This window comes from Juglans regia, unplaced genomic scaffold, assembly GCF_001411555.2.
Source record: "Juglans regia cultivar Chandler unplaced genomic scaffold, Walnut 2.0 Scaffold_663, whole genome shotgun sequence".
In the NCBI taxonomy this organism is placed as follows: Eukaryota; Viridiplantae; Streptophyta; class Magnoliopsida; order Fagales; family Juglandaceae; genus Juglans; species Juglans regia.
In genome coordinates, this window is record NW_023361485.1 from 17,794 (window position 1) to 80,002 (window position 62,209).

The following is a 62,209-nucleotide window of genomic DNA, read 5'->3' on the forward strand; positions in this document are numbered from 1 at the left end:
TTCTTCAACGGGTCTAGATTTTAATATAATCTAGGTTCTTGAAACGAGTTCTCATCGGGTCTAGATTCTCCATCCATTGACTTGATTTTGGCTTTCTTGGGGTAGTTTTCAAATTGACTGTGGGTTCAAGGGATTCCTTTCCCGCGGGTTCATATCATTTGGTATTCAGAGCAAGGTTTCCAATCAGGTCTGATTCTATCTTTTAATTTTAGCATCCTTAAATTTAATTCTAGGGCTTCATTGTTCTAGGGTTGCCAAAAAAAAAAATTGAAACAAAAAGTAGGCTGCCAAAATTCTTAGGGTTTTGGGTTTGGCTGAAATTTGCATCACCTAGGGTTTCAAAATTCTAGGGTTTCCTGCATCTCTAAGTTTGTCAATTGCTTGGAGTGTCGTTCCATTGATTCTTTTCTATTTCATTGTCCATGTTTGTGTGTTTGAATTCAATTGGTTGGTTTTCACAATTGAATATTGCTGTTTGTGGATGAATTAGAGAAAAGAAAAGAAAAGAAAAGAAAAGAAAAGAAAAAAGGAAAAGAAAAGAAAAGAAAAGAAAGGAAAGGAAAAGAAAAGAAAAGAAAAGAAAATTCCAAAAAAAAAAAAAAAAGAAGAAGTTGAAGAGAAGAGAAGGTAGCATATTCAAAGTTGCTACATAGTTACAACAATGAGAAAGAAAGAAATTTGTTGATTGAACCTTATCATCAAAGGGGCTGCTGCATACATCACTCAAGTTGGTATCTTGTCTTATTGCTACTCTTTCATTCGTATAACTTCATTGATTCTCGTGTCATGTTTATTCCTTCATGTTTCTCTTGTTCTTGTTTCCTGAATCTAATTACTAGTTGGGATAAAACAAGGTTGCCTTGTCTTGATTGAGTTCATTTAGTTCTGAAAGAACTTGAGTGGAAAAACTATTGAGGTAAAAGGCAAGAGAGTGTGAGACTATTATCGGGAAAAAGCCATTAAGAGTGAAACACGAGTAGAGTGTCATTATTCGAGTTGAAACACGTAAGGGAGTGTGTGAGGTTTTCTTTTTTACCACTAACATTCTTCTGTGCAGCACCTTGTAATGTCTCATCGGAGTAGCTCATCACCAAGGGGGCGAGTAGATAACTCATCCTTTGTGTTGCATGCCATGCAACATGAGTTTGAGCGGTTGAACTTGGTGTTAGGTGAAGTGAGGAATAGCATGGATAATCAAGAAGCAATGGTTAGAAATCTGCAAGCAGAGAAAGATAGGAGGCGACATGAGCCTAATATTAAGAATGGGTATGAGAATGGAGAGTATGGTGAGGATGAGGAAGTGCTAACATCTGAAGTTGGATTGGGTAGACATAGAAGAGTTAGGCATGGAAGAGGCCTTAGGGCAAACTCAGGGGGTCGAGATAGAGTAGATAAGAACCTTGGAAGCATCAAAATGAAAATACCATCATTCCAAGGTAGAACTGACCCTGAAGTTTATTTAGAGTGGGAGAAAAGAATAGAGTTGGTGTTTGATTGTCATAATTACTCTGAGCAGAGAAAGATGAAGTTGGCTGTAATTGAGTTCACTGATTATGCGATTATTTGGTGGGAACAATTAGTATCCAATAGGAGGAGGAATTTTGAGAGGCCTGTAGAAACATGGAGAGAGTTGAAAGCTATCATGAGGCAGAGATTTGTACCTAGCCACTACTATAGAGACCTTTACAAAAAATTACAAAATCTTATACAGGGGTCTAGGAGTGTAGAGTACTACCATAAGGAGATGGAGGTGGCTATGATTCGGGCTAATGTAGTGGAGGATCGGGAGGCCATAATGAAAAGATTTTTGAGGGGGTTGAATAGGGAGATAGCCAATGTAGTTGAGTTGCAACATTATGAGGAGGTAGAGGCCATAGTGCACATGGCTATGAAGGTGGAGAGACGGCTAAAAGGAAATGGTACATCAAGGTATACTTCGGTTTCTAGTACTTCTTGGAAGGATCGTGCTACAGCCCCCGCTGGGGGCTCCCGCTGGGAGCTCCCGCTGGGACTGTAGTGTATTTTTATATGTGTTTTTTTTTAAGTTGTTTTTTATATAATTTTTTTTAATATTGTTTAATATTTTTTAAAAAATAAAATAAATTTAGAATATTATTAAAAACACTTTCTTAATCAAGAAGTAAAAAAAAATTATTAAAAAATACTTCCTTAATCACGAAGTAAAATAAAAAATCATATAAAAATATTTTATATTTTACTTCGTGATTAAGCAAGTATTATTTAATAATATTATAAATTTTTTTATTTTTTAAAAATATTTAAAATCATTAAAAACATCTACATAAAAAAAAGAATTAAAAAATACACATAAAAAAATACACTGGAGCTCCAGCGGGAGCTCTCAGCGGGAGCCCCCAGCGGGAGCTCCAGCATTTTCCTTCTTGGAAACCAAAGTGGGACAAAAATGATCAAGTTGTAGCAAAGGAAAAGACCGAACCACCAAAGGGAAAAGATTTGGGTGAGGCTGAAACCTCAAGAAAAAGTGAGAATGAGCTTAATAGTAAGAGTGAAGGTGACAGTGAAAGTGAGATTGTGCTGAAAAGAAAGAGTGAAGGTGAGATTGAGAAGAAAAGAAACAGTGAGACCGAAATGGAGAAAGACAGAAAAATGAGAGAGAAAAAAGAAGAGGGTGAGACTAAAACCTTAAGCAAAAGAGAGAATGAGTTGAAAAGTAATTATGAAAAAGAGAGAGAAAAAGAAAAACAGAGTGGAAAGAAAAGAGAGTGTGAAGAAAGTGAGAGAAAAACAAAGAGAAAAGTGAGTTTTTGTGCTAAGGCGAGTCTTAATCCTAACGGACTTGACGTATGTTTGCCTAGTATTGTTGTCTCTTTGTTGCAGGGATATGAGGTCATGTTTCCTAGTGGTGTCTTTTGTGGATTGCCACCTTTTAGGGAGATAGAGCACTACATTGATTTTATGCCAGGTGCGACAATTCTTAATCGACCTTTCTTGGAAAAACAAGAGTCATTGACACACTTAAAGGGACAAGGTAAGTTGTTGACTAGAATGCATACTAAGCGGGAGGATTGTATTGAGACTTTTCCTCATGTATTCAAATACACACAAGGTATGAAAAATTTTGTGGTTGATGCTTTAGCAAGAAGGTATGTCCTTGTCTTCATTTTAGATGCGAAATTGTTGAGATTTGAATATGATAAGGAATTGCATGCTAATAATGATGACTTTGCTAGTGTGTATGGAATATGTGAGAAAGCATCATTTGGTAAGTTCTATAAACTAGATTGGTACTTGTTTAGAGAGAATAGATTTTGTGTGCCTACTAGTTTTATGCGTAAGCTGCTTGTGTGTGATGGACATGGTGGTTTGTTGGGTGACTTTGGTGTAAGGAAGACTTTTGTGGTGTTGCATAAACATTTTTGGAACTATCATTTGCCATTCAATGACGTGTTGCATGGACGTTTGTGGAAATATCATTTTTCATTCATTGATGTGTTGCATGAACATTTATGGGAGTACCATTTGCCATTCAATGACGTATCACATGAACGTTTGTGGAAGCATCATTTGTCATTTATTAACTTCTTGCATGAACATTTGTGGAAGTATTACTTGCCATTCATTGAATTTGCATATAATTGGAGTGGTCATTTTGGTGTAAGGAAAGATTTAGGTTTGTTTCATGAACGTTTGTGGGAGTATCATTTGCCATTCATTGAATTGTTACATGGACGTTTCCGGGAGTATCATTTGCCATTCATTGAGTTTGCATATTGGAGTGGTCATGTCGGTTCGAGGAAGACTTTAGATGTGCTTCATGAACATTTTTGGGAGTATTGTTTACCATTCATTGAGTTTACATATAATTGGAGTGTTCATGCTACTTCTAAATTTTCACCATTTGAAATTGTTTATAGACTTGATCCATTTACTCCTTTAGATTTAACACATTTACCTGTTGATGACAGGAGTAGCTTGGATGGTCTTTTCCAAAGTCTTGAACAACTTAATGAAAATACATATCTAATGGATCTTCTAGGCAACTATCTTGTTTCTACTATTTTCAATGTTACTAACCATTTTCCCTTTGATCCAGGTGGAGATTCGAGGTCGAATCTTTTTGAGGAGAGGGGGAATGATGGGAACCAAGATGGGCCTAGTCTTAAAGATCATTTGCAACTTCCAGATGGGCCAAGAAGATCAATGTGACAATGCAATGATTGATGCAATCCACTTGGGAAGAGTTTAGCAAGAGCCCAACATTCAAGATGGGGCTTGAAGGATGAAGATCCAGTTTTAATTTATTTGATCACCTATGGAAGAGTGCAACGACAAGACTTAAAGGCTTTGGGCTCTTGAAGGGTTTCAACTTATTTAATTCATTTAAAGAACTTATTTTATTAGTTTAGAATAATTGAGTTTATTATGGGAAGCACTTAAGGGGGCCTATGCAAGGGCATGTTGGGAAAGTTATTATTTTATTGAACTAGGGTTAGGGTTACTGTAGCGCGGCCGCGGCACTGTTCATCCAGGGGCACTTTCGGAAGATGGGGTTTTATTTTGGCTAGGGTTTCATTAGGTTTTGCTTTAAATACTCTATGTAGCCTCATTTTAATTAGTTTATGAAGTTTATGAAATTTGATGAATTTATTCATTGTGAGTTGAGTTTTACTCCTCTTGTTCTTAATTGAACTTTTGAACTTATCAAAGGTAAATCACAACCTTTGTGGCGTTCCTCCTTTGTAATCTGGGTTCTTGAGACGGGTTCTTCAACGGGTCTAGATTTTAATATAATCTAGGTTCTTGAAACGAGTTCTCATCGGGTCTAGATTCTCCATCCTTGACTTGATTTTGGCTTTCTTGGGGTATTTGGAAAAATTAAGAGTTGCTCCGATTCACTCCGTGTTGGGGCATACTTACCCTATGGTCATGGTAGTACCATAGGATGCGCGCGAGCAAAGGACTCCAACCCCTTATTTTTGCCACTTTTCGCTCAATTGGTTTCCTACACGGCACGGGCAATTTGGTAAAATTAAGAGTTGCTCCGATTCACTCCGTGTTGGGGCATACTTACCCTATGGTCATGGTAGTACCATAGGATGCCCGCGAGCAAAAGACTCCAGCCTCTTATTTATGCCACTTCGCGCTCAATTGGTTTTGTAAAAAGCTTGAGCAAAGTCGTAAAAATAAGAGTTGCTCCAATTCCCCCCATGTTGGGGGCATACTTACCCTATTGTCATGGTAGTACCATAGGATGCTCCCCAGCAAAAGACTCCAACCTCCTATTTTTGCCACTTTGTGCTCAATTGGTTTCCTAGATGGCATGGACAATTTGGTAAAAATAAGAGTTGCTCCGATTCATCCCGGGTTGAGGCTTACCTACCCTATGGTCATGGTAGTACCATAGGATAACCGCGAGCAAAGCACTCCAACCCCTTATTTTTGCCAGTTTTCGCTCAATTGGTTTCCTACATGGCATGGGCAATTTGGTAAAAATAAGAGTTGCTCCGATTCACATCGTGTTGGGGCATACTTACCCTATGGTCATGGTAGCACCATAGGATGCCCGTGAGCAAAAGACTCCAACCTCTTATTTATGCCACTTCGCGCTCAATTGGTTTTGTAAAAAGCTTGGGCAAAGTCGTAAAAATAAGAGTTGCTCCAATTCCCCGTGTTGGGGCATACTTACCCTATTATCATGGTAGTACCATAGGATGCTCCCCAGCAAAAGACTCCAACCTCCTATTTTTGCCACTTTGTGCTCAATTGGTTTCCTACATAGCATGGGCAATTTGCAAAAAATAAGAGTTGCTCCGATTCAAATCGTGTAGGGGCATACTTACCCTATTGTCATGGAAGTACCATAGGATGCTCGCTAGCAAAAGACTTCAACCTCTTATTTTTGCCACTTTTCTCTCTCAACTGGTTTCCCACATGTCATGGGAAATTTGGAAAAAATAACAGTTGCTCCGATTCACACCGTGTTGGGGCATACTTACCCTATGGTCATGGTAGTACCATAGGATGCCCGCCAGCAAAAGAATCCAACTTCTTAATTTTGCCACTTTTCGCACAATTGGTTTTCTGCAAAGGTTGGGCAAAGTTGTAAAAATCAGAGTAGCTCCGATTCGCCCCATGTTGGGGCATACTTACCCTATGGTCATGGTAGAACCATCGGATGCCCGCGAACAAAAGACTCCAACCTCTTATTTTTGCCACTTTTCGCTCAATTTGTTTCCTACATGGCATGGGCAATTTGGAAAAAATAAGAGTTGCTCCGATTCACACCTTGTTGGGGCATACTTACCCTTTGGTCATGGTAGTACCATAGGATGCCCGCGAGCAAACGAATCCAACCCCTTATTTTTGCCACTTTTCGCTCAATTTTGTTCCTACATGGCATGGGCAATTTCGTAAAAATAAGAGCTGCTCCGATTCACACCTTGTTGGAGCATACTTACCCTATTGTCATGGTAGTACCATAGGATGCCCGCCAGCAAAAGACTACAACCTCTTATTTTCGCCACTTTTCGCTCAATTTGTTTTCTGCAAAGGTTGGGCAATGTGGTAAAAATCAGAGTAGCTCCGATTCGCCCCGTGTTGGGGTGTACTTACCCCATGGTCATGGTAATACCATAGGATTCCCGCAAGCAAAAGACTCCAACTTCTTATTTTTGCCACTTTGTGCTCAATTGGTTTTCTACAACGCTTGGGCAAAGTGGTAAAAATATGAGTTGCTCCGATTCGCCCCGTGTTGGAGCATACTTACCCTATTGTCATGGTAGTACCATGGGATGCTCGCCAGCAAAAGACTCCAGCCTCTTATTTTTGCCACTTTGTGCTCAATTGGTTTCCTACATGGCATGGGCACTTTGGTAAAAATAAGAGTTGTTTTGATTCACACCGTGTTGGGGCATACTTACCCTATGGTCACGGTAGTACCATATGATGCCCGCGAGCAAAAGACTCCAACCCCTTATTTTTTTACACTTTTTGCTCAATTGGTTTCCTACATGGCATGGGCAATTTGGTAAAAATAAGAGTTGCTCCGAGTCACCCCTGGGGCATACTTACGCTATGGTCACGGTAGTACCATAGGATGCCCGCGAGCAAAAGACTCCAACCTCTTATTTTTGCCACTTTTCGCTCAATTGGTTTCCTAAATGGCATGGGCAATTTGGTAAAAATAAGAGTTACTCCGATTCACACTGTGTTGGGGCATACTTACCCTATGGTCATGGTTGTACCATAGGATGCCCGCGAGCAAAAGACTCCAACCCCTTATTTTTGCCACTTTTCGCTCAATTGGTTTCCTATATGGCATGGGCAATTTGGTAAAAATAGGTGAAGATGGAGTAGGAGTTTCATGGAGAAGGGGAGAACTGGACTGAGGGTCTTGTGAGGTGTGTTGTTCAATGGGGGGTTTATTGGGAAGTGGAGGCATGACATGAGAGGGAAAAAAAGACGGGAATGATGATGAATTTGGTAGGACAGGAGGAAGAACAAGATCATTGGTATGATCAGGATGAGTGACATTTGGACTTGAGCTGTGGAATAGGAAGACATATTCGTAGAATGTAACATCCCTTGAAATGAAACAAGAATGATCTTCAAGATCATAGAGTTTATAGCCTTTCACACCAGGTGAACAACCTATAAAGATGCATTTCTTTGCCCGAGGACTTAATTTAGTTCTAGTGTGTTTTAGAGTGGAGGCAAAGCATAAACATCCAGAGACTCTTAGATGTGCATAGGAGGGAATGGAGAGAAGAGGACCTCATATAAGGGGACTTGTTGTTCAAAACTGGGGTTGGAACTTTGTTGATAAGGTGAGTTGCAGTTAAAACTGCATTTCCCCAAAATTTGAGTGGAAATGAGGCTTGGTAAAGAAGAGCTCAAGCAACTGAAAAAAGGTGTTGGTGTTTTCTTTCCACCACCCCATTCTGTTGTGGGGTATAGACACAGGGTGTTTGATACAAAATACCATGATAATTGTAAAAATCATGCATCTGAATTTCCAATCCATTATCGGATCGTATTTGCTTGATGTTTGCATTGAATTAAGTCTTAACCGTATGGACAAAATTTTGCAATAGGGTTCTAACTTTAGATTTGAATTTCATTAGATATAGCCAAGTGACTCGACTATAATCATCTACAATAGTTAAGAAATAATGGTGACCTTGAATGGATGGATTAGAGTATGGACCCCAAATGTCGTAATGTATTAATTCAAAAGGTGAATAAGTGGAAGATATACTCAAATGAAATGGTTTTCTCTTTTCTTTAGCCAAAGACATATATAGTGATATGAACCCGTGCGAATGAAATCCCTTGAAACCAATGTCAAATTCAAAACTCTCCAAGAAAGCCAAAATCAAGTCAACGGATGGAGAACCTAGACCCGATAAGAACTCGTTTCAAGAACCTAGATTATATTAAAATCTGGATCCGTTGAAGAACCCGTCTCAAGAACCCAAATTACAAGGAGGAACGCCACCAGAGGTTGTGATTTACTTTTGATAAGTTCAAAAGTTCAATTAAGAACAATAGGAGTAAAACTAAACTCACAATGAATAAATTCATCAAATTTCATAAACTTCTGAAAATGAGGCTACAAAAAGTATTTAAACCAAAACCTAATTAAAACCCTAGCTAAAATAAAGTCCCTTTTACCCAAAACGCCTCTGGATGAACAGTGCCACGGCTACAGTAACCTCTTGAAACCCTAGTTCAATAAAATAATAACTTTTCCAAGATGCCCTTGCATATGCCCTCTTAAGTCATTCCCGTAATAAACCCAATTATTCTAAACTAATAAAATAAGTCCTTTAAATGAATTAGATAAATTGAAAGCCTTCAAGTGCCCAAAGCCTTTAAGTCATGTTGTTGCCCTTTCCATAGCTTATCAAATTAATCAAAACTGAATCTTCATCATTTAAGCCGTTGAACTTGTATTTGGCCCATCTGGAACTTGCAACATATCTTTAAGACTAGGCCCACCTTGGTTCCCATCATTCCCCTCTTCTCAAAAGGATTCGACCTCAAATCTCCACCTGGATCAAAGGGAAAAATGTTAGCAACATTATCATTAATTTCATATGCATTATCATTAATTTGTTCAAGAATTTGAAAAAATCCATCCAAGCTACTCTTGTTATCAACAGATAAAGGCATTAAATCTAAAGGAAATAGATTATGTCTATAAACAATTTCAAAAGGAGAATATAAAGTGGTAGTATGCATGGTCCTATTATATGCAAACTCTATAAATCCATCCATAACCACAAAAGTAGAATCTCTACTCCTTTCTATCCTAGGCAGCCCCAAAACAAAGTCCATAGATATGTCTACACATCACTCACTATGAACAGGTAAGGGTGTATACAACCCATGTGGCAAAAGCATAAATTTGGCCTTTCTGCATGTAATGCACCTGCCACAAATACGATTGATATCTCTCTTCATCTTAGACCAACATAAATGTTCATGCAAAATGTCTAAAGTTTTCTTGACACCAAAATGACTACTCCAATTATATGAAAACTCAATGAATTGTATGCAATACTCCCATAAACGTTCATGCGACATGTTAATGAATGACAAATGATACTTCATTAATCGTTCATGTAACACTTCAATGAAAGGCAGATGATACTCCCACAAATGTTCATGCAACACATCAATGAATGAAAAATTATACTTCCACAAACGTCCATACAACACGTCATTGAATGGCAAATGATATTTCCAAAAACGTTCACGCAACATAACAAAAGTCTTCCTTACACCAAGGTTACCCAACAAACCAGCATGTCCATCACACACAAGCAACTTACGCATAAAACTAGTAGGCAAACAAAATCTATTCTTTCTAAACAAGTACCAACCTAGTTTATCAAACTTACCAAAAGATGTTTTCTCTCACATGTTCCATACACACTAGCAAAGTCATCATCATTAGGATGCAATTCCTTATCATATTCAAGTCTCAACAATTTTGCATCTAAAATGAAGACAAGGTACCTTCTTGCTAAAGCGTCAACCACAAAATTTTCTATACCTTGTGTGTATTTGAATACATGAGGAAAAGTCTCAATACAGTGATATGAACCTGCGGAAAAGGAATCCCTTGAACCCACAATCAATTTGAAAACTCCCCAAAAAAGCCAAAATCAAGTCTATGGATGGAGAATCTAGACCCAATGAGAACTTGTTTCAAGAACCTAGATTATATTAAAATCTAGACCCGTTGAAGAACCCGTCTCAAGAACCCAGATTACAAAAGAAGAACGCCACAAAGGTTGTGATTTACCTTTGATAAGTTCAAAAGTTCAATTAAGAACAAGAGGAGTAAAACTCAACTCACAATAAATAAATTCATCAAATTTCATAAACTTCATAAACTGATTAGAATGAGGCTACATAGAGTATTTAAAGCAAAACCTAATGAAACCCTAGCAAAAATAAACCCCCATCTTCCAAAAGTGCCCCTGGTTGAACAGTGCCTCGGCTACAATGTCGCGCTACAGTAACTCGGCTACAGTAACTCTAACCCTAGTTTAATAAAATAATAACTTTCCCAACACACCATTGCATAGGCCCCCTTAAGTGCTTCCCATAATAAATTCAATTATACTAAACTAATAAAATAAGTTCTTTAAATGAATTAAATAAGTTGTAACCCTTCAAGAGCCCAAAGCCTTTAAGTCTTTTTGTTGCCATCTTCCATAGATGATCAAATGAATCAAAATTATATCTTCATCCTTCAAGCCCCATCTTGAATGTTGGGCTCTAGCTAAACTCGTCCCAAGTGAATTGCATCAATCCTTGCATTGTCTCCGTGATCTTTAAGACTAGGCCCATCATGGTTCCCATCATTCCCCCTCTCCTAAAAAGGATTCGACCTCGAATCTCCACCTTGGTTCCCATCATGCCCCCTCTCCTCAAAAGGATTCGACCTCGAATCTCCACCTGGATCAAAGGGAAAAAATGTTAGTAACATTATCATTGATTTCATATGTATTGTCATTAATTCGTTCAAGAATTTGAGAACATCCATCCAAGCTACTCCTGTTGTCAACAGATAAAGACTTGAAATCTAAAGGAGTAAATAGATTAAGTCTATAAACAATTTCAAAAGGAGAATATAAAGTGGTTGTATGCATGGTCCTGTTATATGCAAACTCTATAAATCCATCCATAACCACAAAAATAGAATTTCTACTCCTTTCTTTCCTAGGCAGCCCCAAAACAAAGTCCATAGATATGTCTACACATGACTCACTAGGAATAGGTAAGGGCGTATGCAACCCATGTGGCAAAAGTATAAATTTGGCCTTTCTGCATGTAATGCACCTGCCACAAATACAATTGACATCTCTCTTCATCTTAGACCAACATAAATGTTCATGCAAAATGTCTAATATTTTCTTGATACGAGAATGACTACTCCAAATATATGCAAACTCAATGAAGGGCAAATGATAGTCCTACAAACATTCATGCAACACATCAATGAATGACAATTGATACTTCCACAAACGTTCATGCAACACGTCATTGAAAGAGAAATGATATTCCAACAAACTTTCATGCAATACAACAAAAGTCTTCCTTACACCATGGTTACCCAACAAACCACTATGTCCATCACACACAAGCAACTTATGCATAAAACTAGTAGGTACACAAAATCTATTCTTTCTAAACAAGTACCAATCTAGTTTATAGAACTTACCAAACGATGCTTTCTCACATGTTCCATACACACTAGTAAAGTCATCATCATTAGCATGCAATTCCTTATCATATTCAAGTTTCAACAATTTTGCATCTAAAATGAAGATAAGTACTTACCTTCTTGCTAAAGCATCAACCACAAAAATTTCCATACTTGTGTGTATTTGAATACATGAGGAAAAGTCTCAATACAATCCTCCCGCTTAGCAGGCATTATAGTCAACAACTTACCTTGTCCCTTTGAGTGTGTCAATGACTCATGTTCTTCCAAGAAAGGTCGGTTATGAATTGTTGCACTTGGCACAAAACCAATGTAGTGCTCTATCTCCCTAATGGGTGGCAATCCACTAAATACACCACTTGGAAACACGACCTCATATCCCTGCAACAAAGAGACAACAATACTAGGAAAACATACGTCAAGTTCGTTAGGATTAAGACTTGCCTTAGCATATAAAAACCCACTTTTCTCTTTGTTTTTCTCTCACTTTCTTCACACTCTTTTCTTTCCACTCTCTTTTTTTTTTCACTCTCTTTTTCCCTTTCACACTCTTTTTTCTTTTCACTCTCTTTTTTTCTTTCACTCTCTTTTTCTTCATCTTTTTTTGTACTCTCGACCTCACAATTATTTTTCAACTCATTCTCTCTTGTGCTTGAGGTCTTATTCTCACCCTCTTCTTTTTTCTCTCTCATTTTTCTCTCTTTCTCCATTTCGGTCTCACTATTTCTTTTCTTCTCAATCTCATCTTCACTCTTGCTTTTCTGAATCTCACTTTCACTCTCACCTTCACTCTTGCTTTTCAGCTTATTCTCACTTTCACTCTTGCTTGTTTGCTCAATCTCATTTTCACTTTTTCTTTTTTGATCACTCTCACTTTTACTCATTCTTTTTTTATCACTCTCATTTTCACTCTTTCTGTTTTGAGCAACCTCACATTTCAGCTTCAATTGATCCCTATGGACCTGTGTTGGAGTTAAAGGAGCAAGTTTGATTGTTTTTCCATCTTTTTCAAAACTGTACTTCCTTAACCCATCATGGATCACCTTCCTATCATACTGCCATGGCTTCCCCAACAAAATATGACTAGCATGCATAGGCACTACATCACAAAGCACCATATCCTGGTATTTCCCAATTGAGAAAGAAACTAGCACTTGCTTATTTACCCTAACCTCCCCACAATCACTCAACCACTGCAACATGTACGGTCTAGGATGTTTCAAGGTACGTAAATTCAATTTCTCAACTAAAGTAGTGCTAGCCAAATTAATACAACTCCTCAAATCAATGATCATACTACATACCTTGTTGTTGATGTGGCATCTAGTATGAAAAATATTCTCACTCTGCTGCTCTATATCATCCATCTTAATTTTTGTATTAAGTGCATGCCTGATAACAAGAGAATCACCATACTCTTCGTTCTCATACCAATTTTCAACACTAAACTCGGGACGCCTCCTATCTCTCCTGCCATGAAGTTTTCTAATTACCGCATCTTGATAATCCATCCTATCCCTCACTTCACCCAACACCAAGTTCAACTTCTCAAACTGTTGTTGCATGGCTTGCAACACAAAGGATGAGTTCTCTTCCACACCTTTTGATGATGAGTCACTTCTTTGAGACATCATAATTTGCTGCCCAAAAAGAATGTTTGTGAAAAACCTCACACACTCCCTTACGTGTTTACACTCAAATAATGGCACTCCACTCATGTTTCACTCTTAATGGCTTTTTTCCGATAATAGTCTCACACCATCTTGCATTTTACCTCAATAGTTTTCGCACTCAAGTTCTTTAAGAACTAGTTAAACTAAATCAAGACAATACAACATTGTATTATTCCAGCCAGTAATATAGATCAAAGAAACAAGGAATGAAACAAATGACACGAGAGTCAAGGAATTTATACGAGGGAAAGAGTAATTATAAAACAAGATACCAACTAGAAAGATGTAATCAGCTCCAATGATGATAAAAGCTCAATCAACAAATACTTTCTTTCCCTTTGTTGAAACTATGTAGCAACTTTGAATATACTACCTTCTCTTTTCTTCCTCTTCTTCTTCTTTTTTTCTTTTCTTTTCTTTTCTTTTCCTTTCTTTTCTTTTCTTTTCTTTTCCTTTCTTTTCTTTTCCTTTCTTTTCTTTTCTCTAATTTAATCACAAATAGCAATATTCAATTGTGAAAATCAAGCAATTGAATTCAAGCACGACAATGAAGTAGAAGAGAATCAATGGAACAGCACTCCAAGCAACAGATAAACTTAGAGATGCAGAAAACCCTAGAATTTTGAAACCCTAGGTGATGCAAATTTCAGTCAAACCCAAAATCCTTATCCTAAGAATTTTGGAAGCCTACTTTTTGTTTCTATTTTTTTTTTTTTTTGGCAACGCTAGAACAATGAAACCCTAGAATTAAATTTAAGGATGCTAGAATTAAAAAATAGAATCAGACCTGATTGGAAACCTTGCTCTGAATACCAAATGATATGAACCCGCGGGAAAGGAATCCCTTGAACCCACAATCAATTTGAAAACTCCCCAAGAAAGCCAAAATCAAGTCTATGGATGGAGAACCTAGACCCAATGAGAACTTGTTTCAAGAACCTAGATTATATTAAAATCTAGACCCGTTGAAGAACTCATCTCAAGAACCCAGATTACAAAAGAAGAACGCCACAAAGGTTGTGATTTACCTTTGATAAGTTCAAAAGTTCAATTAAGAACAAGAGGAGTAAAACTCAACTCACAATGAATAAATTCATCAAATTTCATATCTACTGCATCACTCTCACTCTCATTAAGAACTAGTTGAACTAAATCAAGACAATACAACCTTGTATTATCCCAACTAGTAATTAGATCCAAGAAACAAGAACAAGAGAAACATGAAGGAATAAAAATGACACGAGAATCAATGAAGTTATACGAATGAAAGACTAACAATAAGACAATATACCAACTTGAGTGATGTATGCAGCAGCCCCTTTGATCATAAGGTTTAATCAACAAATTTCTTTCTTTCTCTTTGTTGTAACTATGTAGCAACTTTGAATATGCTACCTTCTCTTTTCTTCATCCCCTTCTTTTTTTTTTCGTTTTTTTTTTTTTCGAATTTTCTTTTCTTTTCTTTTCCTTTCCTTTCTTTTCTTTTCTTTTCCTTTCCTTTCTTTTCTTTTCTTTTCTTTTCTCTAATTCATCCACAAACAGCAATAGTCAGTTGTGAAAACCAACCAATTGAATTCAAACACACAAGCATGGACAATGAAGTAGAAGAGAATCAATGGAACGACACTCCAAGCAATTGACAGACTTAGAGATATAGGAAACCCTAGAATATTGAAACCCTAGGTGATGCAAATTTCAGCCAAACCCAAAATCCTAAGAATTTCGGCAGCCTACTTTTTGTTTCTATTTTTTTTTTTTTGGCAAGCCTAGAACAATGAAGCCCTAGAATTAAATTTGAGGATGCTAGAATTAAAAGATAGAATCAGACCTGATTGGAAACCTTGCTCTGAATACCAAATGATATGAACCCGCGGGAAAGGAATCCCTTGAACCCACAATCAATTTGAAAATATCCCAAGAAAGCCAAAATCAAGTCAATGGATGGAGAACCTAGACCCAATGAGAACTTGTTTCAAGAACCTAGATTATATTAAAATCTAGACCCATTGAAGAACCCATCTCAAGAACCCAGATTACAAAAGAAGAACGCCACAAAGGTTGTGATTTACCTTTGATAAGTTCAAAAGTTCAATTAAGAACAAGAGGAGTAAAACTCAACTCACAATGAATAAATTCATCAAATTTCATATCTACTGCATCACTCTCACTCTCTTTGTTCTTTTCACTCTCTGTTGTTCTTTCAGTCTCCTCTTCTTTTGAACTCTCGGCCTCACAATTGTTTTTCAACTCATTCTCTCTTTTTCTTAAGGTTTCAGCCTCACCCAAATCTTTTTCCTTTGGTGGTTCGGTCTTCTTCCCCTTTGCAACAACTTGATCATTTTTTTCCCACTTTAATTTCCAAGGAGTACTAGAAACCGAAGTATACCTTGATGTGCCCTGTCCTTTTAGCCGTCTCTCCACCTTCATAGCCATGTGCACCATGTCCTCTGCCTCCTCATAATGTTTCAACTCAATTACATTGGCTATCTCCCTATTCAACCCCCTCAAAAATCTTGTCATCGTGGCCTTCTAATCCTCCACTACCTTAGCCCGAATCATAGCCACCTCCATCTCTTTATGGTAGTCCTCTACACTCCTAGACCCCTGTATAAGATTTTGTAATTTTTGGTAGAGGTCTCTATAGTAGTGGCTAGGTACAAATCTCAACCTCATGATAGCTTTCAACTCTCTCCATGTTTCTACAGGCCTCTCAAGATTCCTCCTCCTATTGGTCACTAATTGATCCCACCAAATAATCGCATAATCAGTGAACTCAATTACAACCAACTTCACCTTCTTCTCCTTAGAGTAATTATAACAATCAAACACCAACTCTATTCTTTTCTCTCTAAATAAATTGAAAGCCTTCAAGTGCCAAAAGCCTTTAAGTCATGTTATTGCCCTTTCCATAGCTTATCAAATGAATCAAAACTGAATCTTCATCATTTAAGCCCTTGAACTTGTATTTAGCCCATCTGGAACTTGCAACATATCTTTAAGACTAGGAGTACCTTAGATCCCATCAGTTGTGATTTACTTTTGATAAGTTCAAAAGTTCAATTAAGAACAAGAGGAGTAAAACTCAGCTCACAATGAATAAATTCATCAAATTTCATAAACTTCTGAAAATGAGACTACAAAGAGTATTTAAATCAAAACCTAATTAAAACCTGATATGAACCCGTGGGAATGAATTCCCTTGAACCCACAGTCAATTTGAAAACTCCCCAAGAAAGCCAAAACCAAGTCAATAGATGGAGAATTTAGACTCGATGAGAACTCGTTTCAAGAACCTAGATTATATTAAAATCTAGTCCCATTGAAGAACCCATCTCAAGAACCTAGATTACAAAGGAGGAAAGCCACAAAGGTTGTGATTTACATTTGATAAGTTCAAAAGTTTAATGAAGAACAAGAGGAGATAAACTCAACTCACAATGAATAAATTCATCAAATTTCATAAAACTTCATAAATTGATTAAAATGAGGCTACATAGAGTATTTAAAGCAAAACCTAATGAAACCCTAGCCAAAATAAAACTCCATCTTCCAAAAGTGCCCCTGGATGAACAGTGCCCGCGGCTATAGTAACTCGGCTACAGTAACCCTAACCCTAGTTCAATAAAATAATAACTTTCCCAACATGTCCTTGCATAGGCCACCTTAAGTGCTTCCTATAATAAACTCAATTATTCTAAACTAATAAAATAAGTTCTGTAAATGAATTAAATAAGTTGAAACCCTTCAAAAGCCCAAACCCTTTAAGTCTATCGTTGCCCTCTTCCATAGCTGATCAAATGTATCAAAACTAGATTTTCATCCTTCAAGCCCCATCTTGAATGTTGGGCCCTTGCTAAACTAGTCCCAAGTGGTTTGAATCAATCCTTGCATTGTCTCCTTAATCTTCTTGGCCTATCTGGAAGTTGCAAATGATCTTTAAGACTAGGCCCATCTTGGATCCCATCATTCCCCCTCTTCTCAAAATGATTCGACCTCGAATCTCCACCTGGATCAAAGGGAAAGTGGTTAGTAACATTGAAATAGTAGAGACAGGATACTTTCCTGAAAGATCCATTAGATATGCATTTTCATTAATTTGTTCAAAAATTTGGAATAGTCCATCCAAGCTACTCCTATCATCAGCTAGTGAAGATTTTAAATCTAAAATAGGAAATGGATGAAGTCTATAAACAATTTCAATTGGTGAAAATTAAGTAGTGGCATGAGCACTCCAATTATATCCAAACTCAATGAAACACAAATAATACTCCTGCAAACATTCATGCAACACGTCAATGTATGGCAAATGATACTCCCACAACTGTTCATGCAATACATCAATGAATGACAAATAATACTTCCACAAACGTTCATGCAACACGTCTTTGAATGGCAAATGATATTCCCACAAACATTCATGCAACACAACAAAAGTCTTCCTTATACCAAGGTTACCCAACAAACCAGCATGTCCATCACACACAAGCAACTTACGCAAAAAACTAGTAGGCACACAAAATATATTCTTTCTAAACAAGTACCAATCTAGTTTATAGAACTTACCAAAAGATGCTTTCTCACATGTTCCATACACACTAGCAAAGTCATCATCATTAGCATGCAATTCCTTATCATATTCAAGTCTCAACAATTTTGCATCTAAAATGAAGACAAGGCCATACCTTCATACCTTGTGTGTATTTGATTACATGAGGAAAAGTCTCAATACAATCCTCCCGCTTAGCATGCATTCTAGTCAACAACTTACCTTGTCTCTTTAAGTGTGTCAATGACTCATATTTTTCCAAGAAAGGTCGGTTAGGAATTGTCGCACCTGGCACAAAATCAATGTAGTGCTCTCTCTCCCTAATTGATGGGAACCATGATGGGCCTAGTCTTAAAGATCACGGAGACAACGCAATGATTGATGCAATCCACTTGGGACGAGTTTAGCAAGAACCCAACATTCAAGATGAGGCTTGAAGGATGAAGATCCAATTTTGATTCATTTGATCAGCTATGGAAGATGGCAACAACAAGACCTAAAGGCTTTGGGCTCTTGAAGGGTTACAACTTATTTAATTCATTTAAAAAACTTATTTTATTAGTTTAGAATAAATGAGTTTATTATGGGAAGCACTTAAGGGGGCCTATGCAAGGGTATGTTGGGAAAGTTATTATTTTATTGAACTAGGGTTAGGGTTACTGTAGCCGAGTTACTGTAGCACCGTACTGTAGCCGCGGCACTGTTCACTCAGGGGTATTTTTGGAAGATGGGGTTTTATTTTATCTAGGGTTTTAATTAGGTTTTGCTTTAAATACTCTATGTAGCCTCATTCTAATCAGATTATGAAGTTTATGAAATTTGATGAATTTATTCATTGTGAGTTGAGTTTTACTCCTCTTGTTCTTAATTGAACTTTTGAACTTATCAAAGGTAAATCACAACCTTTGTGGCGTTCCTCCTTTGTAATCTGGGTTCTTGAGACGGGTTCTTCAACGGGTCTAGATTTTCATATAATCTAGGTTCTTGAAACAAGTTCTCATCGGGTCTAGGTTCTCCATCATTGACTTGATTTTGGCTTTCTTGGGGAGTTTTCAAATTGACTGTGGGTTCAAGGGATTCCTTTCCCGCGGGTTCATATCATTTGGTATTCAGAGCAAGGTTTCCAATCAGGTCTGATTCTATCTTTTAATTCTAGCATCCTCAAATTTAATTCTAGGACTTCATTGTTCTAGGCTTGCCAAAAAAATAGAAACAAAAAGTTGGCTGCCAAAATTCTTAGGATTTTGGGTTTGGCTGAAATTTGCATCACCTATGGTTTCAATATTCTAGGGTTTCCTATATCTCTAAGTCTGTCAATTGCTTGGAGTGTCGTTCCATTGATTCTCTTCTACTTCATTGTCCATTCTTGTGTGTTTGAATTCAATTGGTTGGTTTTCACAACTGACTATTGCTGTTTGTGGATGAATTAGAGAAAAGAAATGAAAGGAAAATAAAGGAAAAGAAAAGAAAAGAAAATTCGAAAAAAAAAAAACGAAAAAAAAAAAGAAGGGGATGAAGAAAAGAGAAGGTAGCATATTCAAAGTTGCTACATAGTTACAACAAAGAGAAAGAAAGAAATTTGTTGATTAAACCTTGTGATCAAAGGGGGTGCTGCATACATCACTCAAGTTGGTATATTGTCTTATTGTTAGTCTTTCATTCGTATAACTTCATTGATTCTCGTGTCATTTTTATTCCTTCATGTTTCTCCTGTTCTTGTTTCCTGGATCTAATTACTAGTTGGGATAATACAAGGTTGTATTGTCTTGATTTAGTTCAACTAGTTCTCAATGAACTTGAGTGGGAAAACTCTTGAGGTAAAAGGCAAGAGAGTGTGAGATTATTATCGAGTAAAAAGCCAATTCAGAGTTACACACGAGTGGAGTGTCATTATTTGAGTGTAAACACGTAAGGGAGTGTGTGAGGTTTTTCACTAACATTCTTTTTGTGCAGCACATTATGATGTCTCATAGGAGTGACTCATCACCAAAGGAGATGGTAGATAACACATCCTTTGTGTTGCAAGCAACAACAGTTTGAGAAGTTGAACTTAGTGTTGGGTGAAGTGAGGGATAGCATGGATCATCAAGATGTGGTAATTAGAAATCTTCATGGCAGGAGAGATAGGAGGCGTCCCGAGTTTAGTGTTGAAAATGGGTATGAGAATGAAGAGTATGGTGATTCTCTTGTTACTAGGCATGCACTCAATACAAAAATTAAGATGGATGATATAGAGCAGAAGAGTGAGAATATTTTTCATACTAGATGCCACATCAACAACAAGGTATGTAGTATGATCATTGATTTGAGGAGTTGTATTAATTTGGCTAGCACTACTTTAGTTGAGAAATTGAATTTACGTACCTTGAAACACCCTAGACCATACATGTTGCACTGGTTGAGTGATTGTGGGGAGGTTAGGGTAAATAAGCAAGTGCTAGTTTCTTTTTCAATTGGAAAATACCAGGATATGGTGCTTTGTGATGTAGTGCCTATGCATGCTAGTCATATTTTGTTGGGGAAACCATGGCAGTATGATAGGAAGGTGATCCATGATGGGTTAAGGAACATGTACAGTTTTGAAAAAGATAGAAAAACAATCAAACTTGCTCCTTTAACTCCAACACAGGTCCATGGGGATCAATTGAAGCTGAAATGTGAGGTTGCTCAAAACAGAAAGAGTGAAAATGAGAGTGATAAAAAAAGAAAGAGTAAAAGTGAGAGTGATCAAAAAAGAAAAAGTGAAAAGGAGATTGAGCAAACAAGGAAGAGTGAAAGTGAGAATGAGCTGAAAAGCAAGAGTGAAGATGAGAGTGAAAGTGAAAGTTGAGCTGAAAAGCAAGAGTGAATGTGAGATTGAGAAGAAAAGAAATAGTGAGACCGAAATGGAGAAAGAGAGAAAAATGAGAGAGAAAAAAGAAGAGGGTGAGACTAAGACCTCAGCAAAAGAGAGAATGAGTTGAAAAATAATTATGAGGTCGAGAGTACAAAAAAAGATGAAGAAAAAGAGAGTGACAGAAAAAAAGAGAGTGAAAAGAAAAAAGAGTGTGAAAGGGAAAAAGAGAGTGAAAAAGAAAAAGAGAGTGGAAAGAAAAGAGAGTGTGAAGAAAGTGAGAGAAAAACAAAGAGAAAAGCGAGTTTTTATGCTAAGGCGAGTCTTAATCCTAACGTACTTGACGTATGTTTGCCTAGTATTGTTGTCTCTTTGTTGCAGGGATATGAGGTCGTGTTTCCAAGTGGTGTATTTAGTGGATTGCCACCTAATAGGGAGATAGAGCACTACATTGATTTTGTGCCAAGTGCGACAATTCCTAACCGACCTTTCTTGGAAAAACATGAGTCATTGACACATTTAAAGGGACAAGGTAAGTTGTTGACTAGAATGCATGCTAGGCGGGAGGATTGTGTTCAGACTTTTCCTCATGTATTCAAATACACACAAGGTATGAAAAATTTTGTGGTTGATACTTTAGCAAGAAGGTATGTCCTTGTCTTCATTTTAGATGCAAAATTGTTGAGATTTGAATATGATAAGGGATTGCATGCTAATGATGATGACTTTGCTAGTGTGTATGGGACATGTGAGAAAGCATCTTTTGGTAAGTTCTATAAACTAGATTGGTACTTGTTTAGAAATATTAGATTTTGTGTACCTACTAGTTTTATGCATAAGTTGTTTGTGTGTGATAGACATGCTGGTTTGTTGGGTAACCTTGGTTTGGCGTAAGGAAGACTTTTGTTGTGTTGCATGAACATTTGTGGGAATATCATTTGCCTTTCAATGACGTGTTGCATTTGTGGGAATATCATTTGCCTTTCAATGGCGTGTTGCATGAACGTTTGTGGAAGTATCAATTGTCATTCATCGATGTGTTACATGAATGTTTGTGGGAGTATCATTTGCCTTTCATTGACGTGTTACATGAACGTTTGTGGAAGTATTATTCGTCATTCATTAACATGTTGCATGAACGTTTGTGGGAGTATCTTTTGCCATACATTGACTTGTTGCATGAACGTTTACAGGAGTATCATTTGCGTTTCTATGAGTTTGCATATATGGACTCTGTTTTGGGGCTGCCTAGGAAAGAAAGAAGTAGAGATTCTATTTATATGGTTGTGGATAGATTTATAGAGTTTGCATATAATAGGACCATGCATACTACCACATTATATTTTCCTTTCGCAATTGTTTATAGCCCTAATCCATTTACTCCTTTTGATTTAATGCCTTTACCTGTTGACGACATGAGTAGCTTGGATGGATCTTTTCAAATTCTTGAACAAATTAATGATATTGCATATGAAATTAATGATAATATTACTAACGTTTTTCCCTTTGATCCAGGTGGAGATTCAAGGTTGAATCCTTTTGAGGAGAGGGGGATTGATGGGAACCAAGGTGGAGATTCGAGGTCGAATCCTTTTGAGGAGAGGGGGAATGATGGGAACCATGATGGGCCTAGTCTTAAAGATCACGGAGACAACGCAAGGATAAATGCAATCCACTTGGGACGAGTTTAGCAAGAACCCAACATTCAAGATGAGGATGAAGATCCAATTTTGATTCATTTGATCAGCTATGGAAGATGGCAACAACAAGACTTAAAGGCTTTGGGCTCTTGAAGGGTTACAACTTATTTAATTCATTTAAAAAACTTATTTTATTAGTTTAGAATAAATGAGTTTATTATGGGAAGCACTTAAGGGGGCCTATGCAAGGGTATGTTGGGAAAGTTATTATTTTATTGAACTAGGGTTAGGGTTACTGTAGCCGAGTTACTGTAGCACCGTACTGTAGCCGCGGCACTGTTCACTCAGGGTATTTTTGGAAGATGGGGTTTTATTTTATCTAGGGTTTTAATTAGGTTTTGCTTTAAATACTCTATGTAGTCTCATTCTAATCAGATTATGAAGTTTATGAAATTTGATGAATTTATTCATTGTGAGTTGAGTTTTACTCCTCTTGTTCTTAATTGAACTTTTGAACTTATCAAAGGTAAATCACAACCTTTGTGGCGTTCCTCCTTTGTAATCTGGGTTCTTGAGACGGGTTCTTCAACGGGTCTAGATTTTCATATAATCTAGGTTCTTGAAACAAGTTCTCATCGGGTCTAGGTTCTCCATCCTTGACTTGATTTTGGCTTTCTTGGGGAGTTTTCAAATTGACTGTGGGTTCAAGGGATTCCTTTCCCGCGGGTTCATATCATTTGGTATTCAGAGCAAGGTTTCCAATCAGGTCTGATTCTATCTTTTAATTCTAGCATCCTCAAATTTAATTCTAGGACTTCATTGTTCTAGGCTTGCCAAAAAAATAGAAACAAAAAGTTGGCTGCCGAAATTCTTAGGATTTTGGGTTTGGCTGAAATTTGCATCACCTAGGGTTTCAATATTCTAGGGTTTCCTATATCTCTAAGTCTGTCAATTGCTTGGAGTGTCGTTCCATTGATTCTCTTCTACTTCATTGTCCATGCTTGTGTGTTTGAATTCAATTGGTTGGTTTTCACAACTGACTATTGCTGTTTGTGGATGAATTAGAGAAAAGAAATGAAAGGAAAATAAAGGAAAAGAAAAGAAAAGAAAATTCGAAAAAAAAAACGAAAAAAAAAAAGAAGGGGATGAAGAAAAGAGAATGTAGCATATTCAAAGTTGCTACATAGTTACAACAAAGAGAAAGAAAGAAATTTGTTGATTAAACCTTGTGATCAAAGGGGGTGCTGCATACATCACTCAAGTTGGTATATTGTCTTATTGTTAGTCTTTCATTCGTATAACTTCATTGATTCTCGTGTCATTTTTATTCCTTCATGTTTCTCCTGTTCTTATTTCCTGGATCTAATTACTAGTTGGGATAATACATGGTTGTATTGTCTTGATTTAGTTCAACTAGTTCTCAATGAACTTGAGTGGGAAAACTCTTGAGGTAAAAGGCAAGAGAGTGTGAGATTATTATCGAGTAAAAAGCCAATTCAGAGTTACACACGAGTGGAGTGTCATTATTTGAGTGTAAACACGTAAGGGAGTGTGTGAGGTTTTTCACTAACATTCTTTTTGTGCAGCACATTATGATGTCTCATAGGAGTGACTCATTACCAAAGGAGATGGTAGATAACACATCCTTTGTGTTGCAAGTCATGCAACAACAGTTTGAGAAGTTGAACTTAGTGTTGGGTGAAGTGAGGGATAGGATGGATCATCAAGATGTGGTAATTAGAAATCTTCATGGCAGGAGAGATAGGAGGCGTCCCGAGTTTAGTGTTGAAAATGGGTATGAGAATGAAGAGTATGGTGATTCTCTTGTTACTAGGCATGCACTCAATACAAAAATTAAGATGGATGATATAGAGCAGAAGAGTGAGAATATTTTTCATACTAGATGCCACATCAACAACAAGGTATGTAGTATGATCATTGATTTGAGGAGTTGTATTAATTTAGCTAGCACTACTTTAGTTGAGAAATTGAATTTACGTACCTTGAAACACCCTAGACCATACATGTTGCACTGGTTGAGTGATTGTGGGGAGGTTAGGGTAAATAAGCAAGTGCTAGTTTCTTTTTCAATTGGCAAATACCAGGATATGGTGCTTTGTGATGTAGTGCCTATGCATACTAGTCATATTCATGCAACACAACAAAAATCTTCCTTACACCAAGGTTACCCAACAAACCACCATGTCCATCACACACAAGCAACTTACGCATAAAACTAGTAGGCACAGAAAATCTATTCTTTCCAAACAAGTACCAATCTAGTTTGTAGAACTTACCAAATGATGCTTTTTCACATGTTCCATACACACTAGCAAAGTTATCATCATTAGTATGCAATTCCTTATCATATTCAAGTCTTAACAATTTTGCATCTAAAATGAAGACAAGGACATACCTTCTTGCTAAAGCATCAACCACAAAATTTTCCATACCTTGTGTGTATTTGAATAAACGAGAAAAGTCTCAATACAATCTTCCTGCTTAGCACGCATTCTAGTCAACAACTTACATTGTCCCTTTAAGTGTGTCAAGGACTGATGTTCTTCCAAAAAAGGTCCGTTAGGAATTGTTGCACCTGGCACAAAATCAATATAGTACTCTATCTCCCTAATAGGTGACAATCCACTAAATACACTACTAGGAAACACGACCTCATATCCCTGCAACAAAGAAACAACAATACTAGGCAAACATACGTCAAGTTTGTTAGAATTAAGACTCGCATTCGCATAAAAACTCACTTTTCTCTTTGTTTTTCTCTTACTTTCTTTCCACTCTTTTTTCTTTCCACTCTTTTTTTCTTTTTCACTCTTTTTTCCCCTTTCACACTCTTTTTTCTTTTCACTCTTTTTTTTTCCTGTCACTCTATTTTTCTTCATCTTTTATTGTACTCTCGACTTCACAATTATTTTTCAACTCATTCTCTCTTTTGCTTAAGGTCTTAGTCTCACCCTCTCCTTTTTTCTCTCTCATTTTTCTCTCTTTCTCCATTTCGGTCTCACTATTTCTTTTCTTCTTAATCTCATCTTTACTCTTACTTTTCAGTTCAATCTCACTTTCACTCTCACCTTCACTCTTGCTTTTCAGCTCATTCTCATTCTCACTCTTGTTTTTTTGCTCAATCTCCTTTTCACTTTTTCTTTTTTGATCACTATCACTTTTACTTATTTTTTTATCACTCTCATTTTCACTCTTTCTTTTTTGAACAACCTCACTTTTCAGCTTCAATTGGTCCCCATGGACCTGGGTTGGAGTTAAAGGAGCAAGTTTGATTGTTTTCCCATCATTTTCAAAAATGTACATGTTCCTTTACCCATCATGGATCACCTTCCTATCATACTGCCATCATGGCTTCCCTAACAAAATATGACCAGCATGCATAGCCACTACATCACAAAGGACCACATCCTGGTATTTCCCAATTGAAAAAGAAATTAACACTTGATTATTTACCCTAACCTCCCCACAATCACTCAACCACTGCAACATGATCATACAATTCCTCAAATTAATGATCATACTACATACCTTGTTGTTGATATGGCATCTAGTATTAAAATTATTCTCGCTCTGCTACTCTCTATCATTCATCTTAACTTGTGTATTTAGTGTATGCCTAGTAACAAGAGGATCACCATACTCTTCTTTCTTATACCCATTTTCAACACTAGACTGACGTCGTCTCCAATCTCGCTCATCTTGCAGATTTCTAATCACTACTTCTAGATTATCCATACTATCCCTCACTTCACCCAACACCAAGTTCAACCGCTCAAACTGTTGTTGCATGGCTTGTAATACAAAGGATGAGTTATCTGCCACACCTGCGAAAAACATAAACAGTCCATCTTTATAGAGTTAATTGGTAAACTTGACACCATGTCTCTTGTAGAACTGGCCAATCTAAGCAAGTTAGAGAATTAATTTGGATATCAGTGCAAATTTGTACTTGGGAATCATTTCTCAATTTGTTGCGAAACTACTTTTGCGCAGGCCTTTAGACTTTGTTAGCATTATTACCCTAATGATCTATAATTACTTATGAATTGACCATTTTTTTAAATTGAACATAAAGGTGATTGGTCTGACCGACTGTTAGAGTAGAGCATAATAAATTTTGATGCTATTTGTTTTGACAGTTTTTTGTACATTGAAGAAGCTTGGAGTGTTAGATCTATCTGACAATTACTTTTAGTGGATCCTACCTCCATGTCTAAACAATATGACATCTCTTGTGGTGTCAGATATTTCTAATAACCAATTCAATGGAAATGCTTCATCATCATACGTAGAAGCCAGCGAAATAAGTCTCGAGTACATTGATTTTAGTTATAACCAGTTTGTGGGCATATTCTCATTCAACTTATTTGCCAATTACTCTAAGCTTGAGGTTCTTAGATTCAACGGCCAAAACAATAAAGTTGAAATAAAAACTAAAGGTTCCATGGGGTTGCTCCCCTTTGTTTCAGTTGAAGATCATTGAATTGTCCAATTGTAATCTGAACAAGCTCTTCGACAATATTCCGAAATTTCTTCTTGTCCAGCATGAATTGGATACAGTTGATCTTTCTTCTCACAGTAAGTTGAACGGAAGCTTTCCGAATTGGTTGGTTGAAAACAATACAAGATTACGCGTGCTAAATCTTCGAAATAATTCTTTTATGGGTCAGTTATTGATAGGAACCAAGGTGGGCCTACTCTTAAAGATCCTTTGCAAGTTCCAGATGGGCCAATTACAAGATCAAGGGCCAAGAAGATCAAGGAAGCAATGCAAGGATTGGTGCAATCCACTTTGGATGAAGCTAGCAAGAGCCCAACACTGAAGATGGGTCTGAAAGAAGAAGAACCAGTTTTGATTCACTTGATTCAAGCTGTGGAATACATGACTTAGAGATACGGCCTATTGTTATTGGAGGCTTCCATGATTTATTTTATTAGTTTAGAATAAGTGGGCTTGAAGATGCTTGGCTCACATGTCTTATTTCTTATGAACTATATTTTTGGGAAGGGCTTGTATTTTGGCCAAGGGCTTATTTGGAAAGTTACTTTTTAGGAACTAGGGTTTCATCAATTTATTGTAGGGGTTACTATAGCCGCGCGTACTGTAGCTGGTACTGTTCATCAAGGATAATTTTGCGTAAAATGGGCTTTATTTTGGCTAGGGTTTTGATTAGGTTTGGGTTTAAAAACTCTTTGTAGCCTCATTTGAGGGGTTAGACAATATTGAATTTTATTTGTGAGTTGAGTTTTCTGCTCTTGTTCTTGATTGAACTCTTGAACTTATCAAAGGTAAATCACAACCTTTGTGGCGTTCCTCCTTTGTAATCTGGGTTCTTGAGATGGGTTTTTCAACGGGTTTAGATTTTAATATAATCTAGGGTCTTGAAACGAGTTCTCATCGGGTCTAGATTCTCCATCCTTGACTTGATTTTTTGGCTTTCTTGCGAAGTTTTCAAATTGATTGTGGGTTCAAGGGAATTCATTCCCACGGGTTCATATCATTTGGTATTTAGAGTAAGGTTTCCAATCAGGTTTAATTCTATCTTTTATTTCTTGCATATTTAATTCTATGGCTTCATTGTTCTAGGATTGATTACAAAAAAAAAAAATAGTGGTGGCTAGCAGATTTCTTCACTATTTTTAGGGTTGCTGAAATTCATTGTTCTAGGGTTTGTGTTGGCTGAAATCTCTTGTTCTAGGGGCTGCCGTATATCACTTGCCCAAGGGTTTTTGAGTTATTGTTAGGGTTTTTCTCAAAAAAAAAAACTGAAAAAAAAAATCGTGAAAAAAAAAAAAAAAAAAAAAATTCGAGATTTTTTTTCATAAGCCTTATCATCAAAGGGGGTGATTCTAGTTGGTATCTTGTCTTATTGTTACTGTTTCATTCGTATAATTTCCTTGATTCACGTGCCATTTTTTTTTTTTTTTTTTCCATTCCTTCCGTGTTTCTCTTGTTCTTGTTTCTTGGATCTAATTACTAGTTGGGATAAAACAAGGTTGTTTTGTCTTGATTGAGTCAATTAGTTTTTAAAGAACTTGAGTGGGAAAACTCTTGAGGTAAAAGGCAAAGAGAGTGTGAGACTATTATCGGAAAAAGCCAATTAGGAGTGAAACACGAGTGGAGTGTCGTTATTCGAGTGTAAACACGTGAGGGAGTGTGTGAGGTTTATTTATTTATTTATTTTTTTGCCACTAACTTTCTCTTGTGCAGCGCCTGATAATGTCTCATCGGAGTAGCGCATCACCAAGGGGGAGAGCAGATAACTCATCCTTTGTGCTGCAAGCCATGCAACAACAGTTTGAGCGGTTGAACTTGGTGTTGGGTGAAGTGAGGGATATGATGGATCATCAAGAAGCAGCGATTAGAAATCTACAAGGTAGGAGGGGATAGGAGGCGACGTGAGCATAGAGTTAAAAATCAGTTTGAGAATGAAGGAGATGGTGAGGAAGAGGAAGATTTAGCATCTGATGTTGGGTCGGGTAGAAATAGAGGAGTTAGGCATGAAAGAGGACTTGAGGGGAATCTAAGGGGTCGGGATGGTGTAGATAGAGACCTTGGTAGCATCAAAATGAAAATACCATCTTTTCAAGGTAGAACTGACCCTGAGGTTTATCTAGAGTGGGAGAAAAAAATAGAGTTGGTATTTGATTGCCATAATTACTCTGAGGAGAAGAAAGTGAAGTTGGCGGTAATTGAGTTCACTGATTATGCTATTATTTGGTGGGATCAATTAGTGACCAATAGGAGAAGGAATTATGAGAGGCCTATAGAGACATGGGGAGGGTTGAAAGCTCTCATGAGGCGGAGATTTGTTCCTAGCCATTACTATAGAGACCTTTTTCAGAAATTACAAAATCTTACACAGGGGTCTAGGAGTGTGGAGGATTACCATAAGGAGATGGAGGTGGCGATGATTCGGGCTAATGTAGAGGAGGACCGAGAGGCCACCATGGCTAGATTTTTGAGTGGGTTGAATAGGGACATAGCCAATGTAATTGAATTGCAGCATTATGTAGAGATAGAGGACATGGTGCACATGGCTATGAAGGTGGAGAGGCAATTAAAGAGAAAAGGGACAGCAAGGTACACTACGGTTTCTAGCACTACTTGGAAATCAAAATGGGATAGGAATGATCCAGCTGAAGCAAAGAGAAAGACCGAACCACCTAAGGGGAAAGATGAGGGAACTAGCAACAAACCCAAGGTAGAATCCCAACCTTCACGGAATAGAGATATCAAATGTTTTAAGTGTTTGGGTTCAGGGCACATTGCTTCTCAATGTCCAAATAGGAGGGTGATGATTATGCGTGACAACGGGGAGGTGATGACTGAGAGTGAGAATGATAGTGATGAGGTGCCCGAGTTGGATGATGCTAGTGATGATGATGGAGTGGTATACCCTGTGACAGGTGAGTCTCTTGTTGCCAGGCGTGCTCTTAAGGTATGTAGTATGATCATTGATGGAGGGAGTTGTACTAATGTGGCTAGCACTACTTTGGTTGAGAAATTGAATTTACCAACCTTAAAACACTCTAGACCATACAAATTGCAGTGGTTGAATGATTGTGGAGAGGTTAGGGTGGATAAACAAGTGTTGGTTACTTTTTCTATTGGGAAGTATCAAGATGAGGTGCTTTGTGATGTTGTGCCTATGCATGCGGGCCATATTTTGTTGGGGAGGCCGTGGCAGTATGATAGGAGAGTGACACATGATGGGTTCAAGAACATGTACAGCTTTGAAAAGGAGGGCAAAACAATTAAACTTGCTCCTTTAACTCCAAGCCAGGTCTATGAGGACCAACTGAAATTGAAAAGTGAGGTTGCTCAAAAAAGAAAGAGTGAAAATGAGAGTGATCAGAAGAGAAAGAGTGAAAATGAGAGTGATCAAAAAAGGAAGAGTGAAAAAGAGATTGAGCAAAAAAGAAAGAGTAAGAGTGAATATGAGCATGAAAGAAAGAGTGAAAAAGAAAGTAGAGAGGTGGCTAAGAGTAAAGAAAAAAGAGTGGAGCCACGAGAGAAAAAAGAAAGAGAGTCTTCTAAGAGAAAAGGAAAGGCAAAAGTGAGTTTCTATGCAAGAGAGAGTGAGGTTAAGAGGGCTTTCTTCGCAGATCGCCCTATGATTTTTCTTGTCTATAAAGAGTCTTATCTTACTCTTGATGAAACTAATCAGTCTCTTCCTAGTTTGGCTGTTTCTTTGTTGCAGAGTTTGAGGATGTATTCCCGGAGGAGATGCCAAATGAGTTGCCACCCATTCGAGGCATTGAGCACCAGATTGATTTTGTGCTCGGGGCTAGCTATTCCAAACCGACCAGCCTATAGGAGTAATCCAGAGGAGACAAAGGAGCTTCAGAGGCAAGTTGAGGATTTGATGAGCAAGGGGTACGTGAGGGAGAGCATAAGCCCTTGTGCAGTACCAGTGCTACTAGTGCCAAAGAAGGATGGGACGTGGAGGATGTGCATTGATTGCAGGGCGGTCAACCATATCACGGTAAAGTATCGCCATCCCATTCCTAGATTGGATGATATGCTTGATGAATTGCATGGCTCATGTATTTTCAGTAAAATTGATCTTAAAAGTGGGTACCATCAAATTAGAATGAAAGAGGGTGATGAATGGAAAACTGCTTTTAAGACGAAGTATGTGCTTTATGAATGGTTGGTTATGCCATTTAGACTTACAAATGCGCCCAGTACTTTCATGAGATTAATGAACCATGTCCTACGTGCATTCATAGGCAAGTTTGTGGTTGTGTACTTTGATGATATCTTAGTGTACAGCAAGAACTTAAATGAACATATTGAGCATTTGAGATATGTGTTTGATGTGTTGAGATGTGAAAAGTTGTATGCTAATTTCAAGAAATGTGCCTTTTGCATGGAGAAAGTTGTTTTTCTTGGTTACGTTGTTGGTACAAAGGGTATTGAGGTGGATGAAGAGAAAGTCAAGGCCATCAAGGAGTGGCCAACGCCAAAAAGCATCACTGAGGTAAGAAGCTTTCATGGGTTAGCTAGCTTTTATCGGTGTTTTGTTAAAGACTTCAGCACCATTGCTGCACCACTCACTGAGGTAATTAAAAAGAATGTTGGGTTTCATTGGGGGGCTAATCAAGAAAATGCTTTTGCCACTATTAAAGAAAGGTTGTGCTCTGCACCTGTGTTAGCATTACCTGATTTTAACAAAGCTTTTGAGATTGAATGTGATGCCTCAGTAATAGGGATTGGAGCCGTTTTGATGCAGGATAGGCGGCCCATAGCCTTCTTCAGTGAAAAGTTAAGTGGGGCATCCCTGAAGTACCCTACTTATGATAAAGAGCTTTATGCTCTTGTTCGTGCATTAGAGACTTGGCAGCACTACCTATGGCCAAGAGAATTTGTGATCCATACCGATCATGAATCATTGAAGCATCTCAAGGGTCAAGGTAAGTTGAATAAAAGGCATGCTAGATGGATGGAATACATTGAGACCTTTCCCTATGTCATCCGTTACAAGCAAGGTAAGGAGAACATTGTTGCTGATGCTCTATCCCGGAGGTATGTACTTCTTACTTCTATGAGTGCCAAAATGCTTGGGTTTGAATACGTGAAAGACATGTATGCCGATGATGCTGATTTTTCAAATGTGTATGTGGCATGTGATAAGGCGGCATTTGGTAAGTTTTACAAGCATGATGGTTATTTGTTTAAAGAAAGCAAACTTTGTCTGCCAAATTGTTCTATGCGTGAGTTATTGGTGCGTGAGGCACATGGTGGGGGATTAATGGGACACTTTGGTGTCAAGAAAACTTTAGATATTTTGCATGAACATTTCTTTTGGTCTAAGATGAATAGAGATGTTAACCGTATTTGTGGAAGGTGCATTACATGTAGAAAGGCCAAATCTAAGGTTTTGCCACATGGGTTGTATACACTCTTACCCGTTCCTAGTGAGCCATGGGTAGACATATCTATGGACTTTGTTTTGGGGCTGCCTAGGACCAAAAGGGGTAGAGATTCTATTTTTATTGTTGTGGATAGATTCAGTAAGATGGCACATTTCATTCCATGCCATAAAACAGATGATGCAACAAATATAGCTGACTTGTTTTTCAAGGAGATAGTGCGACTCCATGGTGTACCTAGGAGTATTGTTTCTGATAGGGATGTTAAATTCCTTAGCTACTTTTGGAAGGTGTTGTGGGGGAAATTGGGTACTAAGCTCTTATTTTCCACTACTTGTCATCCACAGACTGATGGTCAGACTGAAGTAGTTAATAGGACTTTAACTCAGCTTTTACGCACTGTTGTTCATAAGAATTTAAAAACTTGGGAGGATTGTTTGCCATTTATAGAGTTTGCATATAATAGGACGATGCATACTACTACTTCATACTCTCCTTTTGAAATTGTTTATGGATTTAATCCACTTACTCCTTTGGATTTGATGCCTTTACCTGTTGATGACAGGAGTAGTTTGGATGGACAAAAGAAGGCGGAGTTGGTGAAGTCATCTTTGAACCAGGAGATTGGGTTTGGGTTCACATGCGCAAAGAAAGATTCCCAGCCCATAGAAGGACTAAGTTACATCCTCGAGGAGATGGACCTTACCAAATTCTTGAGAAAATTAATGACAATGCATATAAAGTGGATCTTCCAGGTGAGTATAAAGTTTCTGCAACTTTCAATGTTTCTGATCTTTCTCCTTTTGATGTAGGTGAAGATTCGAGGTCGAATCCTTTTGAGGAGAGGGGGAATGATAGGAACCAAGGTGGGCCTACTCTTAAAGATCCTTTGCAAGTTCCAGATGGGCCAATTACAAGATCAAGGGCCAAGAAGATCAAGGAAGCAATGAAAGGATTGGTGCAATCCACCTGGGATGAAGCCAGCAAGAGCCCAACACTGAAGATGGGTCTGAAAGAAGAAGAACCAGTTTTGATCCACTTTATTCAAGCTGTGGAAGACATGACTTAAAGATACGGCCAATTGTTATTGGAGGCTTCCAATTTGGTTAAATGATTTATTTTATTAATTTAGAATAAGTGGGCTTGAAGATGCTTGGCTCACATGTCTTATTTCTTTTGAACTATGTTTTTGGGAAGGCCTTGTATTTTGGCCAAGGGCTTATTTGGAAAATTACATTTTAGGAACTAGGGTTTCATCAATTTACTGTTGGGGTTACTGTAGTACTGTAGTACTGTTCATCAAGGGTAATTTTGGGTAAAAGAGGCATTATTTTGACTAGGGTTTTGATTAGGTTTGGCTTTAAAAACTCTTTGTAGCCTCATTTGAGAGTTAGACAATATTGAATTTTATTTGTGAGTTGAGTTTTCTCCTCTTGTTCTTGATTGAACTCTTGAACTTATCAAAGGTAAATCACAACCTTTGTGGCGTTCCTCCCTTGTAATCTGGGTTCTTGAGACGGGTTCTTCAACGGGTCTAGATTTTAATATAATCTAGGTTCTTGAAACGGGTTCTCATCGGGTCTAGATTCTCCATCCTTGACTTGATTTTTGGCTTTCTTGGGGAGTTTTCAAATTGATTGTGGGTTCAAGGGAATTCATTCCCACGGGTTCATATCAGTTATATTTACCATCATTGATCCACATGCATATTACCTTGATGGATGTCTCGACCAATCACTTGGAAGGAAAACTTCAAGAAAACATTGGCATGACTTTTCCAAATTTAGTATATCTAAATCTTTCCAATAATAATCTTGAAGGTAATCTTCCTTCCTCAATTAGTGGCATGCTTTATTTGGAGGTATTAGATTTGTCTTTCAATCATTTCTCAGGCGGGGTCCCAAGAGGATTAAATACAGATTGCTTGTCATTGGGATTTTTAAACCTTGCTTATAACAGCTTCAAAGGTGCAATTTTCGTTGGGACAAACCAGAGAATTCTGCAAATGAATAATAATCAATTCACAAGTATCACATTGGTACCTAATTCAACTGTTGGCAGCCTATTATATTTAGATATCAGCAACAATGAAATTTCAGGTACAACCCCCTGATGGCTTGGGAACACGTCAAACTTGAGAACTCTTGTTATGGCTAACAATGATTTTTATGGTCAGATCCCATGTGAACTAAGTATGACAGGTACTTTAGTCCTTTCTCACAACTTATTTAAGGGATCATTAGCCTTTTGTTTGAATCTACCAAATCTTAAACACCTATATTTGCAAGGGAACAAATTCACAGGATCAATACCGAAAGTTCTATTCAATTCCTCATCTCTTTTGACTTTGGATATTAGAGATAACAAATTTACAAGCAGTATCTCTATTGAAATCAAAGAACTTCAACAGTTACAAGTACTTTTGATATGAACTCGCGGGAAAGGAATCCCTTGAACCCACAATCAATTTGAAAACTCCCCAAGAAAGCCAAAATCAAGTCAATGGATGGAGAACCTAGACCCGATGAGAACTCGTTTCAAGAACCTAGATTATATTAAAATCTAGACCCGTTGAAGAACCCGTCTCAAGAACCCAGATTACAAAGGATGAACGCTACAAAGGTTATGATTTACCTTTGATATGTTTAAAAGTTCAATTAAGAACAAGAGGAGTAAAACTCAACTCACAATGAATAAATTCATCAAATTTCATAAACTTCATAAACTGATTAGAATGAGGCTACATAGAGTATTTAAAGCAAAACCTAATGGAACCCTAGCCAAAATAAATCCCCATCTTCCAAAAGTGCCCCTAGATGAACAGTGCCTCGGCTACAGTGCCGCACTACAGTAACTCAGCTACAGTAACCCTAACCCTAGTTCAATAAAATAATAACTTTCCCAACATGCCCTTGCATAGGCCCCCTTAAGTGCTTCCCATAATAAACTCAATTATTCTAAACTAATAAAATAAGTTCTTTAAATGAATTAAATAAGTTGTAACCCTTCAAGAGCCCAAAGCCTTTAAGTCTTGTTGTTGCCACCTTCCATAGCTGATCAAACGAATCAAAATTGGATCTTCATCCTTCAAGCCCCATCTTGAATGTTGGGCGCTTGCTAAACTCGTCCCAAGTGGATTGCATCAATCCTTGCATTGTCTCCGTGATCTTTAAGACTAGGCCCATCGTGGATCCCATCATTCCCCCTCTCCTGAAAAGGATTCGACCTCGAATCTCCACCTTGGTTCCCATCATTCCCCTCTCTCTCCTCAAAAGGATTCAACCTTGAATCTCCACCTGGATCAAAGGGAAAAAAGTTAGTAACATTATCATTAATTTCATATGCAATACCATTAATTTGTTCAAGAATTTGAAAAAATCCATCCAAGCTACTCCTGTTGTCAATAGGTAAAGGCATTAAATCAAAAGGAGTATATGGATTAGGGCTATAAACAATTGCGAAAGCAGAATATAAAGTGGTAGTATGCATGGTCCTATATGCAAACTCTATAAATCTATCCACAACCATAAAAATAGAATCTCTACTCCTTTCTTTCCTAGGCAGCCCCAAAAACAAGAGATTTCAGCCAACACAAACCCTAAAACAATGAATTTCAGCAACCCTAACAATAGTGAAGATATCTGCTAACCACCACTATTTTTTTTTTTTTGTAATCAATCCTAGAATAATGAAGCCCTAGAATTAAATATGCAAGAAATAAAAGATAGAATAAGACCTGATTGGAAACCTTGCTCTGAATACCAAATGATATAAACCCGCGAGAAAGGAATCCCTTGAACCCACAATCAATTTGAAAACTCCCCAAGAAAGCCAAAATCAAGTCAATGGATGGAGAACCTAGACCCGATGAGAACTCGTTTCAAGAACCTAGATTATATTAAAATCTAGACCCGTTGAAGAACCCGTCTCAAGAACCCAGATTACAAAGGAGGAACGCCACAAAGGTTGTGATTTACCTTTGATAAGTTCAAAAGTTCAATTAAGAACAAGAGGAGTAAAACTCAACTCACAATGAATAAATTCATCAAATTTCATAAACTGATTAGAATGAGGCTACATAGAGTATTTAAAGCAAAACCTAATGAAACCCTAGCCAAAATAAACCCCCATCTTCCAAAAGTGCCCCTGGATGAACAGTGCCTCGGCTACAGTGCCGCGCTACAGTAACTCGGCTACGGTAACCGTAACCCTAGTTCAATAAAATAATAATTTTCCCAACATGCCCTTGCATAGGCCCTCTTAAGTGCTTCCCATAATAAACTCAATTATTCTAAACTAATAAAATAAGTTCTTTAAATGAATTAAATAAGTTGTAACCCTTTAAGAGCCCAAAGCCTTTAAGCCTTGTTGTTGCCATCTTCCATAGCTGATCAAATGAATCAAAATTGGATCTTCATCCTTCAAGCCCCATCTTGAATGTTGGGCTCTTGCTAAACTCGTCCCAAGTGGATTGCATCAATCTTTGCATTGTCTCCGTGATCTTTAAGACTAGGCCCATCATGGTTCCCATCAACTTTTGTTGAGTCGCAATCATTTCACTGGTATAATTCTGAATCAATTGTGTTTGTTAATGATGATAAGCATAATGGATCTTTCCAAGAATGCTTTTTTTGGGACCATACCACAATGCCTCTACAAGATATATTTTGGGAAGATCGCAGCAGCCAGTTTTGGCTATTCTTGTACATAATTTCGTTCAACTGGACGTATGTTTTGGCTACCTTACACATATAAAGGTTTCTCAGGAGAGCTTCCTAACTCTATCTATCATAGTGAATATGATGATGCAGAAGTACAGATTGAGTTTGTAACTAAATATAGGCGTAGTTCTTATAAGGGTTCTCCTCTTGGTTACATGTCTGGATTGGATTTCTCATGCAGCAACCTAACAGGTGACCTCCCACCTACATTAGGTCAAATATCTTCATTGCGTGCACTAAACTTATCTTATAATCACCTGAATGGTAAAATTCCAACAACATTCTTAGAATTGGCTCTCTTGGAAAGTCTAGACCTCTCTCATAATAGTTTGAGTGAAGAAATTCCTTCAGCACTGATTCATCTAACCTTTCTTGAGATATTCAATGTGGCCAACAACAACCTATCAGGTAAAGTTCCAGATATGAAAGCACAATTTGAAACATTTGAGAAAAGTAGCTATGAAGGAAACCTATTTCTTTGCGGACCACCACTAGATAAAAGTTGTGCCAAAGTAAAGGAGTCAAATCCAACACCAACCCAATCTTCAAATGAAAGTGACAAAAAATGGTATGAAGTAGATCCTTTGGTATTCCATACAAGCTTCTCAGTATCTTACATCATTTTCTTCTTTAGTGTTATAAGTCTTCTTTATATTAACCCTTATTGGCTACAAAGATGCTCCAACTTAATGGAAGATCTTATATACTCCTGCTATTATTTTGCTTTTGATACCTCAAAAAGGTTGTCAAATTGTGTATGTAATTAAGATGCATTGATTTTCTTTCGACATCGTTAATGATAGTAATAATTGTCAGTTATCTATGAATTTGGTTTGGAATAATTAGTTATTGGGCATAAATATGAAAGAGATATTCCCTTAAACTTATTGTTCTATTTGATTATAGAAATGGTTTTCCATATTTGAGAATTCTTCATTCTATGTAAAACGGGATTAAATAAATCAAGTATAAATTAAAAAAATTATGAAGTTGTGCCCAAATATATGAGTCATATCCAACAACAACACAATGTTCGAATGAAAGTACCACAAAATTGTGTGAAATAAATCGAGGGTTTTCCTTATATAGTTTTTGGTATCTTAAGCCACGTTCTTTTTCGGTGTGAGTAGTCATCTTTATATTAATCCTTATTGGGATTAAAATGCTCCAATTTAATTGACGATCTAGTTATATACTCGTGTTACTATTATATTTTTTATTTTCTTAAAAAGGTCTTCAATATGTCATTAGATGGACTTTCCATGCATGGAAATGCCACGATAGTGAGAACAGCTTCTTGTGTATTCATTTTATTATGAACATTATTTATTGTGATCAAATATGAAACTTGGTGTTCAGTTACACTTTTCATTCTATTTGATGATGGATAGTGTTTTTAGTAACTAGAAATATTTTTCTTTAGAAATAGTCATTTGAATCAATCCCATTAATTTAGCGACGGAAAAAATGGTGACCAAACCTGTCACGATTGAGGTTGTTCGAGGTAATTGACTTAACTGAGCCTAAATCTCTATTCTAACCAATCCATCTTGAACCTAATCCCAAACCTCTTGGTGAAGGATTGGTCTGCTTTCACTACAAGCTAGAGATATGATCATTTACAATGAGGTTTTTTACAACTATGATAATTTCATTTTAAATAATGGGTATTTGCAATGATTTTTTTATCCTTGCAAAAGAAACTTCATTTGCTATAAAAATGCCTAGTTTCTCCAAGGAAAATTAACTCCATGTAAATAATTTAATAGTTAGAATGAAATATGATTATTTCCAACGAAATTTGATCCCGCAAATAAACATTGAATTAAGTTGTAATAAAAATTTCTGTGACAAATACTAAAAAGTTAATTGCAAGCTATTTTTTTAAGGTATTAGCAACCAAAATTTTTCGTTGGATTTTATATTCAGTGACAACATCTAGACTTTAGTTGCAAACTACTTGATATTAACAACTACAATATTTCTTGTTGCAAATAGTTTTAATACCAACAAGTTTATTTTCCTTGCATTTAAAAATATTTGCCAGAAAAATTGGGTCGTGCATGGGCATGTCATCATAACAGCTAAATCAATATTTAAAAAGAAATGAATATGCATGGACATCTGGTTGTCAATATCTTCAGGATTTTTAATATTTGCAACTTTAGAGTACCCTTTGTTTTATGGTATCAAGACTTAACTAATTATATCTACAAGAATCAATCATCCAGCTGCGTTGGAATGAATCCAAATAAGAAATTAAGGTTTTTGTGTTGTACATAGGTCCAATACTAATTACACTAATAAATTATGTTTTTTTTGGGGAGTGACACTCGTGGGAAAAAGCCTATCCTTATTAGGAAAAAAACATTTCCACCAATTCATTCCGTGAGAGACTCGTGGCATATAATGGTGAAGAAATAGCTTTTTTCCACCAAAGGAATCTAGTCCTTGAGCCATGCATCCCAGATTGATATATGCTTCCAGGCTTGAAACACATCTACGGCTAGCCTATTATATTCCTTGATCTGTTAATTATTCAAATCTTGGGGCCAGGAACCAAAATGAAGCAGAAAACAATACAAAACAAGAGGTTAAGGGCAAAGAAATGCGCTCAGCCGGCCGCTGAGATATACATATTTATATATCTTATTAGTTTCCATGGCCATCATGTATATATGCACAAGGGAAATGCTAGTTGCCCCGCTCTTAAGTCCCATTATTGAATCCCGCTCGATGTGGCCTACACGTTTGCAACAATTTGTTTATTTTAAAACACAAACGACTTCGCCCATCGACCCCGTTCGGCCTACACGTTTGGAACTCAATCTCCTGCTGCGCACACTCTATCCTTCTCGCCCATCGACCCCGTTCAGCCTCTTCATCAACCAAGCTCCTCTTTGACCTCATCTTCCCTCCCTCCATGTCCAACCTCATCTCCGACCACAGTTTTTTTTCCCTCCCCAGACCCATCGACTTCACCTGATATGAACTCCACCAACAATTGTGATGAAACCTGATAACAATGATGGCTTGGAACCCCAAGATCGTATTCACAAGATTTGTTGAGCCTTGACCAGTCACCGAACTAGATGAAAAACCAAGACTACGAAGGATTGAAAACGCCACACCAAGAAATCAGAATCAAGGTGATAAGTTTGGAGCTTGAACGCCACAAGATTAACTTGATAAGTTCAAAGAGTTCTTTGAAGAACCAAGAGGAACACAAGACCTCACAAAGACAAATAAGCTTCTGAAATTTCAAATCTCATATTAAAACTTGAAATAACCCCTTTATATAATTGGAACAACCTTCCAAGAATAGGAAAAGTCATAACTACAGCTTTAAAAGCAACACAAATATTAACATAACAAGTCCCACGAATTTTAGGCCTCTTGGACTTCTAGAGGCAGCCAGTAATGACAAAATGACTAAATTCAATGTATTTCACGTACCCAGGCAAGACCAAGTTCATTCACCTATTTAATATTCTTGAAACTTAACAAATTCACGTCCTTTAATGGTCAGACCATTCATCATATTTCTATGTGCTAATTGGCCTCTTCAATTGCCTTGATGACATGGACTAAGTCTTGAATATTATTTGAGCCCATCTTGATCTTTTTAGAATCAGCCCAATTCTCTTGGATTAGCCCATTTAGTGCTTCCTTGAATCGTTTGGCTCTAAGTCTTGTAATTGGGCCACTAGGAAGTGACAAAGGGTCTTTTGCAAATTCAGCTCCATTCCCACTTGTATGATCAGCATATCCAGCTCCTTGGTTTGCATCATTCTCCCCCTCTTGAGAAGGATTTGTCCTCAAATCATCACCTACATCAAAAGGAGACAAATCAGCAACATTAAAGCTTGCACTGACACCATACTCACCTGGTAAGTCAAGCTTGTAGGCATTATCATTGATGCGTTCTACTACTTGAAATGGCCCGTCACCCCGAGGTAGGAGTTTTGAACGCCGCTTCTCTGGAAAACGGTCCTTCCTTAAGTGCAACCAAACCCAATCTCCTGGTTGAAACACTACCTTCTTACGTCCCTTGTTGGCTTGATGGACATATTGTTTAGTCCTCCTTTCAATGTTCAGCCGTGCCTTTTCATGAATCATCTTTACAAATTCTGCCTTCTTTTTGCCATCTAAGTTCACACGTTCACTCAAAGGTAAAGAAGTTAAATCCAAAGGTGACAATGGGTTAAAGCCATAAACAATTTCAAATGGTGAAAACTTAGTTGCAGAATGTATACTTCTATTGTAAGCAAATTCAACATGTGGCAAATAATCTTCCCATGCTTTCAAGTTCTTTTTAATGATAGCACGCAACAAAGACGACAATGTTCTATTTACTACTTCAGTTTGGCCATCTGTTTGTGGATGACAAGTAGTAGAAAACAACAACTTAGTTCCCAGCTTTCCCCACAAAGTCTTCCAAAAGTAACTCAAAAACTTTGCATCCCTATCAGAAACAATGGTCTTAGGCATACCATGTAATCTAACAATTTCTTTGAAGAACAAATCAGCTATATGTGATGCATCATCAGTTTTATCACATGCAATAAAGTGTGCCATCTTGGAAAATCTATCTACCACCACAAAAACTGAATCTCTCCCCCTCTTAGTCCTAGGTAAACCTAAAACAAAATCCATAGAAATATCAGTCCAAGGTTCACTAGGTATTGGCAAAGGGGTGTACAAACCATGGGGTTTCAACTTAGACTTAGCCTGTTTACACGTAATACACTTCTCACAAATTCTTTCCACATCACGTTTCATATGAGGCCAAAAAAAATGTTCATGCAAAATTCCTAAAGTCTTAGCTACACCAAAATGACCCATCAAACCACCACCATGAGCTTCTCTCACAAGCAATTCGCGCAAAGAACATATTGGCAAACACAGTTTATTTTCCCGAAACAAAAATCCATCATACCTATAAAACTTACCAAACACCATTTTTTCACATGCATTGAACACATCACCAAAATCAGAATCTTGAGCATACAATTCCTTAATGTATTCAAAGCCAAGCATTTTTGTATCTAAAATGGAAAGTAAGGCATACCTTCGGGACAATGCATCAGCCACCACATTTTCCTTACCTTGCTTATATCTGATCACATACGGAAATGTTTCAATGAATTCCACCCACTTGGCATGGCGTTTGTTCAACCTTTGCTGTCCTTTCAAATGCTTCAAAGACTCATGATCTGTGTGAATCACAAACTCCTTTGGCCATAGATAGTGTTGCCAATTTTCCAAAGCCCTCACCAAGGCATACATCTCCTTATCATAAGTAGGGTAATTTAGGGCTGCCCCACTCAACTTTTCACTGAAATAAGCAATTGGACGGCCTTCTTGCATCAAAACAGCTCCAATACCTATGCCTGAAGCATCACACTCAATTTCAAAAGTTTTAGCAAAGTTAGGTAAAACAAGCAAAGGTGCATTAGTTAACTTTTCTTTGATCAGACTAAATGCCTTTTCTTGTTCTTTTCCCCACTTAAACGACACATTTTTCTTGATGACTTTAGTAAGAGGGGCGGCTAAGCTACTAAAATCACGCACAAACCGTCTATAGAAGCTAGCTAAGCCGTGGAAACTCCTCACTTGGCTGACTGTTGTAGGCGTTGACCACTCTTGGATTGCCTTCACCTTTTCCTCATCCACCTCAATTCCTCTCTTACTAACAACAAAACCAAGAAACACAAGCTTATCCGTGCAAAATGTGCACTTTTTGAGGTTAGCAAATGATGGGAACCAAGGTGGGCCTAGTCTTAAAGATATGTTGCAAGTACCAGATGGGTCAAATACAAGTTCAAGGGCTTAAACGATGAAGATTATGCTTTGATTCATTTCATAAGCTATGGAAAGGGCAACAACATGACTTATAGGCTTTGGACACTTGAAGACTTTCAACTGGTCCTTGAAATTAATTAAATAAGTTGAAAGTCTTCAAGTGTCCAAAGCCTATAAGTCATGTTGTTGCCCTTTCCATAGCTTATGAAATGAATCAAAGCATAATCTTCATCGGGTCGAATCCTTTTGAGGAGAGGGAGAATGATGGGAACCAAGGTGGGCCTAGTCTTAAAGATATGTTGCAAGTACCAGATGGGTCAAATACAAGTTCAAGGGCTTAAACGATGAAGATTATGCTTTGATTCATTTCATAAGTTATGGAAAGGGCAACAACATGACTTATAGGCTTTGGACACTTGAAGACTTTCAACTTATTTAATTAATTTCAAGGACCTATTTTATTTGCTTAGAATAATTGGGTTTATGCCTATGCAAGGGCATATTGGGAAAGTTATTATTTTATTGAACTAGGGTTAGGGTTACTGTAGCGAGTTACTGTAGCTCCATACTGTAGCCGCGGCACTGTTCATCCAGGGGCACTTTTGGAAGATGGGGGGTTTATTTTGGCTAGGGTTTCATTATGTTTTGCTTTAAATACTCTATGTGGCCACATTTTAATCAGATAATGAAGTTTATGAAATTTGATGAATTTATTCATTGTGAGTTGAGTTTTACTCCTCTTGTTCTTAATTGAACTTTTGAACTTATCAAAGGTAAATCACAACCTTTGTGGCGTTCCTCCTTTGTAATCTGGGTTCTTGAGACGGGTTCTTCAACGGGTCTAGATTTTAATATAATCTAGGTTCTTGAAACGAGTTCTCATCGGGTCTAGGTTCTCCATCCATTGACTTGATTTTGGCTTTCTTGGGATATTTTCAAATTGACTGTGGGTTCAAGGGATTCCTTTCCCGCGGGTTCATATCAGCAAACAACCTTTCTTTCCTTAGAATTTCCAAAACAGATTTCAAATGCATTACATGTTCTTCCAAATTTTTGCTATAGATCAGGATATCATCAAAATACACAACTACAAATCTGCCAATAAATGCTCGCAAAATGGTTCATCAAACGCATAAATGTGCTCGGAGCATTAGTTAAACCGAAAGGCATCACTAACCACTCATACAAACCATATATAGTCTTAAAAGCAGTTTTCCATTCATCACCTTCTTTCATCCTAATCTGATGATATCCACTCTTAAGATCAATTTTTGTAAAGACACAAGAACCATGCAATTCATCCAGCATATCATCTAGTCTAGGAATGGGATGACGATACTTTACCGTTATGTTGTTGATGGCTCGGCAGTCAACACACATCCTCCATGTTCCATCCTTCTTGGGAACTAACAGCACCGGAACCGCACAAGGACTCATACTTTCACGCACAAACCCCTTCTCCAATAATTCACTTACTTGCCTCTGAAGTTCCTTGGTCTCCTCGGGATTACTCCTATAAGCAGGTCGGTTTGGAATTGATGCACCAGGTATGAAATCTATTTGATGTTCAATCCCTCGGATTGGAGGTAAACCATAAGGTACCTCTTCAGGAAGGACATCTTCAAACTCCTGCAAAAGAGAAACAATATTACTCGGCAAAGCACCGACGAGATCATTAGTACGTAAAAGAGCCTCCTTGTACATGAGTACAATAAGGGGCTGGTGTGAAAATAATGCTCTCTTGATCTCACTTTTTTTTGCAATGTAATTGAATTTCTCCTCTCTTGCTCTCACTATAGCCGAAATCCTCTCTCTTTCTTTTTCACTCTGATCAATGTTTTTCTCTCTTTTTTTTTTTATAAGTCTTTTTTTTCAGTTTCGGCTTTCCTTTCCTTTTCCTTTTTTTTTTTTCATTCGAACTTTGTAACTTTAATTGGTCCTCCCTGACCTGTTTTGGAGTTAATGGCACAAGAGTAATAGGTTGCCTATTAAGAGTGAAGGAATACATATTTGTGAATACATCATGCGTAACCCTCAGATCATACTGCGCGATGGTCTTCCCAACAGTAAATGGCATGCGTGCATAGGAACCACATCACAAAGCACCTCATCCTCATATTTGCCAATGGATAATGCCACCAACACTTGTCTTGTCACCTTGATTTCCCCACATTCATTCAACCACTGAAGCCGGTAAGGTTGAGGATGTTTCAAGGTAGTTAAAGCCAATTTCTCCACTAAATAAGTGCTGGCTACATTTGTGCAACTCCCACCATCGATAATGACACTGCAAACTTTGTTATTTACAAAGCACCGAGTATGAAACAAGTTCTCCCTTTGGTTACTTTCTTCCTCCTTAACCTGCACATTGAGAACTCGCCTTGCAACCAATAAATCTCCAACCACAGCATTTTGCTCATCGTCAGCTGATGGGAACCAAGATGAGCCTAGTCTTAAAGATCATTTACAACTTCCAGATGGGCCAAGAAGATCAAGGTGACAATGCAATGATTGATGCAATCCACTTGGGACAAGTTTAGCAAGAGTCCAACATTCAATATGGGGCTTGAAGGATGAAGATCCAGTTTTAATTCATTTGATCAGCTATGGAAGATGGCAACGACAAGACTTAAAGGCTTGGGCTCTTGAAGGGTTTCAACTTATTTAATTCATTTAAAGAACTTATTTTATTTGTTTAGAATAATTGAGTTTATTATGGGAAGCACTTAAGGGGCTTATGCAAGGGCATGTTGGGAAAGTTATTATTTTATTGAACTAGGGTTAGGGTTACTGTAGCCGAGTTACTGTAGCTCGGCACTGTAGCCGCGGCACTGTTCATCCAGGGGTACTTTTGGAAGATGGGGGTTTATTTTGGCTAGGGTTTCATTAGGTTTTCCTTCAAATACTCTATGTAGCCTCATTTTAATCAGATTATGAAGTTTATGAAATTTGATGAATTTATTCATTGTGAGTTGAGTTTTACTCCTCTTGTTCTTAATTGAACTTTTGAACTTATCAAAGGTAAATCACAACCTTTGTGGCGTTCCTCCTTTGTAATCTGGGTTCTTGAGACGGGTTCTTCAACGGGTCTAGATTTTAATATAATCTAGGTTCTTGAAACGAGTTCTCATCGGGTCTAGGTTCTCCATCCATTGACTTGATTTTGGCTTTCTTGGGGAGTTTTCAAATTGTCTGTGGGTTCAAGGGAATTCATTCCCGCGGGTTCATATCATTTGGTATTCAGAGCAAGGTTTCCAATCAGGTTTGATTCTATCTTTTAATTCTAGCATCCTTAAATTTAATTCTAGGGCTTCATTGTTCTAGGGTTGCCCAAAAAAAAAAAAAATAGAAACAAAAAGTAGGCTGCCGAAATTCTTAGGGTTTTGGGTTTGGCTGAAATTTGCATCACCTAGGGTTTCAAAATTCTAGGATTTCCTGCATCTCTAAGTTTGTCAATTGCTTGGAGTGTCGTTCCATTGATTCTCTTCTACTTCATTGTCCATGCTTGTGTGTTTGAATTCAATTGGTTGGTTTTCACAAATGACTATTGCTGTTTGTGGATGAATTAGAGAAAAGAAAAGAAAGGAAAAGAAAAGAAAGGAAAGGAAAAGAAAAGAAAAGAATAGAAAAGAAAGGAAAGGAAAAGAAAAGAAAAGAAAATTCGAAAAAAAAAAAAAGAAAAAAAAAAAGAAGAGGATGAAGAAAAGAGAAGGTAGCATATTCAAAGTTGCTACATAGTTACAACAAAGAGAAAGAAAGAAATTTGTTGATTAAACCTTATGATCAAAGGGGCTGCTGCATACATCACTCAAGTTGGTATCTTGTCTTATTGTTACTCTTTCATTCGTATAACTTCATTGATTCTCGTGTCATTTTTATTCCTTCATGTTTCTCTTGTTCTTGTTTCCTGGATCTAATTACTAGTTGGGATAATACAAGGTTGTATTGTCTTGATTTAGTTCAACTAGTTCTTAAAGAACTTGAGTGGGAAAACTCTTGAGGTAAAAGGCAAGAGAGTGTGAGATTATTATCGAGTAAAAAGCCAATTCAGAGTTACACACGAGTGGAGTGTCATTATTTGAGTGTAAACACGTAAGGGAGTGTGTGAGGTTTTTCACTAACATTCTTTTTGTGCAGCACATTATGATGTCTCATAGGAGTGACTCATCACCAAAGGAGATGGTAGATAACACATCCTTTGTGTTGCAAGTCATGCAACAACAGTTTGAGAAGTTGAACTTAGTGTTGGGTGAAGTGAGGGATAGGATGGATCATCAAGATGTGGTGATTAGAAATCTTCATGGCAGGAGAGATAGGAGGCGTCCCGAGTTTAGTGTTGAAAATGGGTATGAGAATGAAGAGTATGATGATTCTCTTATTACCAGGCATGCACTCAATACAAAAATTAAGATGGATGATATAAGGCAGAAGAGTGAGAATATTTTTCATACTAGATGCCACATCAACAACAAGGTATGTAGTATGATCATTGATTTGAGGAGTTGTATTAGTTTGGCTAGCACTACTTTAGTTGAGAAATTGAATTTACGTACCTTGAAACACCCTAGACCATACATGTTGCACTGGTTGAGTGATTGTGCAGAGGTTAGGGTAAATAAGTAAGTGCTAGTTTCTTTTTCAATTGGGAAATACCAGGATATGGTGCTTTGTGATGTAGTGCCTATGCATGCTAGTCATATTTTGTTGGGGAAGCCATGGCAGTATGATAGGAATGTGATCCATGATGGGTTAAGGAACATGTACAGTTTTGAAAAAGATAGAAAAACAATCAAACTTGCTCCTTTAACTCCAACACAGGTCCATGGGGATCAATTGAAGCTGAAATGTGAGGTTGCTCAAAACAGAAAGAGTGAAAATGAGAGTGATAAAAAAAGAAAGAGAAAAAGTGAGAGTGATCAAAAAAGAAAAAGTGAAAAGGAGATTGAGCAAACAAGGAAGAGTGAAAGTGAGAATGAGCTGAAAAGCAAGAGTGAAGGTGAGAGTGAAAGTGAAAGTGAGATTGAGCTGAAAAGCAAGAGTGAATGTGAGATTGAGAAGAAAAGAAATAGAGAGACCGAAATGGAGAAAGAGAGAAAAATGAGAGAGAAAAAAGAAGAGGGTGAGACTAAGACCGCAAGTAAAAGAGAGAATGAGTTGAAAAATAATTATGAGGTCGAGAGTACAAAAAAAGATGAAGAAAAAGAGAGTGACAGAAAAAAAGAGAGTGAAAAGAAAAAAGAGTGTGAAAGGGAAAAAGAGAGTGAAAAAGAAAAAGAGAGTGGAAAGAAAAGAGAGTGAAAAAGAAAAAGAGAGTGGAAAGAAAAGAGAGTGTGAAGAAAGTGAGAGAAAAACAAAGAGAAAAGTGAGTTTTTATGCTAAGGCGAGTCTTAATCCTAACGAACTTGACGTATGTTTGCCTAGTATTGTTGTCTCTTTGTTGCAGGGATATGAGGTCGTGTTTTCAAGTGGTGTATTTAGTGGATTGCCATCTATTAGGGAGATAGGGCACTACATTGATTTTGTGCCAGATGCGACAATTCCTAACCGACCTTTCTTGGAAAAATATGAGTCATTGACACACTTAAAGGGACAAGATAAGTTGTTGACTAGAATGCTTGCTAAGCGGGAGGATTGTATTGAGACTTTTCCTCATGTATTCAAATACACACAAGGTATGAAAAATTTTGTGGTTGATGCTTTAGCAAGAAAGTATGTCCTTGTCTTCATTTTGGATGCAAAATTATTGAGACTTGAATATGATAAGGAATTGCATGCTAATGATGATGACATGGCTAGTGTGTATGGAACATGTGAGAAAGCATCTTTTAGTAAGTTCTATAAACTTGATTGGTACTTGTTTAGAATGAATAGATTTTGTGTGCCTACTAGTTTTATGCGTATGTTGCTTGTCTGTGATGGACATGCTGGTTTGTTGGGTAACCTTGGTGTAAGGAAAACGTTTGTTGTGTTGTATGAATGTTTGTGGGAATATCATTTGCCATTCAAAGACGTGTTGCACGAACGTTTGTGGAAGTATCACTTGTCATTCATTAATGTATTGCATGAACATTTGTGGGAGTATCATTTGTCATACATTGACGTGTTGCATGAACGTTTGAGGGAGTATCATTTGCGTTTCATTGAGTTTGCATATAATTGTAGTGGTCATTCTGGTGAAAATAAGATTTCAGACTTGTTGCATGAACGGTTGCGGGAGTATCATTTGCCATTCATTGAGTGTGCATATTGGAGTGGTCATTTTGGTTCGGGGAAGACTTTAGATGTGCTTCATGAACATTTGTGGGAGTATTGTTTGCCAATCATTGTGTTTACATATAATTGGAGTGTTCATGCTACTACTAAATTTTCACCAATTGAAATTGTTTGTATACTTAATCCATTTCCTCCTTCAGATTTAAAGTCTTTACCAATTGATGATAGGAGTAGCTTGGATGGACTATTCCAAATTCTTGAACAAATTATTGAAAATGCATGTCTAATGGATCTTCCAGGTAAGTATCATGTTTCTGCTATTTTCAATGTTACTAACCATTTTCCCTTTGATCCAGGTGGAGATTCGAGGTCGAATCCTCTTGAGGAGAGGGGGAATGATGGGAACCAAGATGAGCCTAGTCTTAAAGATCATTTACAACTTCCAGATGGGCCAAGAAGATCAAGGAGACAATGCAATGATTGATGCAATCCACTTGGGACAAGTTTAGCAAGAGCCCAACATTCAATATGGGGCTTGAAGGATGAAGATCCAGTTTTAATTCATTTGATCAGCTATGAAAGATGGCAACGACAAGACTTAAAGGCTTGGGCTCTTGAAGGGTTTCAACTTATTTAATTCATTTAAAGAACTTATTTTATTAGTTTAGAATAATTGAGTTTATTATGGGAAGCACTTAAGGGGGCCTATGGAAGGGCATGTTGGGAAAGTTATTATTTTATTGAACTAGGGTTAGGGTTACTGTAGCCGAGTTACTGTAGCGCGGCACTGTAGCCGAGGCACTGTTCATCCGGGGGCACTTTTGGAAGATGGGGTTTATTTTGGCTAGGGTTTCATTAGGTTTTGCTTTAAATACTCTATGTAGCCTCATTCTAATCAGATTATGAAATTTATGAAATTTGATGAATTTATTTATTGTGAGTTGAGTTTTACTCCTCTTGTTCTTAATTGAACTTTTGAACTTATCAAAGGTAAATCACAACCTTTGTGGCGTTCCTCCTTTGTAATCTGGGTTCTTGAGACGGGTTCTTCAACGGGTCTAGATTTTAATATAATCTAGGTTCTTGGAACGAGTTCTCATCGGGTCTAGGTTCTCCATCCATTGACTTGATTTTGGCTTTCTTGGGGAGTTTTCAAATTGATTGTGGGTTCAAGGGATTCCTTTCCCGCGGGTTCATATCATCAGCATCCTCCATAGATGGCATATCATCATTATCTACTTCTTCCTCATTTTCTGACTCAAGCTCTCCTTGGGCATTTATCACCATCACCCTCTTGTTTACACACTGGCTGGCTATATGTCCGCGCCCCTGACATTTAAAACATTTAATATCACGTGTTTTAGAACTTGAAGTCTCGATTGTACCTTAAGTAGTGGCGGTCTTTAAGTTGGCATTCTTAGAGGATTCAAATTTTGGCTTATTTTGTTGCTGCTCATCCCTTTTTGGAGTTGTCTTCCACGAGCTGGTTGTAGCCATAGGCAGTCCCCTCCTAGCCAATCCCTTTCGTTTGAATTGTTCCTCCACCTTTATGGCTTGATGCACCATATCTGTCAACTCAACATAGTGCTGCATCTCGACTATATCCGCAATCTCACGATTTAAACCGTGCAAAAACCTAGCCATGGTGGCTTCCCGGTCCTCTTCTACATTAGCCCGGATCATAGCTACCTCCATCTCTTTGTAATACTCATCCACACTTTTAGATCCTTGAATTAACCTCTGTAATTTTTGATACAATCCCCTATAATAGTGGCTGGGTACAAAACGCTTCCTCATAAGCATTTTCATTTCCTCCCAAGTGTCCACGGGTGGCTCTCTATTCCTCCTCCTATTAATCAGTAATTGATCCCACCACACAATGGCATAATCGGTAAATTCAATTGCAGCCAACTTAACCTTCTTTATCTCTGAGTAGTTGTGACAATCAAAAACCATCTCCATTTTAGTTTCCCACTCCAAATAAACTTCAGGATCATTTTTACCTTGAAAAGATGGGATTTTAATCTTTATATTTCCTAAATCGTTATCCCTCCTAGGCCTACCCATCCTAGCTTCTCTATTTCTATACCCACGCTCAATCCTGCCTCGGTTCAAATATTGCTCATCAAACTCCTCCGACTCCGCCTCTCCATCAACATTCCGCCACGGACCACGCCCACCATGCTGCCTATTGTGGATGTCATGTTGCTGGCCCCTAGGAGTTTCTGCTCCTACCCTGTCCAACCTTTCGTGAATAGGTTCTAATTCAGCCCTCAACATACGCCTCATCTCCCCTAACATCGCTTGCATTTGGAGGTTTGGAACTGGAGGTTGTCGAAATTCTTCGGTTGTGTCTTCTTCTTGATTATTAGACATGTTTTAAAATCTGCAAACAAAGTTAGAATCCTCACAAGCACTCCCTCACGTGTTTCACTCAAGAATTGATACACTTGCACTCGTGTTTTCACTCTAAACGGCTTTTACCCTCATATGGTCTCACACTCTTGCCTTTTTCCACTCTTCTATGTCTTCTTTAGTTCTTAATCGAACTTCAAGAAACTCATTCAAAATAATCCAGCAGCAATTCAGAAAATAAACAACCAAAACTCATCAAAAGTTCAAGTACTTGAATAAGGTGAGATACAAGATTGAAAGGAAGAAGTTTTCTTACTGGAATCGTGTACTTATCTTAGAACCAAAGCTCTTGATACCAAAATGATATGAACTCCACCAACAATTGTGATGAAACCCGATAACAATGATGGCTTGGAACCCCAAGATCGTATTGACAAGATTTGTTGAGCCTTGACCAGTCACCGAACTAGATGAAAAACCAAGACTACGAAGGATTGAAAACGCCACACCAAGAAATCAGAATCAAGGTTGGAGCTTGAACGCCACAAGATTAACTTGATAAGTTCAAAGAGTTCTTTGAAGAACCAAGAGGAACACAAGACCTCACAAAGACAAATAAGCTTCTGAAATTTGAAATCTCCTAGTAAAACTCGAAATAACTCCTTTATATACTTGGAACAACCCTCCAAGAATAGGAAAAGTCATAACTACTGCTTTAAAAGCAACACAAATATTAACATAACAAGTCCCACGAATTTTAGGCCTCTTGGACTTCTAGAGGCAGCCAGTAATGACAAAATGACTAAATTCAATGTATTTCACGTACCCAGGCAAGACCAAGTTCATTCACCTATTTAATATTCTTGAAACTTAACAAATTCACGTCCTTCAAGGGTCAGACCATTCATCATATTTCTATGTGCTAATTGGCCTCTTCAATTGCCTTGATGACATGGACTAAGTCTTGAATATTATTTGAGCCCATCTTGATCTTTTTAGAATCAGCCCAATTCTCTTGGATTAGCCCATTTAGTGCTTCCTTGAATCGTTTGGCTCTAAGTCTTGTAATTGGGCCACTAGGAAGTGACAAAGGGTCTTTTGCAAATTCAGCTCCATTCCCACTTGTATGATCAACATGTCCAGCTCCTTGGTTTGCATCATCACCCTCCCCAGACCCACCATTTCGCCGTCCCCAGCCCCACCAGTTCGAGCCCCACCAGTTCGTGGTCCCCTCTTGGCCAAGGTCTTCATTTTATTTTTTTTCTTTCTCAGTCAATTTCCCCTGCATGGGAGGCCGAACGTGATATTACATTTTTTTGTTGTTTGTCTGGATTTTTTTTTCTTTTGAGCTATGTTGCAGTAGTATTATTATGATCCTTACTTATTGTACTAAGGAAGGGAATGGAAATGGAATGGTGGAGAAATTTGTGAAACAAGTGATTGCAGTTGACATGTTTGTAAAAATGTTTGTGAAAATCGAAAATGGAAATGGAATGGTCTCTCGGTGTACGGTGTAATGCAATAAGTTGTAGGAGAATGTTTGATAGTCTATGTGATGACCTGGTGTAAAGAAATCTCAAATGAAATCTCAAACGTTCTCATGACCTGGTGTAGGAGGATGTTTGTAGTCGGCTATTTGCATCCTAGCTAGGCTGCTCTGCCATTTTATTGTATCTGCTTTGTATCTGTTTTGCCATGAGAAATGTTGATAAGGTCATAGGTACTATAATTCTAGCTAGGTTGTTGCCTGTAAGTTCTAAGGCATCATTGCGACAATTAAGATAACTTTGTAATTTCTATCTTGATTTTAGAGGCATCGATATAATTATTTTGTATCAATGAAAATATTCTACCTATCTTATTTATCTTGTTTAGTTTTTGAGGCATTTTTATGCAATAAAAATATTCTACCTATCTTATAGTTGATGCCTCTGCTACTTTTGCAGGGGCCTTATAGAACAATAGAACAATACCCCTTCCTGCACAAGGCTAGATATTCTACAATGTCGGAAGCACGTAGTAGCACTAGCAATATCTCACGCTAAAAAAACTCTTGCCAAAATGAATACCCAATATACTTTTGCGGTATTAAAGCATGTAGACGAACTGCGCATACGGAGGATAATGACGGGCGTCGATTTTTCAGTTGCCAAAACTTTGAGGTATCTCAAACTTAAATCTTGTTTGCTAAGAAGTGAATGGCAATCCTTATTCCTTTAGATTTAATGTCTTTATCTGTTGACAACAGGAGTAGTTTGGATGGATGTTCTCAAATTCTTGATCAAATTAATGACAATGCATATGAAATCAATGATAATGTTACTAACATTTTTCCCTTTGATCCAGGTGGAGATTCGAGGTCGAATCCTTTTGAGGAGAGGGGGAATGATGGGAACCAAGGTGGGCCTAGTCTTAAAGATATGTTGCAAGTTCCAGATGAGCCAAATACAAGTTCAAGGGCTTAAACGATGAAGATTATGCTTTGATTCATTTCATAAGCTATGGAAAGGGCAACAACATGACTTATAGGCTTTGGACACTTGAAGGCTTTCAACTTATTTAATTAATTTCAAGGACCTATCTTATTTGCTTAGAATAATTGGGTTTATGCCTATGTAAGGGTATGTTGGGAAAATTATTATTTTATTGAACTAGGGTTAGGGTTACTGTAGCCGAGTTACTGTAGCCGCGGTACTGTTCACTCAGGGGTATTTTTGGAAGATGGGGTTTTATTTTATCTAGGGTTTCATTAGGTTTTGCTTTAAATACTCTATGTAGCCTCATTCTAATCAGTTGATGAAGTTTATGAAATTTGATGAATTTATTCATTGTGAGTTGAGTTTTACTCCTCTTGTTCTTAATTGAACTTTTGAACTTATCAAAGGTAAATCACAACCTTTGTGGCGTTCCTCCTTTGTAATCTGGGTTCTTGAGACGGGTTCTTCAACGGGTCTAGATTTTAATATAATCTAGGTTCTTGAAACGAGTTCTCATCGGGTCTAGGTTCTCCATCCATTGACTTGATTTTGGCTTTCTTGGGGAGTTTTCAAATTGACTGTGGGTTCAAGGGATTCCTTTCCCGCGGGTTCATATCATTTGGTATTCAGAGCAAGGTTTCCAATCAGGTCTGATTCTATCTTTTAATTTTAGCATCCTTAAATTTAATTCTAGGGCTTCATTGTTCTAGGGTTGCCAAAAAAAAAAATTGAAACAAAAAGTAGGCTGCCAAAATTCTTAGGGTTTTGGGTTTGGCTGAAATTTGCATCACCTAGGGTTTCAAAATTCTAGGGTTTCCTGCATCTCTAAGTTTGTCAATTGCTTGGAGTGTCGTTCCATTGATTCTCTTCTATTTCATTGTCCATGTTTGTGTGTTTGAATTCAATTGGTTGGTTTTCACAATTGAATATTGTTGTTTGTGGATGAATTAGAGAAAAGAAAAGAAAGGAAGAGAAAAGAAAAGAAAAGAAAGGAAAGGAAAAGAAAAGAAAAGAAAAGAAAGGAAAGGAAAAGAAAAGAAAAGAAAATTCCAAAAAAAAAAAAAAAAGAAGATGAAGAAAAGAGAAGGTAGCATATTCAAAGTTGCTACATAGTTACAACAAAGAGAAAGAAAGAAATTTGTTGATTTAAACCTTATGATCAAAGGGGCTGCTGCATACATCACTCAAGTTGGTATCTTGTCTTATTCTTACTCTTTCATTCGTATAACTTCATTGATTCTCGTGTCATTTTTATTCCTTCATGTTTCTCTTGTTCTTGTTTCCTGGATCTAATTACTAGTTGTGATAATACAAGGTTGTATTGTCTTGATTTAGTTCAACTAGTTCTTAATGAACTTGAGTGGGAAAACTCTTGAGGTAAAAGGCAAGAGAGTGTGAGATTATTATCGAGTAAAAAGCCAATTCAGAGTTACACACGAGTGGAGGGTCATTATTTGAGTGTAAACACGTAAGGGAGTGTGTGAGGTTTTTCACTAACATTCTTTTTGTGCAGCACATTATGATGTCTCATAGGAGTGACTCATCACCAAAGGGGATGGTAGATAACACATCCTTTGTGTTGCAAGTCATGCAACAACAGTTTGAGAAGTTGAACTTAGTGTTGGGTGAAGTGAGTGATAGGATGGATCATCAAGATGTGGTAATTAGAAATCTTCATGGCAGGAGAGATAGGAGGCGTCCCGAGTTTAGTGTTGAAAATGGGTATGAGAATGAAGAGTATGGTGATTCTCTTGTTACTAGGCATGCACTCAATACAAAAATTAAGATGGATGATATAGAGCAGAAGAGTGAGAATATTTTTCATACTAGATGCCACATCAACAACAAGGCATGTAGTATGATCATTGATTTGAGGAGTTGTATTAATTTAGCTAGCACTACTTTAGTTGAGAAATTGAATTTACGTACCTTGAAACACCCTAGACCATACATGTTGCACTGGTTGAGTGATTGTGGGGAGGTTAGGGTAAATAAGCAAGTGCTAGTTTCTTTTTCAATTGGAAAATACCAGGATATGGTGCTTTGTGATGTGGTGCCTATGCATGCTAGTCATATTTTGTTGGGAAAGCCATGGCAGTATGATAGGAAGGTGATCCATGATGGGTTAAGGAACATGTACAGTTTTGAAAAGGATGGAAAAACAATCAAACTTGCTCCTTTAACTCCAACACATGTCCATGGGGATCAATTGAAATTGAAAAGTGAGGTTGCTCATAAAAGAAAGAGTGAAAATGAGAGTGATCAAAAAAGAAAATGTGAAAAGGATATTGAGTAAACAAGCAAGAGTGAAAGTGAGAATGTGCTGAAAAGCAAGAGTGAAGATGAGATTTAGAAGAAAAGAAATAGTGAAACTGAAATGGAGAAAGAGAGAAAAATGAGAGAGAAAAAAGAAGAGGGCGAGAATAAGACCTCCAGCACTAGAGAGAATGAGTTGAAAAATAATTGTGAGGTCGAGAGTACAAAAAAAGATGAAGAAAAAGAGAGTAACAGAAAAAAAGAGAGTGAAAAGAAAAAGAGAGTGGAAAGAAAAGAGGGTGTGAAGAAAGTGAGAGAAAAACAGAGAGAAAAGTGTGTTTTTATGCTGAGGTAAGTCTTAATCCTAACGAACTTGACGTATGTTTGCCTAGTATTGTTGTCTCTTTGTTGCAGGGATATGAGGTCGTGTTTCCAAGTGGTGTATTTAGTGGATTGCCACCCATTAGGGAGATAGAGCACTACATTGATTTTGTGCCAGGTGCAACAATTCCTAACCGACCTTTTCTTGGAGGAACATGAGTCATTGACACACTTAAAGGGAGAAGGTAAGTTGTTGACCATAATGCGTGCTAAGCGGGAGGATTCTATTGAGACTTTTGCTCATGTATTCAAATACACACAAGGTATGGAAACTTTTGTGGTTGATGCTTTAGCAAGAAGGTATGTACTTATCTTCATTTTAGATGCAAAATTGTTGAAACTTGAATATGATAAGGAATTGCATGCTAATGATGATGACTTTGCTATTGTATATGGAACATGTGAGAAATCATCGTTTGGTAAGTTCTATAAACTAGATTGGTACTTGTTTATAAAGAATAGATTTTATGTACCTACTAGTTTTATATGTAAGTTGCTTGTGTGCGATGGACATGGTGGTTTGTTGGGTAACCATGGTGTAAGGAAGACTTTTGTTGTATTGCATGAACGTTTGTGGGAATATCATTTGTCTTTCAATGACGTGTTGCATGAACATTTGTGGAAGTATCAATTGTCATTCATTGATGTGTTGCATGAACGTTTGTGGGACTATCATTTGCCCTTCATTGAGTTTGCATATATTTGGAGTAGTCATTCTGGTGTCAAGAAAATATTAGACATTTTGTATGAACATTTATGTTGGTCTAAGATGAAGAGAGATGTCAATTGTATTTGTGGCAGGTGCATTACATGCAGAAATGCCAAATTTATACTTTTGCCACATGCGTTGCATACGCCCTTACCTATTCCTAATGAGTCATGTGTAGACATATTTATGGACTTTGTTTTGGGGCTGCCTAGGAAAGAAAGGAGTAGAAATTCTATTTTTATGATTATGGATGGATTTATAGGTTTGCATATAACAGGACCATGCATACTACTACTTTATATTCTCTTTTTGAAACTGTTTATAGACTTAATCTATTTATTCCTTTAGATTTAATGTCTTTATCTGTTGACAACAGGAGTAGTTTGGATGGATGTTCTCAAATTCTTGAACAAATTAATGACAATGCATATGAAATCAATGATAATGTTACTAACATTTTTCCCTTTGATCCAGGTGGAGATTCGAGGTCGAATCATTTTGAGGAGAGGGGGAATGATGGGAACCAAGGTGGGCCTAGTCTTAAAGATATGTTGCAAGTTCCAGATGAGCCAAATACAAGTTCAAGGGCTTAAACGATAAAGATTATGCTTTGATTCATTTCATAAGCTATGGAAAGGGCAACAACATGACTTATAGGCTTTGGACACTTGAAGGCTTTCAACTTATTTAATTAATTTCAAGGACCTATTTTATTTGCTTAGAATAATTGGGTTTATGCCTATGTAAGGGTATGTTGGAAAAATTATTATTTTATTGAACTAGGGTTAGGGTTACTGTAGCCGAGTTACTGTAGCGCGGCACTGTAGCCGAGGCACTGTTCATCCGGGGGCACTTTTGGAAGATGGGGGTTTATTTTGGCTAGGGTTTCATTAGGTTTTGCTTTAAATACTCTATGTGCCTCATTTTAATCAGTTTATGAAGTTTATGAAATTTGATGATTTATTCATTGTGAGTTGAGTTTTACTCCTCTTGTTCTTAATTGAACTTTTGAACTTATCAAAGGTAAATCACAACCTTTGTGGCGTTCCTCCTTTGTAATCTGGGTTCTTGAGACGGGTTCTTCAACGGGTCTAGATTTTAATATAATCTAGGTTCTTGAAACGAGTTCTCATCGGGTCTAGGTTCTCCATCCATTGACTTGATTGTGGCTTTCTTGGGGTATTTTCAAATTGACTGTGGGTTCAAGGTGATGGGAACCAAGATGGGTCTAGTCTTAAAGATCATTTGCAACTTCCAGATGGGCCAAGAAGATCAATGAGAAAATGCAAGGATTGATGTAATCCATTTGGGACAAATTTAGCAAGAGCCCAACATTCAAGATGGGGCTTGAAGGATGAAGATCCAATTTTAATTCATTTGATCAGCTACGGAAGAGGGCAACGACAAGACTTAAAGGCTTTGGACTCTTGAAGGGTTTCAACTTATTTAATTCATTTAAAGAACTTATTTTATTAGTTTAGAATAATTGAGTTTATTATGGGAAGCACTTAAGGAGGCCTATGAAAGGGCATGTTGGGAAAGTTATTATTTTATTGAACTAGGGTTAGGGTTACTGTAGCCGAGTACTGTAGCACGGCACTGTAACCGCGGCACTGTTCATACAGGGGCACTTTTGGAAGATAGGGGTTTATTTTGGCTAGGGTTTCATTAGGTTTTCCTTTAAATACTCTATGTAGCCTCATTCTAATCAGATTATGAAGTTTATGAAATTTGATGAATTTATTCATTGTGAGTTGAGTTTTACTCCTCTTGTTCTTAATTGAACTTTTGAACTTATCAAAGGTAAATCACAACCTTTGTGGCGTTCATCCTTTGTAATCTGGGTTGAGGCGGGACTGTGAACGTTTTTATGCCATCTGGTTGTGAGCAAGTTCTCATGGTCTAATTCCATGCTTTGACTTGTGTTGCTCTTGGGAAGTTTCAAATTGACTGTGGGTTCCAAGGATTTGCCCTTTCCCTTGAGGTTCATATCACAAAGGATTCCCTTTCCCTTGTTCATATCATGATAGGTCCACAATTCTCTTGGCCATAGGTAGTGCTGCCAAGTCTCTAATGCACGAACAAGAGCATAAAGCTCTTTATCATAAGTAGGGTACTTCAGGGATGCCCCCCTTAACTTTTCACTGAAGAAGGCTATGGGCCGCCTATCCTGCATCAAAACGGCTCCAATCCCTATTCCTGAGGCATCACATTCAATCTCAAAATCTTTGTTAAAATCAGGTAATGCTAACACAGGTGCAGAGCACAACCTTTCTTTAATAGTGGGAAAAGCATTCTCTTGATTAGCCCCCCAATGAAACCCAACATTCTTTTTAATTACCTCAGTGAGTGGTGCAGCAATGGTGCTGAAGTCTTTAACAAAACGCCGATAAAAGCTAGCTAACCCATGAAAGCTTCTTACCTCAGTGCTTTTTGGCGTTGGCCACTCCTTGATGGCCTTGACTTTCTCTTCATCCACCTCAATACCCTTTGTACCAACAACGTAACCAAGAAAAACAACTTTCTCCATGCAAAAGGCACATTTCTTGAAATTAGCATACAACTTTTCACATCTCAACACATCAAACACATATCTCAAATGCTCAATATGTTCATTTAAGTTCTTGCTGTACACTAAGATATCATCAAAGTACACAACCACAAAGTTGCCTATGAATGCACGTAGGACATGGTTCATTAATCTCATGAAAGTACTGGGCGCATTTGTAAGTCCAAATGGCATAACCAACCATTCATAAAGCCCATACTTAGTCTTAAAAGCAGTTTTCCATTCATCACCCTCTTTCATTCTAATTTGATGGTACCCACTTTTAAGATCAATTTTACTGAAAATACATGAGCAATGCAATTCATCAAGCATATCATCCAATCTAGGAATGGGATGGCGATACTTTACTGTGATATTGTTGACCGCCCTGCAATCAATGCACATCCTCCACTTCCCATCCTTCTTTGGCACTAGTAGCACTGGTACTGCACAAGGGCTCATGCTCTCCCTCACGTACCCCTTGCTCATCAAATCCTCAACTTGCCTCTGAAGCTCTTATGTCTCCTCTGGATTACTCCTATAGGCTGGTCGGTTTGGAATAGCAGCCCCGAGCACAAAATCAATCTGGTGCTCAATGCCTCGAATGGGTGGCAACTCATTTGGCATCTCCTCCGGAAATACATCATCAAACTCCTGCAACAAAGAAACAGCCAAACTAGGAAGAGACTGATTAGTTTCATCAAGAGTAAGATAAGACTCTTTATAGACAAGAAAAATCATAGGGCGATCTGCGAAGAAAGCCCTCTTAACCTCACTCTCTATTGCATAGAAACTCACTTTTGCCTTTCCTTTTCTCTCAGAAGACTCTCTTTCTTTTTTCTCTCGTGGCTCCACTCTTTTTTCTTTACTCTCAACCACCTCTCTACTTTCTTTTTCACTCTTTCTTTAATGCTCATATTCACTCTTACTCTTTCTTTTTTGCTCAATCTCTTTTTCACTCTTCCTTTTTTTATCACTCTCATTTTCACTCTTTCTCTTCTGATCACTCTCATTTTCACTCTTTCTTTTTTGAGCAACCTCACTTTTCAATTTCAGTTGGTCCTCATAGACCTGGCTTGGAGTTAAAGGAGCAAGTTTAATTGTTTTGCCCTCCTTTTCAAAGCTGTACATGTTCTTGAACCCATCATGTGTCCCTCTCCTATCATACTGCCACGGCCTCCCCAACAAAATATGGCCCGCATGTATAGGCACAACATCACAAAGCACCTCATCTTGATACTTCCCAATAGAAAAAGTAACCAACACTTGTTTATCCACCCTAACCTCTCCATAATCATTCAACCACTGCAATTTGTATGGTCTAGAGTGTTTTAAGGTTGGTAAATTCAATTTCTCAACCAAAGTAGTGCTAGCCACATTAGTACAACTCCCTCCATCAATGATCATACTACATACCTTATTGTTGACATGGCATCTAGTATGGAAAATGTTCTCTCGCTGTTGCTCTGCATCATCCACCTTAATGTGTCCATTAAGAGCACGCCTGGCAACAAGAGACTCACCTGTCACAGGGTATACCACAACATCATCATCACTAGCATCATCCAACTCGGGCACCTCATTACTATCATCCTCACTCTCAGTCATCACCTCCCCATTGTCACGCATAATCATCACCCTCCTATTTGGACATTGAGAAGCAATGTGCCCTGAACCCAAACACTTAAAACATTTGATATCTCTATTCCGTGAAGGTTGGGATTCTACCTTGGGTTTGTTGCTAGTTCCCTCATCTTTTCCCTTAGGTGGTTCGGTCTTTCTCTTTGCTTCAGCTGGATCATTCCTATCCCATTTTGATTTCCAAGTAGTGCTAGAAACCGTAGTGTACCTTGCTGTCCTTTTTCTCTTTAATTGCCTCTCCACCTTCATAGCCATGTGCACCATGTCCTCTATCTCCACATAATGCTGCAATTCAATTACATTGGCTATGTCCCTATTCAACCCACTCAAAAATCTAGCCATGGTGGCCTCTCGGTCCTCCTCTACATTAGCCCGAATCATCGCCACCTCCATCTCCTTTTGGTAATCCTCCACACTCCTAGACCCCTGTGTAAGATTTTGTAATTTCTGGAAAAGGTCTCTATAGTAATGGCTAGGAACAGATCTCCGCCTCATGAGAGCTTTCAACTCTCCCCATGTCTCTATAGGCCTCTCATAATTCCTTCTCCTATTGGTCACTAATTGATCCCACCAAATAATAGCATAATCAGTGAACTCAATTACCGCCAACTTCACTTTCTTCTCCTCAGAGTAATTATGGCAATCAAACACCAACTCTATTTTTTTCTCCCCCTCTAGATAAACCTCAGGGTCAGTTCTACCTTGGAAAGATGGTATTTTCATTTTGATGCTACCAAGGTCTCTATCTACACCATCCCGACCCCTTAGATTCCCCTCAAGTCCTCTTTC

At 37.7% G+C, this 62,209-nt stretch overlaps 2 pseudogenes; one reads left to right on the forward strand and one right to left on the reverse strand.

Annotated features, from left to right (window-relative positions):
- The first annotated feature begins 26,657 nt into the window (after positions 1-26,657).
- On the forward strand, positions 26,658-39,664 carry LOC118346089 (annotated as a pseudogene).
- Positions 39,665-40,683: 1,019 nt separating this feature from the next.
- On the reverse strand, positions 40,684-51,429 carry LOC118346090 (annotated as a pseudogene).
- Between the last annotated feature and the right edge of the window lie 10,780 nt (positions 51,430-62,209).